The sequence below is a fragment of the Morus notabilis genome, unplaced genomic scaffold (genome assembly GCF_000414095.1).
Source record: "Morus notabilis unplaced genomic scaffold, ASM41409v2 Scaffold1292, whole genome shotgun sequence".
In the NCBI taxonomy this organism is placed as follows: Eukaryota; Viridiplantae; Streptophyta; class Magnoliopsida; order Rosales; family Moraceae; genus Morus; species Morus notabilis.
Genome location: NW_010361938.1, coordinates 236,216 through 306,250, shown reverse-complemented (window position 1 = coordinate 306,250; position 70,035 = coordinate 236,216). Strand labels below are relative to the sequence as shown.

The following is a 70,035-nucleotide window of genomic DNA, read 5'->3' as shown; positions in this document are numbered from 1 at the left end:
TAAGGTTTCGGCGCTTACAAGATTCTGTGTGTTCAAAAAGGATTTTTTTTCCCTTGTACTGTACGGTATATGCTTAGCTGAGCATCTTCACTTTGTGTGCAGATTGCAAATCAACTTAATCGCTTTGTTGGAAGCATGGGGAGAAAGCCTTTGAAGGTCCTGGTCCAAGTTAATACCAGTGGGGAAGAGTGTGAGTTCACTTAATCATGTATTCTAGACTCTTCATATGTGGAATTTTACGCATTTCCAAGATTTTGGAATTACTTCCTGCAACATAAAGAAAATAAAAAAGCTCTGGTATTTATCATCATCAACAAATATATGCGTTTCAGTAAATAAGAATTTGCTTTGCAGAATAATTGGTTCCTACTCTGCTATATGGCAGTTTTTATGCATTGCCGCATATATGATAATTGCATCACCAATGATCATAGTCTACATTTTTCAAAATTAAATGCAAATTCTGGAATAAGATGCTAGTTACCAAATCCCCCTTGGCTTATGCTTTTCCGTAGCATTTGGTTACAAAACAGATTCCCAATCACTTGTTTGAAAGAATATGTTAACATATTCTCTTCTGTTTCTATTTTTTTTTTGGGCTCAAATCCTCTGTATAGTTTATTCTGACATATAATTCTTCTATAGCTCTTTTTTTTTTTTTTTCCTTAAACCATATTCACAATGCTGGTGTTTTGGCGACAGCAGTTGATTCTGTCCGCAACTTTTTTCATATCCTGCTCTATGGTCTTGGAGTTAGAAGCATACAGTTGTTTTTCTCTATTTAATTTTCCTGAACTGGTGCAGATTACTTGTCTTTTTCAAATAACGACTACTGAATCTTGAAGTCCAACATTTTCTTATTATATTACCTACACAATTTGGTTACCCTTCAAATCTTAATTTAAAATAATATCTGATTTCTGCTTACTTATTGCAGCAAAATCTGGTGTTGAGCCGTCTGAATGTGTGGAGCTTGCAAAGCATGTTAGTTTGGGATGTCCAAATCTCGAGTTTTGTGGGCTAATGACAATTGGCATGCTGGACTACACATCAACCCCAGAAAATTTCAAGGTAATACTCTTACAGATTAAATGTAATTTCATGACTAATTCAGTCGTTGCATCTTTCTCGAACTTAATTAAAAGTATGGTCTTGTCAGACACTAGCAAACTGCAGAAGCGAGGTCTGTAAGGCACTCGGAATAGCTGAAGAGCAGTGTGAGCTATCAATGGGCATGTCTGGAGACTTTGAGCTTGCTGTGAGAATCAATCTATTGCTACGTTGTTCATTTAGTATTCCCCAATCATCACCTTAATTTTTTGTTTTTGAAAAACTTAGTAAAGCTTTGATGGTTTTGCAGATTGAAATGGGCAGCACTAACGTGAGAATTGGATCTACAATATTTGGGCCAAGGGAATATCCGAAGAAACAATCATAGACTCATAGTGGCAGTTTAAGGGTGATGAAGTCAGGGTGTAATTCAAACTTTATTCGATATGATGGTGAAATTGTGAGTTGATTTTCTTTTATTACTTCAACCGACGAAATCAACTTGAATAAATATTTTTCTATAACCATAGGTCAAATGTATTGTAAACTAGAGAGAGGTTACTCGACATGATAGTCTCGGATCAAATATATTACAATTATATTGCCCCATTTAATTTCTGAAACGACGTGTCAATTGCCGTTTAAAATCTTTTTATCATTTAAGTTGGAAAAACGGCATGTCAGTCGAGTTTTTATGTCCTTGATTTGTTCAACGACATGTCGTTGCTTGTGTGAAGTTTGTTTTCAGGTCTAAAACCAAGCTAGTGATTTTCCCTTTTCAATAAAAGTTTCTTGTGTGTTTGTATATAAGGGCATACCCTAGACTTTTTGAAATTTGATATAGGACTTCTACAACGACTAGGACTAGTAGTCCGAAATAATAACTACCTCAAATAAACTCTCGAAAAAGAAAAAGAGATAATCATTATTATAATTAGATGTTTCCTAGTTTGAGTCCAATTACAGTTGGTCCTCTCTCTCTCTATCTCCCATATATATATATATATATATATATATATATGTATGCGTGTATCCTTATCCATTAGTCACTTCTCCAGAGTCCAAAAAAATTCACCAGATTCTCAGTTCTCTTCTACCTTCCATACTCATTCGTTTGACATGGATTCACCATACGATATTCCTTTTGATGTTATTCTCAATGAGATTCTAACAAGAACTTCCCCAGAAACTGTAGGAAGATGTAGAGCCGTTTGTAAGAGATTGAAAGAAGACACTTACCACTCAAGTTTCACCAAACTCTTCCTCCAAAGAACAAGAACAGTCTCCGGTTTCTTCATCCAAACATTGAGAAGCAACAAACGTTCATGTACTTTTATCTCCATGGACACTAAATCCAAGCTCTCTCTCAGCTTCTTACCAAGACATATGAAGATTAAAGCGTCTACCAAGCAAGGTCTTCTTCTCTGCAAGATAGAGAAATTTGCGAAATCAATGATTCCTCAATACATCGTCTGCAAGCCCACAACGCAACAATGGTGGAAAATACCAAATCCAAAGACGCGGTACTTCACTAGAAAAACCGCCATGGTTGTGTTGGGTTCAAACCCTTTGCGGTTCAAAATTGTTAGGTTTTCGGAGCCCAATAATCCTTGTAGAATTCACAAGTCTACGCTCTTTAACGTCCTAAGATGCGAGGTTTTTGATTCCAAAACTTGGTCATGGAAGTGCTTACCGGAAAACATCATCTTTCCTTATGTCGAGACCTTGGATTTAAAGCCTTATGTGGTATCAACGTCTGGCTCTCTTCATTCACTCACAACCGAGAAGAGGATTTTTGCCTTCAATTTTGAGAGAGAGAGTTGGGAAATCTTTGCATTACCTTATCCATTATGTGAAGATGATTATTACAAACGTTATGACAACATACATCTTGTGGAGTGTGAAGGAAAGTTGGGTTTGATTTGTATGGCTAGAGAAGAAGAATGCATGGAATTGTGGGTTGTTGAAGAATATTATGGCCAAAGAACGTGGACAAAGAGACACAAGATTAGCCTTGAAAGACTCATGAGGGAGGAAAGGCATATTTCTCCTGAGGCTTTGTCTAATAATGATGTTGCACTAATGAAGAGTCTTTCCAAAGTCGTATTATACAATTTTCAAACGTCCACTTCAGAAATTGTGAAGATGGAAAATCTTTTATTACTTGGTGATAACGAATTTTTCCCGATTGAATCTGATTGGGAACCTCTCGAGTTCTTGGACGTCTATTCCAAAAGATTATCAACAAGCTCATAATTAGTTCTCTTCACAGCTATTAGGCCTCGTTTTCTCCTTAATTTGTTTTTTTTTTTTTTTTCTCTTTTTATTTTCTTGTTAATTGTATTCAAATAAAGTTTTTTCTTCTTTTGTTTTTATTTTTTATTTTTTATTTAAATTGCTTATTCTCCAAATACCGTCATTGCTTCTTCTCCGGGAATGAAGTCACACCCACCTTTCCTCTTGCCCGATAGTCACATCTCGTGCAAGAGATCAAATTTAAATTAATTACTCAGTTTGAAACTTACATATTTCGGTATTTCCTTCAGTTAAGTATGTTTCTAAAGTATGAAAATATAAGTAATTGAATTGATTGAAAAGAAGAAATCACGACGCAATTATATTTCGACCGAAAAAGAAAGAAAGAAAGAAAGAACTCGAAAGACAAATATACAAAACCTAAAGGAACTGGACATCCCTAATCGAACCAACTATAGATGTCTTGAGTTTATATAGTTTGTGTCGAGATAAAAAGAAAAAGGGCACTCCTATTTATCCGCTACTCACACAAGGTGGATTTTACTAGATGGGTAGGTGAGATTGATTGGGTGTTATCCTATGGGATAAATACCATTTTTGAAAGAAAAAAAAAATTTGAGTGCACAACACAGACCAAACACATGCAAAAAAAAAAAAACATTTACCATATTACATTTATAATCACAAGTGAAAAGATAAACTTGATCTAACATTTGCCATTCCCTGGTAGAATTAACCGTCGAGTCTTAAAGGGTATCGACCAACATTACCTCCATAATAAGATTATAGTCCTACCAACTAGATTGCTATATAAATAAAAAGACATTAAAGTTGTTACGAACAATAAGGTTCAAACACAAGCTTTTCGGAAACCTCAAAACTATATGCTCAGAGGTGCTTGCTGGTAAGACCTTCATATCATCAAAAGAATCATACATTAAATGCCAAACAGCTCCAAAATGATAGAGGAATTGATGTTAAAGACCTCATACCTTTTTGGATCAGGATTTAACAAATTAGAGAGGAGACGAATAACTTCTGGTAAATACTTGACCCGAGAAAGTTTCCTCTTATTCTCCTCAATATTCTGAAAACGTTCATCTCTAATCTCACCAAAAGGATGATCACCCCTACTTATGCAGAAGAAAAGTACACAACCAAAATTAAACGTCCCCAGCAGCTGATTGCCTCTCACCCAGAAGTTGTTCTGGTGTTTCCCAATCTAATATACCACATCCTAAACCTATACCCAAAAATCATATTTCTTTTTGCGTAAGTTAGCAGTTTTAGGAAATTGAATCAACAAACACGAAATTTACTTCACCCAAAAAAAAAAAAAGAAAAGGCATTACTAAGAACTCGTTCATTCAAATCAGGTATACTCATATAGAAGCTGCATTCATTTACCATATTACATTTATAAATAGTGTTTTGTGCTATTGATAACTAAATAAGAATGATTACCACAGCTAGCTTTGCAAACAAACGTTATCTGTTGAGAAGCAAAATGTTTTGAGGGTTTAAGCTCCCATGAGCTATTCCCCATTTATGAAATACTACAAGCTCGAAAACCACATCCCTGATGAATACCAAAAAAAAAAACATCTATTCAATAAAAAGCCACTAAAGGGCTAAGATACAGGATAAAATCAGAGTCAAGAATCGGGTGCTACTCACATGACTCGACAATACAAACGCACCCCTTACCTAATAACGGAGAGAACTCCTCCAATGGCACTATAACAGGGTTCGGCTGATTGTAAATCCTTAACACACTCCTCCAACTAGTGGCACTATAACATACTCCTCCAACTACTATGTAATCAATATTAGAGGTTGATAGCAGTTTCGGTTTTTGCTTCCAACAGTCTGATTGTAAATCCTTAACCGCTGCCACTTCGAATACAATTATGAGCATAAAAACAAGTAAGAAGATGAGCAAAAATGTCCCAACAACAACATAGCACAATCAGTAGGAGTGTTGTCATGTGTGATGTGACTTACCTATATAGTATATTCAATGAGTCTTTGAGAATGTCAGTTAAACTACCTTCTTTGATGTGATAAATGTAGACTTTCATTGGCCTGAACTTGGCAGTCATCGAAGAGGAGCCTGATAAAAAATTCCTATTATGTATGATTCTAGACCGAATCTTTCAAAAAAACGCAACATGATATGATGATCATTCACTTTGTCGCTTAAATTCCACCTGTTACAATTTACATCGGGTAACTATATAGAATTACTCCGGATCACATATTCAGTTTTCAATCCGAAAAGAAGGAAAAAAAATAGTAGAAGAGGAGACAGTTACCATCCATACCTCAACTCTTCGAATTTTCATAACTGGATTTTCTTATTAGGATTTGAAAGATAGCAAAATCCCCACAACACTTTTTTTTTAACTCTCTTTTCGAACATCCCATAACACAAAAAATGGTATTTTTACTACTGTATTGACAGTTTCTGCAAAAAGCTTTAGGCCTTTTATCAACATAATTTTTGGGCCATTTTGCAATCCATTTGATGTAAGCCGTAGAGGGTTCTTCAGAACATTCACGCATCTGGCTGGTCAGAATTATGGCCCAGTTTCCTCATTTCAGTCCTTAAAGTTTTCAACGTCAACACTATCTCCTCAAGTCGAGGGTGTGAATTGTGACTTGTGAAAAATGTCTCAATTGTACCATGTAATTCAACATAGCTCCATCCAGGAAGTTTTGTCAAGCCGAGAGACCTCATTTGGGTCCATGCCTCATTAACACCATCCCATCTGTCCATTGCCGCAAAGCTGTGTGCCAATTGCACATAGTTTCCAGCATCTGCAGGTCTCAACATGAGAACATCTCTCGCAATAATTTCACCAAGTTCATCATTACCATTAGCCCGACAAGCATCAAGAAGTATACCTAGCACATCCACTACAGGTTCTGGAAACGTCTTCTTGTAGAATTCATATGCCTCCTCTACCCTCCTAGCCCGACTGAGGAGATCAACAACGCAAGCACGGTGTTCAAGGTTTGGTGCTATACCAAAATCTTTGGTCATGGACTGGTATATGCTTAAACCTTGGTTGACAAGCCCATTATGACTACAAACTGCAAGAACTGTGAGGAAAATCACTTGATCTGGTTCAATCCCAGCACGCAGAAACTCTGTATACAGTCTCAAAGCAGTCTCTCCTTTGCCATGACAGCCATATCCAGAGATCATTGTGCCCCACGAGACCCGGTCATGCTCCAACATTTCATTAAAACACTTTTGAGCCATTTCCAAGTCACCGCACTTTGAGTACATGTCAACCAGTGCTGTGTCCACCAAGATGCAGGGTCTAAGACAACTCCTGATAACAAAGCTGTGAATCCATTTTCCCTGATGGAGGGCTCCTATAGAAGCACAAGCTTGGAGGAGAGACACAACGGTTAATGAATCCGGTTTCTGAAGAGTTTCTCTCATCTCAGAAAGGAAGGAGAGGCCCTCACTTAAATGCCCATTTTGAGCATATCCAGCAACCATAGCATTCCAAGAAACCAAATCTCTTTTCCCCATCCTTGCAAAAATCGTACGAGCTTGATTCAAATGCCCACACTTTGCGTACATGGTAATGAGAGAGTTTTGGGCAGGGGTATCTAGAGCTATTCCTTGCCTTAAAACATAACAATGAATAGATGTTCCTACATTAAAAGAACCCTGTTTTGCGCAAGCTGCAAGCGCACTGGCCACGGTAGCAGTAGATGGCTGCATTCTTGATTTTATCATCTGACAGAAAACTATCAGTGCCCTGTCTGAACAGTCATTTTGTACAAGTCCCGAGATCATTGCCGTCCACAAAACCACATCCTTGTATTTCATCCGCTCAAATATCTTAAAAGCAGCATCAATACTTCTACGTTTCATATACATAGTTACAAGTGAGGTTTCAATATGACTATCCAATTTAATCCCAGCTCTTAAAATTTGCCCGTGCACTGATTTTCCCAATTTAAAGTTACTCTGTGTCGCACTCGCAGATACAACCGAACCAAAAGTCTGTTTATCAGGCCTTATACCTTCATCTCTCATTCTATAGAAAAGCTGAAATACTTCTGTGAAGTTCCCACACTGGGCATAGCCCGACATCAAAGAATTCCATGAAACGATGTCTTTCCCAGTCATGAATTCGAACAAGCTCCTTGCGTCCTCAATGCCTCCACATTTACTGTACACACTTAATATGGAATTCATCAAACTAACATTGCCCTCAAAACCATATGAAACAGCACAACCATGCAAACACCTCACATGGGCAAGCTCCGAAACGCCCGGGAGCAAGCTTAACAATGTAACAGGACTAGGCTGAAATCCTTGGTGCCTCATTTCACTAAACAACAATACCGCTTGATCAACATCGCCTGTACACGAATAGCATCCAATAATGGAAGTCCAAGGAACAATGTTCCTCTCAGGCATATCATCGAACACTTTTCGAGCATTCCCGACGCACCCGAACTTCGCATAAAAGCTAACCAAAGAAGAAGCGACGTAAGGATCTGAGGAAAACCCATTAACAACGACGCATTGATGGAGGGAAATGCCGAGCGGAAACAGGTGGAGAGAAGCGCAAGCCTTGAACAAACTAGGGAAGGTATGAGTGTCCGGAGGGGTGTTGGATTGGAGCATGGAAGAGAAGGTGATGAGAACTTCATGGTGAGATGCTTGGGACGAGAGGCGGTTGATTATGGCGTTGAATGATCTTGTCGATGTCGTTTTTGCGGTTTGTGATGGTTTCAGAGCATTCAAGTACAAAGGGTTCATTACCATGCTAGAGATAAACAGTTATACGTTAAATCAGATTCGAGAAAATCAGTCCAATGTTTGTCCAGACATGATAATAACACAACTCAAACAGGAGACACATTCTCGAGGATGGTCATACAGTTTATTTTACTTTATGAAAGTGAAGGTGATCCGTTAGTAACGGTTGCTTGAAGGTAATAATTAAAAGTTAATTTAATTCGTTGATTAAAATTTTTAATTTAAATTAAAATATAATTTTATATGAAAATTTATTATTATTATTAAAAATTAAATATGATTATTTTTAAAAAAAATTTACTATAATAAAATTTAAAATTTAAATTTAAATTCACAAAATAAACGAGATTTAAAATTAATACAAATAAAATTTAGGCATGTCAATGGTAGGAGCCATGCTTTTGCCTTACTGGTAGGGTATGTAAATGATAGCCCACAAATCATTATCCACGGTGATTCCTAAACAAACTTACATGGACCCTCAGACACCAGATTTTATCAAAAATTCAAAATCAAAACTTTAAAAAAAATCCAAAATAAGAATACATTTGGAGCTCCATTAAGTCCCTTCCCCGACAACGGCACCTGCACAAAGAACCCAACGGTGCCGGCACAAAGAATCCTTCCTCCTCTTACGACAGCACGAAGTCCCCACCGCCACGACAGCTTTGCAGTCACGATTTTTTTTTTTTTTTGAAAATGCGGTCACGAACTTTCTTCTGTAGAAAAGAACGAAAAAAATTGTGACTGAGGTAAAAGAAAAATCAAGAAACCATAGTCTTTTACTAGGTAATCTTAATTTTGAAAAAAAAAAAATTATGATCAATCACCGAGGTCGCCAAATCTGTTAACGAGCAAGTCAACAATGATTAATTTTTTTCCATATATATATATATATATATATATATCGATCGTAATCCAGCTCAGGATCTCTACAAATATGGTATTAGCCCATAGATTGGGAGATTTGATTTTTTTTTCCTTGTATATATACACCTGCAAGTCATGATGAATAATATCAGAGAAGCACTGAAAAATCCAATTTTATAAATTTCCGATGCCGATCTCGTCTTCTACTACTTCATTGGTGCATAGATCTGATTTGCCTCATCTTCTTCAGCGAAAATTATTTATTTCCGTTCAAGTTTCGTCGCATTTTTCTCGTTTGGCGCACAGATCTGATTTTTAGCTTCTTCTCCGGCGTCGACGTGATCTGCCGCATCTTATCCGATGAAATGTTATGTTGAACAGGGTCTTCTTGGCCAAGTAGTTAATGGAAATTGTAAACATCAAACAAATTTTTTTATTATTTTATTTTTAAAGCAAATCCGAGTAAACGCAAGTCGTTTCAAAACATATTAATCCAACGACGTCGTTGTAGTAGTGCACAGCCACTTATCATGTGCGCTCGACTCTACCTCAAATTCTGAAAATAGTGGGACCCATCATAAATCTAACCACATATAGCCATTGGATTTTACTCCAATTCTAGAATGAGTCTAATCACGTGTTTCCTTTTTTTTTAGTAAAGAATATATATATATATATATATATATATGTATATATATCACATGTTTACATAAAAATCACTAGATTAATCACGCAAATGGTCTGTTGTTTTTTTAAATATCACTTGTAAAATATGCATGTCCTAATTCAATACCATTCATTGTCTGTGCTTATAATAACCATAACCATTAGGAGAGAAGCGCAATCAGCATTTGATGGAAACATTCAATACGCATTAGCTTTATGAATATTAAATACGATTAACAAGAAAATGAAAAGCAAAATTATGGAAGAAACAAGGCCTAATAGCCGCGAAAAGAACAAATAATTATGACCTTGTTGTTAATCTTTTTGAACAGATCACGTCCAAGAACTCAAGTGGTTCCCAATCAGAATCCACCGGAAAAAATTCATCACCTAATATAAGGTCTTCCAACTTCACGTTAATCTCTGAAATGGAAGTTTGAAAATCGTAGAATATAACTTTGGAAACACTCTTACATTAGTGCAACACGCCTCAGGAGAAATATGCCTTTCCTCTCTCATGAGCCTTTCAGGGCTAAGCTCGATTCTCTTTGTCCACGTTCTTTGACCATAATAATCTTCAACAACCCACAATTCCATGCATTCTTCTTCTCTAGCCATACAAATCAAGCCCAACTTTCCTTCACACTCCACAAGATTTATGTTGTTATAACGTTTGCAATAATCTTCACATAATGGATAAGGTAATGCAAAGATTCCCAACTCTCTCTCTCAAAATTGAAGGCAAAAATCCTCTTCTCGGTTGTGAGTGAATGAAGAGGGCCAGACGTGTTGGGAATGGTGTCCTAAAATCATGAAATGTGATAGGATATTTATTATTTATTTAATAAAAGATTTTATTCATCATTTTATGTGTATATATTTGTGAATATTTTATGAATATCAATGAAAATTTCATGATTATTTATGTGACCCTAAACATTGTATATAAGCGTTATATGCGAGAGGATAATGTTTAAGGATAATAATAAAAAAGAGATGTTCGTAATGAATTTAATTAAAGTTTGGAATCTTTAATTAAAACATTATTAATACATGTCATTCCTATTTAGAATGAAACGGTGCTATCCGCACTATTAATATAGCAAGATATTAAATGAGTGTATTACGCATAATGAGATTATGTGGAACAGGGACACAGACACAATATGAATTTCTAATAATTTTCGTTAAGTATAGAAATTCTAATTGAGTCTACCGAATGGTCATATATAGAATGATCTTAATCATGAGTTCTTAACAAACTCCTATTTATGGATTTGTGTCTTTTGATTTACTCGGTACGGATTCCGAGACCCTGAATCCTATTCCTTGTATTTTAGAGACATGATGAAATAGGTAGCCGAGAATGTTATTATACGAGATGGAATCTATTCCTTCTTGAGAAAGAAACAGATAAATAATTCTCTTGAGTGTTGATTCGGTACTTGGATTAGTAAGAGCGTTCTGGTTCATGAATGTGTTTTATGAATCACTATCCATTAGAGAATCAATGGTACTCAAGGATGAAGATATAATTAGAGAGGTTAACGGATTCTACCTAGCTCTAATTATGAATTATTTATGGAAGATTGATCTATATGCAGTGACTATATCAAATGGACACCTCACAATTTAGAAGTAATTTATGTGTATAATTACGAGAGTGCAATTCTAAGTTTATAATGGAGTAACTATTAGAATTAATGGAATTAATTAATTAATTAAAGTGTTTAATTAATTATTAATTTTATTGGAGCTCGGGATTATAGGTCCATTAGTCCCCGCATCGTCCTTGTAATTCTACCAAACACAAAGGGTAAAATGGGAATTTTAGAATTACGAAATTCTAAAATTAAACACTCAAAAATAATTAATTGAGAATTAATTATTATTTAAATTTGAATTTGAATTGTGAACATAATTTAAATTTATTCTTTTAAACTTATTTGATAAGTTGTTCAATTTAGAATTCAAATTAATTTAAGTTTGACTTAAATTGAAATTTGAATTTGAATTAAAATTGGACTGCAGGATAAATGATGATTTTCTCTTCCTTCCTTCTCTGTAATTAGCGCCACATAGGGATGAGAATCCCTATGCATGGCCGGCCACATTAAGGATAAGGAATAGGAGATTTTGTTCCAAATTCAAATAGGAGATAATTAACGAGCTTTATCTTAGAGATAAAGATTGGATTCCTTCTAGAAGTTTGACTTCTACTCTATAAATAAGAGAATGATAGAAAATTGTGAGACACAATTTTTGACCAATTTTTCTAAGTGTGGCCAAAATTCTCTATAGAGTGAGAGGAAAAATATTTTTCTCCAAAAATTCCACATCGTGCATGCGTTAGTGTTTGTGGAAATTTGAGTGTTTATTCTAACCCGTTTTGTTTCAGGTGTGCCCCCACACACGTCTTCGTAGATTCTAAGAATTGACGTAGAAGACATTGATTTTCTAAACACAAGGCTTTAGAGCAAGGATTGTTCGAGGTCATAGAACTCAAGTTATCATCCTAATCGACCGCCAAGTATTATTCCTAATTGAGTTCTTAATAAATTAATTAATGTGATTAATTTATTCGTGCATAAATTAATATAATCTATAGAGTATCTCAAAGATTTTATGAAAATTTTTGTTATACTTGATCCGCTATCCCCACGCTTCCGCATCCAAATTCTATTCGGAAACCAACAAGACATTCATACCATATAATGCTTGAAATCCAAGGTCTCGCCATAAGGAAACATGACGTTCTCTGGTAAGCACTTCCGTGACCAAGTTTTCGAATCAAAAATCTCGCATCTTAGGGTGTTAAATAGTACTACATACTTATGAATTGTACAAGGATTCTTGGGCTATGAAAACCTAGTAATTTTGAACCACAAAGGGTTTGATCCCAACACAACCATGGCGGTTTTTCGAGTGAAGTACCGCGTCTTTGGAATAGGTATTTTCCGCCATTGTCGCGTTGTGGGCTTGCAGACGATGTATTAAGGAATTATTGATTTCGTAAATTTCTCTATCTTGCAGAGAAGAAGACCTTGCTTGTTAGACGCTTCAATCTTGAAATTGCTTGGTAAGAAGCTGAGAGAAAGTTTGGATTTAGCATCCATGGACATAAAAGTGGATGAACGTTGGTTGCTTCTCATGCTTTGGATGAAGAAACCGGATACCGTTTTCGTTCTTTGAAGGAAGAGTTTGGTGAAACTTGAGCGGTAAGTGTCTTCTTTCAATCTCTTACAAACAGCTTTACATCTTTCAAGAGTTTCTTTTGAGGTTCTTGTTAGAATCTCATTAAGAATGACATCATAAGGAATATCGTTTGATGATTCCATGTTAAAGAGAGTATGGAAGGTGGAAAAAATAGAAATTTGGATTTATGAGGATTTTCTCTTTTTTTTTTTTTTTTGGAATGATTTGCTGGGATTTTTTTTGACTCTAGAGAAGTTACTTATGGGCAAGGAATGACCCATATTTATATAATTTATATGAATATATATACGTATATCTATATATGGAACTAGTGCTAGAACTTTGGACGGGCAGCCCGCGACCGTCTAAAAATACCGAGTTTTTGTCCGAGCTCAACCCGCCCAAAAAATTTGGGCCGCTCGCCCGAGCCCGAAAATACCCTTCAACGGGCCGCAGGCTTGTACTCGGCTACCTGAACCTGGCCGGGCCTGCCCGAATAACCCAATATTTTTTTAAAATTTTTTTTAATTTTTATAATTATTAAGTTATTTTGTGTTAAAATTATATAAAAATCAAAATCAACATTCAACAGACATAATTAACACAATTTAATAAATTCATTTTGTATATTAATTTTTAAATTCGTAATTTATGATTGTCTCGTTAAAAATCTTACCAAGAAAAACCTAATTGGGATAAAAACTTGGCAAGGAAAAAAGTGTGCAATCATTTTGTGACGAATTATAAATTTTACAAACTTATAAAGTTATACAATTACAATGTCAAAAGTAAGTACATATTTACAAATTATAAATTTACAATTTAATTTGAAGCTGAAGGTTGTCTTCAAAATTAAATGTTAATCGATTAAATTCATCGATCCATTCTTGGCTTGGCAGCGAAATTGTATCCTGTAAACGTTGATCGGCTTGATCCCAATCCTTAATGCAGACCAAGGCTTCAACAATGTCCCTTTGCAATGCATTTCGGCATTCCTCAAGTATTCTTCCTGTCGTACTGAAGGCTTGTTCTGATAAAATAGTGGAGACTGTGATCGAAAATATATCCATTGCCAATCGAGTTAGGATTCGCCAAGTTAATGCATATGCCCTCCACCATTGGACTAAGTCAAACGATTCTCTAGTATCGTCGACTACTAAGCCTTCATTGAGGTACGCCATAAGCTCGTTGAAGCTGCCAACGCTGCTGCCACTGGCACTTATTGACGAAGATCCACTCTCAGCTTCTGTTTGAGTTGTCTTCTTCTTCTTCTTCAACCTGAAAACATTGAAGAATGAATGCGGGTTTTCGTCTTGTTGTTGCGGTTTCTGTACTTTAGAGTTTATGCTTCTAAACCTAATCTCATATTTACTATAGATCGAATATATTTTTTTCTTTATTATTAGATATTAGTCCAAACAATTGATGCATAAAAACTCACCTAAGTTTCAGGATCAAAAATAGTACCTAAACCATACAACAAAGGCAACTTGGACCAATATTTTATAAATTTCTTTTCCATTGAATGGATAAGAACTCCTAAGATTGGGTCTTGCCTATATTCGCTAAATAAAATATTAATTCATAAAAGTTCACCTAAAGCTAAAGGTGATGTTGGGTAATATGTTCAACTAAGTTTTAGAGTAACTTCATGAAACTTACCTAAAAATTGATACAAAACTTCGGCAATTTGCCAATCATAGGCATCTATATGTCCTACTCATACTTTTGCACACATATAGTTTGTTATAGCATCCTTATAGGGGATGCATTGTTGAAGCATTATGTAAGTTGAGTTCCATCTTATAGGCATATCTAACGCTAATGCTCTAGGAGGTATATTTAATGCTTGTAAGAACCTAAACCAATCTTCTTGTCTTTGGTTACTACCTTGAATCAATGCAAGACTATCTCTAATCCTTTTAATGCGATTACCTATTTCTTTTAAACTGGATTTAACAATTAAATTAATTACGTGACATGTACAACATTGGTGGAAAATAGTACCGTCACCGAATAGACTTAAATCATTTTCAAAGAACTCAATTGCTTTTGTATTGGCACTAGTATTATCTAATGTTATAGCCATTACTTTATCTCTTAATCTAACTTCATCAATTACATTTAAAATGGTATTATATATCAAATCTGCGGTATGTGATCCTAAAACACATTTAAAACCTAATATTCTCTTATCTAAGTCAAATCCTTTAAAGTAATGTCCGGTTACAGCTAAATAATCTTTATTGACAACAGCAGACCAAATATCTGTCGTTGGACGGCTTTTCGGGCATTTAGGCAGTTCGGGCATTCGGGCAAAATTTGGGTTTTTGGGTCGGGCACCAACGGTCAAAATTTTGACCGTTTCTCGGGCATTCGGGCAAATCGGGCTTGGCTAGAAAAATTCAAAAAAAAAAACTATGGCGGACGGCTGTTGACGGTGCTTACACGGCGGCGGGCTCTGGCGTGGTGACCATTTTCAGGCTGTCCGAGCCTGAATTTACAAGTTTGGACGGGCCGGCAATTGGGCCTGCCCGCCAGCCCAAAGTTCCAACACTATATGGAACTAACTTTAATTGGGAAAACTTCAAACTATAATAATTTTCTTTTGCATTTTCCAGAAGAGGAAAAATCTTACTTCTGGGCCAAGTTTAATTAGGGGTATTTATTGTTCTGGTATACTAGTCCTATAGTAGAAGTCCTATATCCAATTTCAAAAGTCAAGGGATATACCCTTATAAATAAGAAAAACTCTAAATAACCCCTCTATATCTGACCAGGCTTTACCAAAAAAGGAAAATGACTAGCTTCGTCTTATGTCTTAGACAAGGGCATGTTTTCTTTACATTAAAGGAAATGAAAAATAAGAGGTGATTTCTTTTTCTATCTAATAATTTGTTTACTTACAAAATGAACAATAGAGATTTAATAGGTCCCACACAATATAAAAATGAGAAAAAAGAATACCAATTATTGCACTCTCTTTAGTATTGACTCCTTATCAAAAGGGAATAAATGTTAAATTTACTTATCTACCCTTAATGAATTATTATATAGTGAATGATTATTTAATTGTGTAAAATGATATTTTAGTGATTACATTCATAACTGTGATGCCTCCCGCCCTAGCGGTGGGTCGCCAACCTTAAACTACTACTAATATGCTAAGTTATAGTCTAATCTATTACTTGTTATTGGACTATCATCTCTTTAATTTACGTTTTTCTATGAGTAAATTTGTTTTTCTTTAACCTTCGGGTTCTTACATGTTCCTAGCATGTTCTTATGTTATACAACAACTTATCCTTGCTAATACTTTAAGAAATCGGATATGGAACTAGTCTCCGAAACTTATCTTAACTTATTACAGTCTATTGTTCTTTACTAAGACAATGACCGTAACATCTTTTTCTTAAAACTAAAACATTCAAACTTGGTTCTATATTACATTACTCTGCAGCGGAATTTAATTTCTAAGCGAGCGTAGTAGAGACCACTCCCGTGTACCCATGACATTTCCGCCACCCTTGCCTCCGCCGGTCCATCAAGCAAAACCACTATATGGCTGGCTGTTTATCTTTGTTACCTGCACACGAGTAAACTGATGAGCTAATGCTCAGCAAGTATAAACATGCACACATCATAAACTAGAAAAGAATTACATTAAAAGTTATGATGTAAATATGCTCGTGTGAAACATGTTTTCTGTCTTTTTATTCTTACTACTGTGGGCCTGGGCCCCTTCTTACTGTCTTGTTACTGTGGGCCTGGGCCCCTGTTTACTGTCTGGTCTAGTCATAATCTTTACTCTTTGAGATTTCCTCCCTTGGGAGGCCGACGACCCGTCAGTCTCTTTACATTACTAAACTTTGAGTTTTCATTTCAAAGTGTTAAAAACTTTACTGAATGATATGCAACGTTTCTCTACGTGCACATGCTAACATAAAATGCATCATACTACTTGCATACTTTAACTGTGCATAATGGTAGCCATATGTCGCCCTTCTGCAATCTAGGGCACTAAGCCCTCCAAACATGTATAATCACATAGACTTAGGAACATAAACAAATTTATAATTCTAAGTCTAACTACGGTTTACTCGAGTCCAGACAAACATATATGTCTATACTTACTAATAATCCGCTAGGATTCCCGCTTGCTGGAAGTTCTTTCTCATTGTCTCGGCTCTCGTGTCAAAACCTGTTTCATGAAAATATGTATAAATTTCATATTCCAAATCACAATTCTTCATACTCAGATTCTTAAATCTAAATTTCAACTCACTTTTGAACTTTATTCCTCTAAGCCGAATTGTCTAGCTTAAGAGGTAAATTCCATAATTTGAGTGTTTCAACTTCTGAAACCTCAATTTACTCATTTCTGGGTCTTAAAACTATTACTCATTCTCTAGAAATGAATTACTAACTCATTGCTTACTAACAAATTTTTAGGAAATTTCGGCAAAGTTTCGCCTTATTTTTCTCATTTTCTGAGTTTTCAATAACTCGTTCTACTTCTGATTTCGGTACCTGGAGTCAAGATTCACATTCCTAAACACAGATTCCAAACATAAAATTGAACAAAACACATGTTCTTTCTTAATCTAGGCTCACGGATTTTCAATGGAAATCCACCAAAACTTCGTTTAATCGTTTTAATACTTACACCGTTAGACTCCTATTATGATGTTTTACAAAACCTCACTTTCGATTTTTACTTTAACGGAAGTTTTCCGAGATGGGTTACTATTCATTCAAATCAAGAAATCATAGAATTCTCATGAAAAATCCGAAATCTTACCTCCAGAAGTTGAGGTTTTTCGCTAGAACGCCTCAGGTTACGTTTCTACCAGACTGAACGGAAGAAATTTTGGTAAAACTGCTTGATTTCTTTGATTTCTCTTACTATGTCTCTCCCTAATAACTTTTTTTTCTTTCTTCGTAACTCTCTCACATCCCCTTTTTTTTTTTTCTTCTCTGCTATGCTTCACATGAAGTATATGATAGCATTAGTAAATTTTTTGTTGTTTCTCCACGTGAGAAATGACATTAGTAACTTCATGTAGTTTTTCATTAATGCCATGAGTCACCTTTCAGCTAAGCTTATATAATGACAAGTGGTGTTATTACATGTGAGGTATATATCCACCTCCACCTCACGGTAACAATCCTTTTTACTCTTTTTTTTAACGTACTTAGTTATAATTATATATATATATATATACACACTATAACTTGGTTCAACCTGCTTTTGTTTTTTGCCATATCAAAGATACGTGCTAGCAAATGAGTGGACTCTATACTACTCAAATTTTTTTTGTCAAGACCTAACTTTCCGCTTCTCAAAATGAGTCTCTTTCCGGTACTAATAATTTCACAACCACTGCAGGTTCTATACTGCTTTTCTGGACTGTCGAGTACCCTTGGTCAAACTTCTCATGTTCAACCCAATTCTCTTGGGTATCTCATTAGTCAATTTCTTTTTCTGAAATGTTCATTTTAATCGATCCAGAATTGCCCAAAACCTTACCCTCGCGGCATTGGTTTTTTTAGCAGTTTCCCACTTTAACTGGCTCGGGAAAATTCTGTTTTAGGAACTTTTACTATTTTCTTTCTAATATTTCTACTCTTTTTCTAACTGGTCATTTGGTCACAAACTAAATATTTTAGTTTTTCATAACTAAAATGTACCAGCTAAAATTTTTAACTTTTAACTGATATTTCACTATTCATAATTGATATTTACGAAGTTTCCTTGTAAGAATATTCGTATTATAACTTTACATATCTCAAGAAATTTTACCCTGTACATAAAGTTTCTACATAATATTTTCTTGATTACATCAAAATTCTACTACTTACTATTCCGGAAAGGATTTCGGTCAAATACCGGACTATCCGGATTAGACCTAAATTTTTTCCGGTCATTACAATAACATTGCTATTCCTAATTTTAGTAAACATAAGAAAAAGAATGAGGTTATTTCTCATTACACGATCTAATAGTTAAGTAAACACATGAAATGACATTAATGACCTTTAATCATACTACTAAATTTTTCTTTCCTGTTACGTTCCTTTATGGTTTGGTAAACGCATCCCAAAACTTCTATACATACACACGTAACGACAGGTCGTTGAAAAAATTAAAGGATGTAAAACTCGACTTACATATCATTTTGTCAACTGAAATGATGGAAAGTTTTTAAACGCCAATCTGCAACTGACATGTCATTTCATGAAACCCAAGGATTACTTTCATGCCCTGAATTTTGTACATTGTTTAATATGCCCCTCAAATTTTGAAAAATGTTCATTTTGCCCCTAAATTACTTTCTAATTTAAAATGTCCCCTACATTTATAAAACTAACAAAATAATTATGTGACCCTACTTATCTTTTTATAAATGCCTCTAAACTATTGATTTTAAATTAATTTGCTCCATAAATTATTCTTTTGTGTCAATTTATCACACCGTTACAGTTTAAAAAATTGAAAAATAAACTAACACAAAATTAATAATTCAAAAATTAATAATTCAAAGAGAATTTATAAAATAACATTATTTTAAGGATGTTTGAACCACTTTTCATAGTTCAGAGACGAAATGAATCCTTTTTAAAATTTATGTGCATATTTATAACGTGCAAAATTAAGATATATTAATGAAATTAATCCCAAACAAAATTTCTTTATACTCAAGCAAGAGAGAGTTTAAAGTCACATGGATCGTGGCGGCAAATCCTCTACCGCCTCACTCTCTTTCATTTACCATTTCTCACTTCTTCAGCTGAGATGCGACCATCTCCCTCAGCCGCTGCCCTTTCCAAGCACAGTTCTTTAGCAAGGTTTACCCTTCTTTTTTTTTTCTTTTTTCTTTTTTTCTTGTTTTGTTTCTTCTGATCTCCCTTGAAACAAAAGTCTCTTCTTCCCTTTTTTTTTATTTGTTTCCTTTTTAATTTTTATGTAAGTGAGTCAATCTTTTAAATTTCTGATTCACACACAGTCAAGTCCAGTTTTTTTTTTTTTTTTAATTTATTATTAGTGGGTTCTTTTTCATTTTGTCCAGCATCCATATGAATCCTTACTTAAATTAACAAAATGTCTTTGTTATTCTCTTGTTTTATTTTGCTTCCTGTAAAAATTTCAGATTTTTATTCATTATTATATCTGTCCAGTTTGAGATTGGAAGACGGAGTTCCCCTCCCATCCGATCAATATTCCAACCATGTAATTAACATGTTCAGCGCAGTGACTACTCCTGTCATCCCGAATTCTGCTAAAAATCGAGCCTTTATCGCCTATGGACCTGTAAACTATATCTTCTTCTTATTGTTCTTTTTTCTTTTTTCTTCTTTTCTAATCACTGTAATGATTATAATTACTATTTTTTCTGGTTGTCTTCTAGTCCAAATTCCGTGCCCTATTTTCTAGAACTCCCGGCCAACAGGTTTGTCAATTCCTTCACTGCATTCGGTTTTCAAGTTTTATGTATTTATGTTAACAAGCAATGATCACAAGTGATAGTGTGAGTAATTCACCAAAGAAACAAGCAAATTTATATGTATAGTTTCTTCTAGTGATTGATTCTTTTTGACTTTTGGATATGTTATCTTTGTTAGGCCTCAGAATCTATCAAGATTGCTCTTGACCAAAAGGTTTTCTTATTTCCTATCTCAAACTACTATAATCACTACATAAACATGGTTAACAATTTATTTGACTGTTTGCCTTTTTTTTTTTTTTTCTTTTTTTTTTTTTTTTTTTTTTTTTTTTTTTTTTTTGCTTGCTTTCTTTCTAATATTGTTATTTGTTTTTCCTTTAGCTACATGAGGGAGAGATTGCTGATCAGATGTGAAAAATCTTCTTACAAGTTCCCCACGTAAGTAATCAATTAAACTAACTTCAGCTCTTATGCCTTGCCCCAGCAAGTCAAAATATTTTTGTAGTCGAACTAAGCTGGTTTGATGTTAACCATACATATGGTCAAAGTACTTGGTACAAACATTTTTAATTCAAGTCCATGGTCACATGTGAATGATATTTTATTTCTTTCAGGAGCATTATGAAAAGAAATATCGTATCTTCTAATTTGCTGAGTTTTGATTCCTACTGCTATGTGTAAATGTTATAGTACCGCCACAATTTATAATTTGGTTTAGTTATTTTCTGAAGAAATTGGAGATTCTTGCAAAGTTGGTGGTACAACGTGGGCGTCACGGGAGGTGGAAAGAAACTTCAATGTATGTCATTAAATCAAGCTAACTATCCCTTTTGTTTTCTTTCAATTTCTAATAGCTTTTTTTTTTTAAACAAACTTTCAGGCCTTGGAAGCCAGAAGGGTGGAGAAGATAAGGAGTTCAAAAGGACTAGATTATTATGTACGTTCCATGAAATTACCATTCTTTCTGTTTTCTTCCATTAATATTAGATCTTGATATGCCTTCTGTATTTTGTTTTCAGAGCAGCGAGCCTAGAGAGCTGTATGAGCAACAGGTCTTATTTTTAGATTCCCTTGTTATCTGTTCCTTTTCCGGATTGCTCTCTCTCTCTCTCTGATTCGTTTTTCCTTCTGCGCTCTTTTAGTCTTTTATAGCCATTGATGTATCTCTTTTGTATTTAAATTCCTAGGCAAGGAAGGAGAGTTCTTATCAGGTTCCAAAATTCCTTTTACAAGACTCCGGTGTAAGTGCTTCGTTAACAACTGGTTCTCACATTCAAATTCCCCCGGACGTATGATGATTTCTACCTTCTTATAATAGATGCCAGTCATCATATCTCGATCTACTGAAATTCATGGGGATTGTTAATTATTTACACATATATCTGTCTTTTCGTTCGATCCATGGACCATACAGTCATGAAAAATTGAGCCTAAGACCGGTTGGTCTAGTTGCACTGAGAGGGTTTGCGGGGGATGAGGTCTAGGGGGTTGTGAGTTCGATCCCATGTTGTATAAAAACAAAAGTCACAGAAAATCAAATTATTTTGAAGAGTTTTGATGACCACTAGGACCTAAGGATGTCAAGACATAATTACATCAAACTGATGTTTTGTCTGTCTCTTAGGAACGTTCTATTTGCATCTTGGATGATCTTGTTCGTTCTAAGTCCTTTCCAGACATTTATGATCATGGCAATTTTGTTGGGGCAAACTGCTGTATATCGCCTATGATATTACAATTAGTGAGGTAAGTTATTGAGAAGTAATTTTAATGTGATTAAAGCATGACCATTACAGTAATCAATTTTATCTTATCGTCAATAAATTTAACTTGGATGGATCTTAGCATCTATCTTGATGGAGTATCTAATTTCTATCCATAACTTTAGTAGATTTTATGGTGGCTGCCGGATAAACTATATTTCTCACTTCACTTTAAGTCATTATAACATGATTCAACGGCTACTTTTCAATCCCTGCAATGCATTTTCTTTAGGCGATTATGGGCTAGATTGCTACATGACGTTGAAGTTAGCGGGATGCAAAAACATTCTTATTCAGCTTTTTAGTTTTCTATTTATCTAATATGCTTTTGATTTCATTCAATTGGTGTTGGTTGGAATGGTTAGGACTTTGGTTTGTTTCCTTAAGGTCTGGGCTTCGAACCACCTAATTGGCACTTACGTGAGAAAGCCATAATTTCCTGTCTTCTAAAGATTGCAGAGTTTGGTGGAAGGCTTATAAATATTTCACACTCGAGCTCACAAAGTAGTTCGGGGATTTTTGGATATTAAAAAAAGGCCCGTGATTTAAGTTTTTTTTTTTCTTCTTGACCATCTACTTTGTAATTGCTGTAGGGATGTGATTTCTGAAGTTGTGATATTACATAGATGGGGAATAGTTCATGGGGACATTAATCCTGATAACATATTTATCCTCAAAGGGCAACGTTTGTTTGCCAAACTTGTTGATGTTGGTAAGTGTTTTTCTTGTTAATTAGCATGTTGCTGCGCAAATTCAGAAGCTATTTCTTCTTTAACTTAAATTCTTTTGTAAATCCCTATACTATCCATAAACATCAAAGTCTCACCATCAGGATTGAAAATTAAAATCTATAAGAACTTTGAGGCATATATACCTTTGTGTGTGTTCACAATATTATGCCTGAGCAGTCACGATTAGAAGAAACTTGATGAACGGTTGGGTACATATCCATCCGAAGCTTCTATTTCTGTTAGTTTCTGGAAGATTCTTACTATGAGTCTGTCACTTGGTCCCTTGGAGATCAATTCATGTGAATCAACCAAAGAATTTTTACTCTAATTCTTTTTAATATTGCATGCAAATGTTCTCGCCTTCTCAGCATTGTTTATGATAATTGTTATGTATGTTCGTTTTCAGTGACGTAGAAGCAATTCACGTCTTGAACCATCCACTGTTTTGGAATCCCAAAAAAGGGTTTCATTTCTCTCTTGGGTTTTTTTTTTTTTTTTTTGAGAAATTACAATTTGAAACGGAATATTATGGTCATCGTTGGGACGACAAGTTATTACCCTACATTATGAACGAAACATGTAAACTAAAGATTGGCTCTGTTAGACTTTCTTATACAAGCTTCCAAGGGCTTCAAAATTCATTGCAATATCTAAGACACATGAAAGTTTATTACGAGTCACTTCCATATTGTTGGAGTTTGCCTCCAGAGGATTTCGAGGGTTTTTTTTTTTTTTTTTCTCCCCTCTTTTTCTATGTTCTTCTTTTGCTCATCTTTTAATTGCTGCTTGTAACGGTCACAGGTCGAGTTTTTGAATTTATGTCGACTTCTTAAATCATCTCTCTCTCTCTCTCTCTCTCTCTCTCTCTCTCTATATATATATATATATATATATAGATGCTTTTGTTTTTAATACAAGGCTGAGGAAGATTTACTTATAATTTTGGCAGCCATTTTATGATATACTGAAGACCGGAAATATAGGATCGTGGATGACCACTGTGCAAGGAACTATCCATGGCTCCTTATCTACTCATATGCGGTTGCACGTCGGTCCGGTTTGTGCACGGGGAGATTCTCTGGGTTCTTTCCGCGCTCGTGGAAATATGTGTTGTAGTCCCATATTTGTTATCATAAATCCAGATTATTGTAAATGTGGGAACCTACAGTCAAATTAGAGAATGAACCTAGTTAAGGTTTTGTTTGGAACTTAACATTATGATGGAAAATAAAAAATATGAAAAAAAAAAAGAGGAAGGAATATTTTTTTCTATATATAATTTTTTCCCTTGTGTTTGTTGGGTGCATTTACAGTGAGAATGTCCTTTTGCTCCACCATAAGAGGCATTGGTGTTTTAGTCATTAGATTAATTTTTTAACGGTTTGATCTGGAATATAAACAGTTTTGTGCCGCGCGCTATTAATTTTTAATGCGGACATGCATAGATTTAACCGTTAAAAAACCTAATCTAATGATTAAAAACAACAATTCTTATGGTGGAGTAAAAATACATCTTCTACCATAAAGACTACTGTTTTTAGACATCTCCAATGCAAATGCTAATGTCCATTGTATATTTAGCATCAAAAAGTATGATATGGTATGTTATTTTTATTTTTGCTCCAATGCATAATGTTATTTGAAAGGTTAAGCTTTAAAAGTTGTAAAAGTAAACTTTTATTTTTAAAATAACTAGAAAATGTAAAAATTGCATTGATATACAGGAAAAAAGTAAACATTTCAACCAATAGTAACTAAATGCCAAATTTTTCATATGTTATGCTTGGTGGAAAATTTGCTACAAAGTATAACATATGAGAAATTTGACATAACAAATAGCATTGCATGGAGAGTTTTTTTTGCACTCAAATGTTAAATTTACAATTCGCTTAGTGTTTTTTACATTGGAGATGCTCTTACACAAAACTAAAGTCCTACTTTATGGAACGACATGAACTTTCCGATAGTCATTATTCGCCTTATGTTAAGATAAGACTTTCATTTCAGACTCTCAGTTCTTCACTTTTCAACCAGGTCAAGTCTGCTTCTTGTAAATAACAGAACGCTAAGAACTCTAGAAGATAATAAATAGGATTCTGTAAGACATCGTTGCGAAAAGTCGAAGTTCAACGTCAATGAAAGACCTTCTCCACTTGCGTAGGAAAGGAATACGTGATAATAATAATAGAAAAAAAAAAAAGGCTTAATGCTAAGGCTGGCCCTTTTGTGGATGGCGTTTAGATTTGTATGAGCAAACCAACCATATTTAGCCGCATCCAACTAACCAGGAAGCTCAGCACTTGTAGAGAAAGGCAAGGAGTAAATGTCATCACTTAATGCATCTGACAAAGAAACAACGACTTCAAATTTTTTTATCGTATAATACATAACACTGATACATAAATATTGCAAATATTGATATATTTTGATTTGAATTTTTGTGTGGCTTAAAAAATAATTTGAGTACGGTTGTCTAATTATAGTTTCAGGCATGATTCCCGCTTGCCAACTGTGAATTATTTAATTGCTAGGAAGAGGCTATATTATCTTTATTGTAGGGCCAAAACATGTTTTTCAACACTTAATTTGGGACTACCATATCTCAACTAACACACATGCAAGCTTAAGCCCGGTCATAGTCATAAGATGTTGCTATCAAATCCTATTGCAGTTAAGAAGAGAAGGGGAAAAAAAAAAGTAAAACCCTGTATGACTTTGTTACATTTAATGCATCTATAAATAGTTGTCTCTTGAAAGATGGAGAGAAAAGAGAGAGAATGAGTAAAAACAAAAGAATGGCGAGTTCTTCATTTCTTCTTTTGGTGACTGTGGTAATGGGGATTTCTGTTAGAATACATAAAGCTCAACTAGCTTATGACTACTATAAGTTTTCTTGTCCATTAGCGGAATCGATAGTGAAGACGGAGATACTAAAAACTTACTTGACTGATGTTTCTGCGGCGCCGGCATTTGTCAGGCTCCTCTTCCATGACTGCCAAGTTCAGGTAAATGAAAGTTAAAAACTTTTTTCACATCTTCTTTTACTAATCATTAATGAGAGTAAAAGGAGAGTTTTAACTTTTCCAATCTCGAATACTCATTGAATGTTGGTGAGTCAAATCACTCATGACAAAACTCCTACTCTTATATTGTACCGCATCTCTACTTGGCTTACGTAGTGTGTAACTTCTCTTGTGCTTTGTGGTTTGGCACATTTTTTTGCTATGTTCCTACTTGTATTCATGCTCGTACTTGTATTCGAAGTGGCAATGGTGAAGTATTTACAATCAGACTGTTGGAGACAAAAAACCGAAACCGCTGTCGACCTCTAATGAAACCGCCAAATCTGATTCCAACTCTTTAATTTGCAGTGTGCTTTTCCTTTTCTTTTCTTTTCTTTTTTCATTTGTAGTTTTGTTACAATACAGGCATGTGATGCATCTATCCTGCTGTACTCCCATGAGTCGACATGCAAATCGGAGATGGAATCGTCGAGAAACTTCGGTGTCAAAAGGCTGGAAGTGATCAACCATATAAAGTCTATTCTGGAGATCACGTGTCCTGGCCAGGTTTCTTGTGCTGATATAATTGCTTTAGCTGCTAAAGAATCGGTGTTCATAACAGGAGGACCTAAAATCAAGATCCCTTTCGGAAGAAAAGACTCGGTCACTTGTAGTTCTTCCCAACTGGCCGATACCAAGCTTCCCGCAGCAGGAATAGCAGTCGATGAATTGCTTCGGATTTCCAAATCCTTCGGGATGAACCTCGAGGAATCGGTTGCCATCATAGGTAATGATCATAATGGATTGTAAGTAGTAACGTAGCTATGGTTAGAAGAAAGCTACAAATGAGAGGCGTAGACTTTTTTTTTTTTTTTTTTTTTGGGTTGAAATTGTCTAATGCAAAGTCTGAGTCTGACTAGGAATGACAACCGGTCGGGGACAGGGCAGGTATGCCCCCACTCCTCATAATCCGCCCCCATACCCACTTAAGCCCTGGAGGATTCTGGGGGAATCCCCACCGGATCGACTATCCTCATATCTTACTTTTTTTTTCTTGAAGGTCATACTCTACGCATTTACATATGAAGAGTTTGAAAAATTATTGCAATACTATCAAAAGCGAGAGAAAATTTCATCAAATTAATTAGAAAATTTCTGATGAAAATAACTTAAAAAATTTTAAATCAAATCTAAACCTTAACAATAACAAACAAAAGTGTCGGCACTAAATCCTAGCTACGAAACTAAATTACTAAAATTCATTCCAAAACTAATAAAGGAACCAAAAAATTAAAATACTAATCACTCTTCTCCTATGTTTATTTCCTTCATGCCATATAAAAGTATGTACAAATAAATTAGAGACTAATTCTTGTCCCTATACCTTACCCCACCCGCCCACACATAATTCCCATAGCTGCCCCATACCCGGCCTATTAGGGCGGGTACCGGCATTAGTGGTTAGGGTTGATTCAAGCAAGCTTTTGTAAGAAGCACCAAGGAAAGCCTTACAGGAGTAACTTTCTCACGTGTTTTTTTGTCATCTTTCTCCGCGGACAATTAAGGCAAGTCGAGCTTTATGAGGTGTGGCCATGTACACATTGGCATTAAACTGAGGGGCGATGATGAAAACATGGCGGCCCTAAATGTCATCTTCATACTTGAGCCGACAAGGAAGGGGAAAAAAAGTATTTATCAAGTTTTGTTAAATTTGTCTCTTTCCTTGGTCGCACAGAGATGCAGTTATTGTGACTGTTGGAATTTACTTCTATTTAGATTAGGGCCGACACGAATCAATTTTAGGTTAGACTCGCTTAATCTGGACACGACACGAAACTCGTAAAAAACTAAAAAATACATATATTTTTCATTACATATTTTTTATTTTATTATGAACTTGTGATATCATGATAGTTATACTCAAAATCTTATACTATTATTTGCTTAATTTCAATTGATGTTATTGTATTTTAGTGTGTTATGAATTTTAAGTTATTTCTAATATGTAAAAAACTTAAAAGCATACAATTTTCATGTTAATTTAAAGTTCACGGGTCAATTTCATGTCACGGGTCAATTTCGTATTATGGGTCATTTTCGTGTCGTGTCAACCTGTAAAGTGGTCGTGTCGTGTTCATGTTGCAATTTTTAAAAAATTTCGTGTCACGAGTCATGTTTGGATTGACTATTAATTTAAAAATAAACTATCAAAACACGACACGTGACACGAATTGCCACATCTAATTTAAGTGTTATTGACGTGCTGGGGAATTGTTATTTGCAGGTGCACATACACTTGGTATTGGACACTGCATAAACATAGTAGACAGATTGTACAACGAAAAGCTCAGTAACCAGATGAATTGGAGCTTTAAAGCACTACTAAGACTGACATGCCCAACAAAAGTTCCTCTAACAAATCTCACTTTTGTGCCTAATGACTCAACTTCATTGGCATTTGATAACCAGTACTATAAAGATATCTTAATGGGTAAGGGCTCGTTCGGTATAGACGCGAGCATTTCAAGAGACCCTCGCACTAAGCCCGTTGTTAGACGGTTCGCTGCAGACCAAAGCTACTTCTTCCATGTTTTCTCTTCTGCCTTCGTCAAGCTTTCCTCTACAAGAGTTCTTACTGATAAGGAAGGTGAGGTGAGGAGGCAATGCTATCGCATAAACTAAGAAAATAGGGGAATATAGATGTTAAGTAGGCATTTTTCTGTGTAACTGAATACTTATTTACTCTGAATTTTTCTCTTTCAAAAAAAAAAAAAACCAACCTCAAGCGTGAACAAAACAAGGAGTGGAGCATAATTCTATTGAACTTTCAATTATGTATAGAATATACTAATGTGACGGGCCACATACAATCAAGAAGCATAAACACCTATCTCAGAAGATCTCAAGATGGTTTCAAATTTAATGACGTTATTCAACTACCTATTATCTATCCCGATCTTCCGATTCATCTTTTGAAAACATCAGTCGATGAGCCACAGCAACGCTAGCTTGAGTATCAAAATCTGTTGCGTGGATGGTAAAAGATATCTTGCTGCCTATGAAGGACTCCCATTTGTAGCCAATAGTATCATTTCAACTGGGTTAGTTGAAGGTTAGTAAGCTCCAACAAAATGAGCAAATGATCATGGACGGGGTTCTAACAATGCAGAAGCATCGAAGTCACCAACCACTCCCTCGCTCAAAAGGCGCATGGCAGCACCCTGAGAAAATTTCCTCGCGAAAAGAAAACAGGGAACAGATGTAGAATTTGTCTTGCACCATTCTGTCCTGTATTCAGTCTCATAGTATACATGGTTGATGTTCTGCAGAAAAATACACAAGTAAAATAAGAAAACAAAGTGAGACGAGATAGGACAGAAAAATAATTGTAGATTGTATCTAGAATTATTTAAAAATAATAATAATAAATAGCCCACAAAAAAACAAATAGCTCTTGTAAAAAAATAAAAGCCATTAATGCTAAGCTAAAAGGTGAGACTGATATTGAATGTTTAAAGATTTAGGCTACATCACATCCCCCCGAACCCCCTGGTTACACCCCGCCCCATATATTGTTCTATTGTTTTTCCCTCGTTCGTGCTTCAAACCCGTGAATCACTTCACTTGTCACTGGAATCTTGTTCATTTCTCTAAATTACATAAGTGATCAGAGAAACTTCAAGACATACCCTAGTTCCTGCTTAATGGCCGGCAACCCTGTATCTGGAATCGTTAGGCACATCCCCCCGAACCCCCTGACATGTTTCTTTCCATCATTCGTGGTCCACGCCGTGAACCACTCACTTAAGATTTTAATCCAACCATACCTTACCGGAGGTGAGATAGAGGGAGAGGAAGCCCTCGTAGCATTGCAAACAAGAATCTACAGGAGCCCGTAGGGCGGGGCTTTACGTTACCCTCCTCCTATGAAATTCCACTCTATGCTCTAGTACGTAGGGAACAAGGTACTAACAGTACTGTTTTTTTTTCCAGGTTTTGGATGTTAAATAAATACATCTCAATCGACAAAAAAGAGAGAATCTCTTTGCATTAATTAGCTGATGAGACTTTTTCTCTCAATCTAACTCGTACTTTCACCTGTGTTACATGTTTCATTAAGCATAAGTACAAAATAAAGTTGCCTCTTTTACCGTACCCTATAAGCAATATCTAGCAAATAAATGTTTAAAGGTTTAAGATCCGTTGTAACCAAGTAGAAGAACAAAGGCGATAAAATAACCTTAATTTCCTTGATCTTTTGAGGGCCTGCATTTGCATAGCTAAATGTAACAGGATGCCATCCTCTATTCTCCATCTTATTTGCAGACTGGTTCCAGAGAGTATAGGTCAACGTTCTTCGTTCAAGCTCGCTTTCAAGCTCGCTCATCTAACAAGAAAGAAAACAACAGAACAAGAAAAATTAAGTATTGAAATCAGAAAATCTTGAACTACCAACACAAAATGGGTCAAGAAAATTCACAGAAGAACGAGATAGAAACATGAGTAGGCCTGAAATGGGACTCATAACACGCTTTGACAAGACCAAAAAGAGAATCTGGCTTACCACAAGCAATGTCTGCACATAGTGTTCATCTGGGATACAGTTGTGCTGCTTCTGAAGTTTCTGCAAAAGTAATTAAGCCATTATTCAACTCTCTTTAATCATTCATTTAAAAGGAAAATATATTCGCATTAGCTTAATTTAGTTTGTTTTTACAAATATAATCTTCTTAAAAAGTTGCAAATGAAGTAAAAGAAATGTTTTGAGCATAGCTCAGAATCAAGTACACATACATGGGTGTCAATTAGATGACAATGACAAAATACTATATCAGCATTGGTTGCCTAGTAATTTGGAGGAACAAACGACTTACAGAGTTAACTATAAGCAAATAGTTAAAAGGAAACTTCAATTTTAATTTCTCAATTTAACCGGGTGAATTAACACTTACAGTATTCAGCTTTCCCTTTCTGGTGTCTACAGGAGGACGTCGCTGCAAAGTGAGACCAATTCTGTTAGGCGTGACAAAAGCTGCACTATTACAAGAAATTTGGTACAAATGTTGATTGTTTATCTTTTCTCCAGAAAGCATGTTCCTGATGAAGACATTTGAAATGTGTTCCCTTGCATTCTTTTGCCTTTAGTTTTGATAGGAAACTTTTGAGTTCTTGAACTAACTCAAACTAGCTAGAATTTGAATTCAAAGAACGACATTTTGTTACAGATAATTAGTAAGCCAAAAGCAACACACAGGGCAAGGCATATAGATATAAGTACACTTTCTCAAGAAAGAATACAGATATGCATGCATGTCTGTGTGTTTTTGTGCGTAAAGCCGTAAACTAGCTTTAATTTTCTTTCTTGTAGGCTGAAAATCTAACTTCTATTTGATGACAGTCAAAAGAAAACAATTAAGATTTGAAGCATCATCCAACAAGAATGATTGTAAAATGAGAAACACAAAGAAAGATAAATTATTATTGATGCGGTAAAGAAAAACAATGCTTGATACATACCACACAAAATTTGTGAAAGACTGGAAAGACAACCTCGTCATCTACTATGACCTCCACATGTCTTCTTATCAAGGTGATCCACTGAAATGCCCAAAGAGAAAAGGCAAGAACATAGATGATAGATCAGGACATTACCCACCCAAAAAAAAAAAAATGGTATTTAAAATCCAACAACTTGATTAAAATTTTAAAAGTGATGTACTTGTGATCCTTTTCGCCATTTGTTCATTGGTATTTTTGGTGACATTTTTCGATTGTAGCGTCCCTCCTTCGCATCAAGAAAGCTACAACAAGAACAAATGTCTTAAATAACTTGTAATTTCGTCATTTTACAAGCAAGAGAAGGCCTAAATCTTTTTTTTTTTTTCAAAAAAAAAAATGGTGATAATACTCAATTGATAGTCAACAATCTAAAAAGCAACAGTACCCTTTAACTCAAGAATCAAAGAACCCAATTTATCTACCTGTCCACAAAACTCCTTGGGGAAGCCATCAGATAGTTATATATATAGCTAAAGTTGTACAGAGGAACACAGCTGCACATAGAAAATAGCAAGCTTTAGGCATAAAGGAAACACAAAATCACTGTGATTGCAGGTTTAGCCTAGTAGAAATTCCACTCACATCAAATATGAGGTGATCAAATTCCCTAACCCCAAGTTCGTGCACACACAATCACTGACCTATAGACTATAATGTGAGCTACTTTCTACACGTTAAGATTTTGCTAGCAAGACTTTACATATCACGCTAAGGAAACCTAAAATCATCAAGCTAACTAAGTTTTGCTTTTTAATTAAAAAGATTAAAGATTTTTCATTAAATAGAGTTAGATGTTAGTAATGTTTAAGTCACAGGCAACATTTTTAAGCTTTGGAACAAAGCTCGGATTCAGTGAAACCAGAGAGTTGCCAAAAACTAACCTATCAGATAGAAGAACGAATCTCTGATTTGCCGGATCCTCAAGAGCCGCTTCAAGAAGCAACCTTTCTGCTTGGATCATAGTGGACTCTCCCCAACCTACCTGCAATTCATGAACACCCAAAAAAAAAAAGATATCAAAACTGTACTTTAATTGTCTCTTTTTTTTTTCCTAAGTAACAAGAACAGAAAATATACTTAAAAAAATGAAAACTTTATACTTGAAACATGAAAATCTGCACTCTACTCAACCTAGCGCGAACTGACAGCAGTAAACAGCAGACAGCGAGCTTAAACTGTATACGATTTTCTCGGCAAGCAAACAGAAAAGCGAAACTGTACTTTAATTGTTTCTTTTTTTTTTTCCTAAGTAACAAGAACAGAAAATATACTTAAAAAAATGAAAACTTTAGACTTGAAACATGAAAATCTGCACTCTACTCAACCTAGCGCGAACTGACAGCAGTAAACAGCAGACAGCGAGCTTAAACTGCATACGATTTTCTCGGCAAGCAAACAGAAAAGCGAAACTGATTAATCACCTGAATGCTATTCCGCAATTGGCGGCCGTGGAAGAAATGCGACCTCGTCGTGGACTCATCGAACGCCAATCCCGGCGCCGAGTGAACATAAATCGAAAAGTTGGCCGCATCAGCGTTCTGCAAACAGAAGCAAACAAGAAGACTCAGAAACAGAATCAATTTCCCGAGAAAGTAGAGAGAGAGAGAGAGAGAGAAGGAAGGACGAAAACCTCAAAGAAACTCTCCCAGAAAAAATCGAGCGGGAGATTGCGGCGCGCGAGGAAGAGGAAGGCGATCTTGGGGGGCCCGGCGAAGACGTTATCGCGATAAAGACGAGATCTCGCGCTAGAAATTGAAGAAGAAGGAGAATATGGGAAGCCGGGCTGCGAGTGGAGGCGGAAGAGAGCGAGGAGGCAGAGGAAGACGGAGAGGATGACCACCAGCTTCCAGCTCAGCCATAGTACGTGGCGCGTGGCTACTGGCGGGGATTTCTTGGTCATGCTTCTTCCTGAAACCATTTTTTTTATAAAAAATTATATCACAATTAAGAAGAACCAAAAAAAAAAAAAAAAAGATTAAAAAGATAAACAGAGAATGGGGAAGAAAATACATTGAAGGGAATTATGATTACAGAGGGGCATTTAGAAGAAAACGATTGGAGGAGATTTCTGTATGTATCTCTTGGAATCTGTTTTTCTTATTTCAAAGCTTTGGCCTTTGAGTGGGAGAGATGTGGAATGATATGATAAGACAAGCAATGAAATGAAATGAAAATGAAACAACGAACTGAGAAGAGTTGAACCAGAAGAAACGTCATCGTTTCGGATTGCGTACGCTCTTGGGGAGCTGGAGAAGTCTTTTTCACGGTTCACATGGCGGAAAGCGCGTGAGGTGTCCGATACTAGATCTTTCCTTTCCTTCTCTTGAAAGTACACCTGTTAGAATTTCATTACACTACCGCCCGTTAAAATCGAAAAAAAAAATCCATTTTTTTAATTGTTTGTTTATTCTGTTCTTAATTTTTGTTTAATTATAAAATTTAAGTGGAGACTTGGAGAAGACAGGACCACATGGGAGTGATAAAGGTTTTCGCTAATCCCATTGGCCACTGCCAAAAGTCTAATCCAGGGCATTCGTATCGGTTAAAGAATACACGACCGTATTTAAAATTGATCTCATTTTTATTTTTTATATTTTTAAAAAAAATAAAAATAAAAGTGTTTTTAAAACGGCATTTGATTTAATAAAGACAAAAAATGTAAATAAAAATGATTTTTTAATTTAGTATAAAATGAGAGAGAAATGAAAAACGACTTTTAGTCGTTTTTCATTTTTTATTTTCATGTTCTCCTCTCTCAAGCAGAGAGAAAAATATAGACATTGATGAGTTTTTTTATACTGAAAATAATCTCTTGATAAAATTACCAAACGCATTTTTAAAAATGATTTATGTCTAAGATTGAAAACGTTTTCATTTTCATTTTCATACAAAAAATAAATTCATTTTAGAACGAATTCCAAACGCGCCCCACCACTCGCAACTTTCTTTTTATTATTATTTTCTTAGCATTTCTAATAGCATCAGAAAAAATTAATAACTAATAATTTTTTATTAACTGTTAATTTATATTAAAAATTATCTGTTTTACATACTTTTTTAACTTAATGAGATTTTAACATTATCTACTGGTAAGAATGGTCTACTAAAAAAACTCCATTTTTCTTTTTAAAAAAATCACTTCATTCGTAATTTAATATTGAAAAGTTTGCAAACATGCTTTTACTTCCAACTAATTCAAGACGCTTAAAGGAATCCAACTTACATATTCGCAAGTTATCCTATTCTCAATATCAGTGCTAAAGAATTTTACTTATTGTACTAACTCGTTTGGTTGGAAAATTCGTTTCCTAATTAAATCATGATTCATAGTTCTTTATAGTATTTTCTCTTATAAAAAACACACATAAATAAAAAATGATTCTAATCTATAAATCAAACGAGAGGTTCCATTCTCCTTTTTATTGCCCGAGGGAAATGGAGTACAATTTCCTTTTTTTTGCAAAGAGTTGATTTGTAGCGAAGAATCAAACATTGGCAAAACCTTTTCGAAAAATTTCACGTAGAAAATAGTTACTCCATACGTTTGCAAATGTAACATTACGTTGCTCCCTACGTTTTTTTTCCCCCCCCCCCTTATTTATGTTTGAATATTTATATTCTCCCTAGAAACCTTCTTTTCCCCCGCACTGCTATTAAAATATAAAATCTTTTTTTCTTTGAATAAAATATAAATTCATGCCCTTACAAATAAATTTATATTAAATTAGAAATCAGGACCAGGAGGCCGGAAGAGTCAAAGTCAATTTAATAAGTAGTTCACCAATCATAGAAGATACGGAATTAAGAGGTCCACCGCGTACGAGGAAGATCTTTTGAAACCGTCATCAACCGGCAAATTTGAAGAACTTGTTACTCCCTATATTTTACGGGAGGATCGAAGAAAACGAACTACCGATAATTATTTATTTTTTAACTGTTCAATGTATATTAAAAATTATTTTTTTACACACTTTTTTAATTTAATATAATTTTAATTAGATTCAACAGTTAAAAACTGATCTTATCAGTAAACCGGTCTCGAGAAAGTCCTTATCAATATAAATATAAGAAGTCAAAACCTAAAACTTAATCGCCGACCACCTATTGACCTCCCCAATCCCAATCGTACTACTAACCTCTCTTTTTCTTTCTCTTTTTTTTTTTTTAGGTGAATCTAGCTTAGGTTTTAAATTGAATGCACCAATCAATCATCATAATCATAAAGCTTTAAAAGCAAATAAATACACCTATTATCTATAGGGCATTTTTCAAAAGAATAATATATGTGCCCTGCAAAATTTTTGTAACATGCCATTAAACACATTGAATGAAACCACACTTTTCTTCCAGAGCAATTCTTTATAGGACCTCTTTCCTGAATCCTACCTCTTTGGAGCGGCTGTAACGATCAATACAGCCGAGAAAGCTTCTTTTCTTAACCATGGATCAACCAAGAGACTCTCAATCTGGCGAGAGTTTGTTCTTGCCACTTTTCAGTGTCACCCCTATATTTCTAAAGTGCCTTCTTTCGCAAAAAAGAGTGAACCTATACAAGTGATGAAGATCGAGAACTAACGGCTAACACCCACCTTGGTGTTTTCGCGGTCCAGAATAACATTCAAGATCTTGCCGGGGACAAAAATTATCTTCTTGATTGATCTGCCACTCAAATACTTGGATAGTTTTTCGTCCTGTGATGCCAACTGAAAAGCATCCTCCTCTGTGCATGTCTCTTCTACCTGGACGGTACCCCTTGTCTTGCCATTAATCTGAACTGGCAAGACAATGGTGGATTCTTTCGAGTAAGCCGGATCAGCCTGCAATTAAATTTCAACAGTTACCACCTTAGACAAAGTCTGTTTTTCAGCAATTTTATTCATTACATGTCAATTTCTAACTGGGTAGAAAAACTGTGATGATCAGCGATTAGTATTTCTCGTTTTCTGCATAGCAAAATGTTTTGGTCGTTTAGAATATGGAATGACAACATTTTTGTCATAAATTGACCCAAAAAAAAAATCTGAGACAATGAAAATTATCCAGTCACATAATAAGTAGTCGTGTGAAGAAAAGTGGATACAAAACCTTGGGAAAAGGCTCATAAGCCAATGACTCTGTGTGTCCCAGACGAAACCAAAGCTCTTCGGCCATGTGAGGCGCATATGGCGAAAGCAACAGAACAAATGCTTTGATAATAGATCTTGGATGTTTATCCCACTATCAATATTCATATCACAATTAATAAGATCATCAAACGGCATAATCATCATACTGAAACCAAATTGGAAACAAGCAAGAAGAATGATTGCTTGCCACAAAAGAAACAACAATCATGATCTATCAAGTACACACTGTTCCAAATGATTTAACGAACCTTATAAGCCACATTAATAAATTCCATCATTGCTGAAATCCCAGTGTTGAATCGAGTTCCTTCAATTTCCTCTGTTACCTGAAAATTAGGAACAGTTCATTGGTTAAAACACTTTGCAGTTGGCTATTAGTGGAGACATGCATTGTTTTATCACAAGTCTAATGATTTCTCGGCTGTGTTTTTATTTTCTTCAAACCACAGCCTATTACAAAAATGCATCAGCTGAAGTTTTTGAAGAAATAGAAAGCATATTGTACACCAGTAATCTTAAATGGAAAGTATATGTTGTGTTTACATTCTTCGAATTGCAGGTTACTAAAACACAAGTGAAAAAGCTATACAATAACATGCATGCACATTGCATTCCAACAACTCAGACTAGAGAAAAAAGGAAGGAAAAGAAAAACAGATCAATAAATGTGACCAAAACACAGGACAGAACTCCATATCACCTTTGCAATGCATTTATGGAGAGAACGAAGTTGTTCCAGTGTAGGTTTCTCATCAACCACCACTGTTCCATCCTGGAATGTACCATCAGGTAAAGGTGAACCAACAATCAGCCTCCAAGTTCTTCCCAGAAAACGATGAACACCTTCAATGCCGCTAGTATTCCATGTTTTCGAGTCTCTAGAAGTGGAATGTAGTAAAACATCAAAGAAGAAAACAGCATTTGTTGGTTGTTCATGCCAAAAGAGATACTGAGTGATCATAAAATTGAGGCACAAGCAAAATAATTAAAGAAAATTGAAACAAAAGCCCACCTAAGTGGACCCATGAACATTTCATATAATCGAAGTGAGTCTGCGCCATATTCAGAAACAACATCATCAGGATTAACAACATTTCCCCTACTCTTGCTCATTTTATGGGCACGGGCAATCAAACGAATTTCTGGATTGTCTTTCAGGACAAAAGAATCTCCAGATTTCATGACCTGAAGAAGGAAAATCATAAATCTGTTAAAAAAATGAAAAATAAAACATCGGAAACTTATTAGTCTCTTCTCTTCTCTATCATCAACTTATCATAGGCGAAGTAAATGTTTGAGTCATCCAAGAAACTACCTCTTCCTCTGGGATCTTTTCTTGATTATATTCACCCATTGTTTCAGCGGATTCTGCAGAGATAAGATTCCCATCCGGATCCCTGCAAGCCATGTATTGAACCTGCAATTTTGAAGGATTAGGGACACATGATCAAGAATTACTGAACAGTGAATATCAAGAAACAAAAACTTTTTTTTTTTTTTTGATAAGTAGAGAAACAACTTAAACTTACTTCCCCAAGAATAATTCCCTGGTTTATCACGCACTTGAAAGGTTCTTTGGTAGATACAATGCCAATATCATAGAGAACCTGAAATGTGGAAGCTCAATCAACAAGTATGTTTATGGAATTACGACAAAACAAGTCTGAATTATAAATTCGTCATACATGATCTTTTCTATAGCAAAAGTAGGTTCCGCCAGAAGCATTATCGACAACAGATATTAGTTTGGACTATCAACTGCATTTCTCTGTTGGTAGTAGGTCAAAATAATAAGACCCTAGCTATCTTCATATTTTGGATTTACGACAAAAATTTGGTTAACAGACCTTGTGCCAAAACCTAGAATAAAGCAGATGGAGAACTGCGTGTTCAGCACCACCAACATACACATCAACAGGACTCCAGTATCTGCAAAATGAAGAAGAGCTTAGAAAGTCCAGGAAAAGAATTATAATTCATAATATTATATATTTAAAAGAGGTAATAAAAGTAACCATTATGCATTAAAACAAGATAAATTACATGGGAAATGAATGCTTACTTTTCTTTTGACTTTGCAACCAATTCTTTCGAATTTCTCGGGTCCATAAATCTCAAATAGTACCTAGACATGAGTATAAAAGTACCTAAGTTTAATATCTCACGTGAATTTCCAGCATTTTACATTCATAATCCATCCTTGAAAGGAACAAAGATTTGCAGAGAAATCAAATTTTATTGACATCAAGTTTCATTCAATATTCATTAGAGTTGAGGGCTTACAAAGAAAGGCTAACTATTCATGGCTAGACATTACCAGCAAGAACCAGCCCATTGTGGCATTGTGCTTGTTTCTCGTCTAGCAGGTTTTCCAGATACAGGATCTTTTGTTTTAACCTAAGAACAAGCGAGAGAATTCTAGGCATGTAAATTTCAGAAAGCAACCAGAAAGGGAGACAGAGAAATCAGTTGAAAAACAAATTTGATAGATAAAATAAACCTTTCATGTCTTGTCCTCAGCAGCCAATTGAAAACATTTTGCACATATCAGAAACATAAACATATAAAGTTACAGAACACAAGTCTCTTCAGTACATTATCAAACGGACAGAAAAATAATAGGCAGAGAAGACCGACATACCCAAGACTCTGCTTTTGACAATGGTGGTTCCCCTGTTCCAGTAGGAGTAAAATCATCTAACTCAGGTAGCCTTAGGGGCAGGTCAGTTTCTAGAAGTGGAACGCTCTCACCAGTGTCATCAAAGAAAACAACAGGAATAGGTTCCCCCCAATATCGTTGCCGAGCAAAAAGCCAGTCCCTCAATTTGTAGTTAACCTAAACAAGGATGAGTATGCCCAGTAAAGATCATATCCTGTCTATGCATGCTAGTAATGACCAAACCCAAGAATAATAAACATAAGTCCACTGAGAACCACCTTTTTCTTTCCTTTTCCAGTTTTCTCAGCCCATTCAATTACTTTGGAAGCAGCTCCTTTGCTGTGCAAGCCATTGATATCAAGTCCATATGTTGAACTTGAAGAGTTTATAACCATGCCTTCGCCTGAAAAAGCTTTTCCAGAATCACCGAGTTTTTTATCTTCTGGTGTCACAACCCAACGAATGGAGATGTCATATTTTGAAGCAAACTCATAGTCACGAGTATCATGTGCAGGCACTGCCATAATTGCCCCTGTTCCATAACTGCATCACAACAAAATCACATCTCACCCTTGTAGAGGAGAGAAATTCTCCAAATGTTCAAGATAAAGATTTGTAAATTAAAAAAGCAAAAACAACCTAGGAAAACACACCTTCCCAATACGTAATCCGCCACCCATATCGGGATTGCTTCCCCATTAACTGGATTTTTTGCATAGCAGCCACTAAAGACCCCAGTTTTTTCCTTCTGAAGCTCAGTCCTCTCAAGATCACTCTTTCTTGAGGCAATATCTATGTACTCTTCCACCTGTGTTTAGTGAGGCCTTCCAATTACCCACGAAAAAAGAGAGCGAGAGAGAGAGAGAACAACAAATTGGGCAAAGAAATAAATGAACTTACATTTTTTATCTGGTCTGGCGTCATTATTGATGGCAACAAGGGATGCTCTGGTGCCATGACTAAGTAGCTGCAGGCAAAAACCAATTAAAAATAGTCATATATTCATAATGCAGAGAGTGTCTTTCAAAAGATTACATGTGCAATTACACTAAATGCATTAAGTTTATTAAATTACAAGATAGGAAGAAAGGTTGTGATTTATTACGTTGCTCCAAATATGGTGTCTGGCCTTGTAGTATAAATTTCAATCTTTATGTCTCTTTCCTGTCCCTCACTGCTAAGAACAGGAAATTCCATCTCAGCCCCTTCTGACCTCCCAATCCAGTTCCTTTGCATGTCTTTTACACTTTCAGGCCAGTCAAGGTCATCTAAGTCTTCGAGAAGACGATCAGCATACGCAGTAATCCTTAGCATCCATTGCCGCATTGGCTGCTTGGTAATAAACAATGACACTGTAAAATTATAAAACCATCCAAAATTCGGAATTAAACTATGGAAGTTTCGTGACTTTGGTGGCTTATAGAATGGTATTCATAAAAGGCAACACATACCTTTCTTATGACTGGATGACCCCCACGCTCACTCACACCATCCACCACCTCCTCATTTGCTAACACAGTGCCAAGAGCAGGACACCAATTGACAGGCACTTCAGCCTGAAAACATAAGTGGACTTGTATTATTTTTCCTTCTGTACAAGGAATTGGCAAAGCACCTCTGCAAGTTAGATAGTATGTATACCTGATATGCCAATCCCCTCTTTAACAGCTGAAGAAAGATCCATTGTGTCCATTTATAATAGTCTGGTTGTATCGTAGAAATCTCTCGATTCCAGTCATAAGAGAAGCCTAATGATTTAAGCTACAAAGCAAACGTGAAATGTTAGTTCAAAGAAAACAAATGACACCATCAACCAAAAACTAAGATAGCAACATCCGATATATATCTTATCAGTGATTCACCACATGCGTCAATTGACTTGAAAGAATGTTTTGCATCCATCACAAAACAATAACAAAAGGAATCTTTTCTGTTTATAAAAAGATTAAAAAGAAAAGAGCATTTGACAACCTGGGTTCGGAAGCGGTTAATGTTCCTCTCGGTTGTGATCTTTGGGTGGGTTCCGGTCTGCAAGACACAAATGCCAAGCACCAGATAAATGCCCATACCCACTACAACAATTCAAACTACCGTAAACCATGTCATGGGACTAAAAGAGAAGGACCTCAATAGCATATTGCTCCGCAGGCAACCCAAAAGCATCCCATCCCATGGGATGCAAAACATTGTAACCCTGCATACGTTTGAACCTAGCAAGAATGTCGGTGGCTGTATATCCTAGTGGATGACCAACATGTAACCCAGCTCCACTGCAACAATTGACCCAAATGAGCAAACAAACAACTGTTAACATCCCACAAAACAAAGATTAACCAGTTTTAGCACACATAGGCATGCCCAATCATAGACACGTATAATGCAACTAACCCAAGTTTCATAATACCCCAAACACTCAAGTGAAAATTTAGACATTCTTTTCAAGTAGTCCTAAAAGAGGAAAAAAAGTTCATCTTTTCTGCAATAAACATCTGTGTCCTCGTCTTTGCTACAATTTTAACAGCTTGCAACAATTGACTGACCCAAATGAACAAACACAAAACTTTTTAAGAGCTCACAAAACCCAGATAAACAAGTTTTATCGCACATACAGCCATGACCAATCATAGACACACATATAATGCAAGTCAACCCAAGTTTCATAATAACCCCAACATTCAAAAGCAGAACTCACAAATTCTTTTAAGGTGGTTATAATAAAACTGTTCTTAAAAATAATCATTTTTTCCAACAGCTTGCACAGAAAATTAAACATAATAGAGTAGAGAAATGGAGAAACCTGGGATAAGGAAACATATCAAGGACATAAAATTTGGGTTTGGAAGTATCGACATCACCGGGAGTTCGAAAAGTGAAATTATCGTCCCAAAATCGCTGCCATTTGGGCTCTATTTCATGGAAAGGGTAAGCCCTTCTAACCCCCAATTGCTGCTGCTGCTTCTGCTCTTCTTCGATCCCCGCTTCCTTAGCCACTGAGCATCTAATCACTCCTCTAGAACTACCACAGACTCCGAAATCAAAGGTTTTATTGCATAATCTAAGAAATAATTTGCTTTTTACAACGTTGTTGGTCGTGGTCTTGGAGAATTTCCGAGGAGGGTGAAGTGAGCCCGTGCGAATCGGAGATGGCGAAAGCGCTTGCATATGGAGACGTAAATGCAAATGCTGTGAATTCATCTTTGCATCTCACGAAGAAGAAGAAGAAGAAGAAGAAGAAGTGTATGAAGATGTTTGAGTAACAGCTGGGCCTAGTGGACGAGAATGTGAGATGATCTATCTGGTTGGCGCTTAAATTTGTTATCTTGTCGTTTTCTGATATGTTGTCGTTTAAGTGTATCGTTTCTGATATATATTTTTTCTTTTTTTTTATTCCTTTTGTCATGTTTTGTTGTAAGGATATTGTGGATAAATTGCGTGCATGTTAAAAAGGGAAAAAAAAAACGATGTCGTTTGTTGAGGTTGTCGTCTCTTAAAGAATGATAATAATGAAATGTACTAATACCAATATCAGCTGTATGCTTGAATCCCTTTTTTAAATATCGTCGTTTTCAACTTTTCATGGATTCATAGTTCTTGTTAGCTTGTCATATATTTCGATGTTGTCGTTTTCGTTAAAAAGTTTTTTCTTTTTATAATGTCCTCTTGGCTGGCTGGCTCCATTATTTTTTATTTCTTCTTGACAACTCAAAGCTAGAAGCTGATCACGATCAACACCCATTTATGCGATGTCTGAATGAAAAGGAACTCTACTGAAATCATGTTTTAATCTTTCGCGGCACAAGTTCAAGTCGAAATGGAATAAAGTATTTTCAACTCAAGATTTGCATTAAAAGAGAATTTATTTAGGCATTTACAATGAGAGCAATTCCAAGGAGCAAACCAGTGTTAATTATGGCTAAAATTAGTGAAAGAAATTGTTAATAAATAGGCTTCAACTACAGAAGCGGCCATACACAACGTCTTTTGTTCTCAAGAAATCATGCATTGTGCAGGATTTTCCCACTATTTTCCTGAAGTCTTGCAAAGACATTTTCAAGTTTGTAGAGCTTCGGAAATGGATCCTGCAAGGCTTAAAACTTCGAAAGGAGCTCTGTTTGCGATGGCTTTGACTGTAAGCGGACAAGAATCTGTGATCCAGAAGTAGGTAAATGCCTTCTCCAAGCCTGAAAATAGAATCAAATAGCAATAAGATCACAAAAACTATGAGGGGAGAGGTGATACTACTAAAATACTTAAAAAGTTGCCATCCTCAGTAGTTACCATCTTTGTGTGTGAACTGCTCCCATGAACGCTTAGGGAAGACGCCGTGAGTCACGTAGGCACTAACCTTGGCCGCACCATGAGCCACCAATACTTTCTGGAAGAAAAGCAAAACCCAAGTTCTAAGTTTTAAACAAGTGTATGCAAGGAACCACTTGAGATATTTTTGCGTTATGATTTACAGTTTATGACAAGAATCCCATATTTAAAAAAAAAAAAAAAAAAAAAAAAAAAAAAAAAAAAAAAGAAAGAAAGAAAAAAGAGGTTAAACTTTTTCGCCATATATGAAAAGCTTGAAAGCTGATAATTCAAAAGAATGTCCACTAAAGAATTACCCGGCACTCAATAAGTGTCCCTCCTGATTGGACCAAATCATCAACAATCACGACATGGTAACCAGCGGGATTACCCTCCTTGATCCGAACTATCCTCTTATCCCCTTCATGAACCTTATTGCATACCACCTGCCATATGATAAAATTTGACAAACTAGATAAAGAAGTTACGGAACTATTCATTAGTATTGGCATAGTAAAATAATCCAACTGCTTGTGAAATCCAGAGCTAACCGTGGGAAAATGATCCAACTGCTTGTGAAATCTTTTCCAAGCACCATCATCGGGAAAGGCAACAACTATCTGGTGGAGGACAACAATCAGTGACAAATCATTTACCATATACCAGTGACAAACCATTTATCATATAAAGTTTAGAGATTATGTTAGAGGTAGAGGAGTGTACGACGTACCTTGTCGGAATCAGGAAGCTTGTGCAGGCGTTGCTTTAAGAGAGGAATGCCTGTCTCAAACAAAGGCAAAACATGGTCCCCAAAGTAAAACCTTTCCTGGGTTATAAGAAAATATGACTACATGAGCATTTACCAAAAGAAATAAGTAGGCTCAGGATGGAAATATAGAGTCAGTAATAAAGACAATAGCCATTTGACAATCTCATAGACACTCCTAACCTCATAGCAATAAAGACAATAGCCATGCATCAAAATATGAAACGACAAGTAATCGCACCACTCAGAGGTATTGGTGTGTGCTAATGATTACTGCTAACTTTTTACTTGTTTCATGCAGAAAAATGTATATGACTTTCTGTTCATCAATCAGGTCTGTTTGGAAAGAGCGTCGGAACAAATATCATAACACCTTTTCATAAACTAATTCGTGATTTTACACAAAGGAAACTATAATTTGGATTATCAGAATCGGTTTAAAAGATGAAAAGGGTTTAGAAATAGCCTAGAATTACATTTGTTAACCAATCTACCAAACCGAGTGGGAGTTATAAGTTACTCTGATTCCTGAGAGATGGATGAATTAATAAAAGGGACTTCTAATGACAATAATGCTTCACACCCCACGAGAGAAAAGAAACTAAAGAAACAAAAAATGCTACATGTGTTGCTATTGGTGTCAGCACACGTACATACCTTCTAAGCAGCATCACTGAATACATATATTAAAATTTCAAGGAAAACTAACCTGAATTATTTTTATCCTAACAGAAATAAAAAAAAGATAATAAATTATTTATGACAAACAATTGAAGCAAACATGACAATTACTGGAGAAAGCCTAAGACAAACCTGCAAAGCATGTATATCGTATACGACCAAACTAGTTGGGCCTCCTCTTGAAATTGGAATATTTGTCAACATCCTGGCAAGGGTAAAAGCAGTAGCTACATCCCCTTCTTCTTCCATACGCTCAAAAGAACCAGTTGGAAAAAAAGGCAATACCAAAGTGAAGGAGGCAACAAAAAGTCGCGTCAGTGCATATATAACGGAAAGCTGTTCGAAGATAACTCCTTGGGAGCTGAAGGATGCCAGAAAGGCAACATGTTGACCTCTGAGTTCTTGTGCATTGTTTATAAAAATGTTGGGAAACCCATCATCAAAACTCCTGTGTATAAACAAAACCAATCAGTGATACAAATAATATTAAGATAAAGCATGCCCTTCTATAGTTTAATTTTCTAGCAGATGTTAGAAAAGAAAAGACCAGCAAAGAAAACTATAAGTTTTGAGGTTAGCCAAACTCTATAAGTAAATGGACATTAAACTCGATGCCTTCAAATGAAGTTCATTCAAGAGTGGAAAACCATATCGTAAGTTCATAGATACTTCAATCCCATGCCTAATCAAAATTATGATCAAAAGATCACAATAATTCCATCGTTGAATGTGTGCAGTCTAGTTATTTCACAACCACAGAATTAGCACGCGGATTGACCTTCTTTATCATAGAGAAAAGACAAAGAGTCTATGAGGTATGAGGTTTGTGATTATCTTGTAATCTTCTTCTTTATCATATTGAAATTCTACAGAGGCCAAAAGTGAACATAGCAGCTCACGTTCAGGGTTAACCACTATAAGTCTTGTATTTTTTAGAGTGAAAGTATTCTCATTTATGTTATTTAGTCACACCAATTAAGAGACTAGAAGCCATACACAAAGAGGACAAAACACTGGTGTGGATGAATCTGGTTATAGACTAATTGTATGACTTGCTGAAACACCAGAACACCTCTCATTCTCATTATAAGTATTTTATGCACTCTAACAAACAAACCATCACAATCTAAATTGTAAGTAAAAGACAACGGCCCAATAAAAATTCCACCAGATTATACTATGCAACCAAATTTGAGCGCTTCATTTTCACTCACAAACTTATCATCCTCCACCAATCAAATTATTGGAACTTCCAAACACTATAAAAAAAATATATATATCCTCTATATGAGTGAGGTGAGAAGAAAAGTGCCCGTCTATAATTCATAACCAAAAAGATAAATAAAGCACATTAACAAACAGAACGTGAGCAGTAAACATATGGGTATGTGTCGTTTGTGTTTATAGAGAGAGAGAGAGAGAGAGAGAGAGAGAGAGGACCTCCATTTGATGGTCTGAAGAGTGATGAAGTCGGACTGAGAAGCAACTTTCTGGGCAAGGTCTTCACACTCGGAACAGTAGAAGAGGTAAACCCGCTTCTTCTGAGACTTTTCCATTGCCGTTAAGGAGAAGAACCAAAAACCAGTCGCAGACCGAGATTTTGGAAGGAATCGTGTACACTTGTATAGTAGTTTAATACGCCCTCGAATTTTTGAAAGTATTCATTTTCATCCCATCATTTACAGAAAACGTTTCAACAAGGTCCTTTCCTCCGTTTCCATTATTACTCTGATGAAAATACTGACGTGGCATTAAGCTATGAATGAGTAAAATTAACCAGGTGGCGTAGTTGCGAAGGTCATCCTACTCGGACCTTTGTAACGTTTTGTTTATAAATTTAGAATCATAATTTATAATTTTAATTTTTAAAATTTAAATTTTTAAAAAATATATATATTATAAAAAATTAAAAATTATAATTTAAAATTAAAGACAAATTTTTAAAATAAATATCTCATGTATGATCTCTTTCTAGCCACACAATAATAAAGAACAAAAATATGTCCTTCCCCGTGTGATTGTCGGCCCCACCCAGCACGCACAAAAACATAAACAAAAACCCGCCCTCGTCCCTCCTAATGACCCTAGCTCTCAGCCTCCAACGAACCCAAAAATCGAGATCAACGAAGAAATATAAGATATAGAAGTCTCATAGAGAATAAAGCGAAAAGGATTGACAAATTAAGAGTATTTCAATACAATATTATAATTAATGTGTCAATTATAATTTTAATATTTGAGTATAAAAAATACTTTTTAATACAGTGTTATTTATCAATTTGTTGTGACAAAATTTTCATATTCTATATTTTATGATAAATTTCCCACCAAATATAACATATGAAAAATTTAATATTTAATTAGTATTTGTTGAAATGTTTACCTTTTCACGTGATTAATGTAACTTTTATATTTTTTAATTATTTTAAACATAAAAATTTATTTTTACAACTTTCAAAACTCAATAATTAGAAGAAAAATAAATTTAACATTTCAAATAGTATTATGTATTGGAATAAAAATAAAAATAACATTCGATGTCACACTTTTTTATTGTAAATACACAATTAGCATCAACATTTATATTAAAGATGGTCTAATATCTCAACGTCACTCAACCTCTTCTAAAAAAGCTAATGTCAATATATATATGTCAACCTAATATTTTGTTAAGTATGATGTATCAACCTAAATACCTCATCTTTCATCAAGATTTAGAATCTCATATTGTTCACGGCGTCAGCTTAGCTTTATGCATAGAGGCACAAACTCGGTAACGGTATGAAGCAACGATCACAATGTACAAACCCAAGGGCTAAGGGTGAGGGCTGTAAGAATTTGGGCTGAACCCGACTAACCTGCCCGATCTGAACCAATCATACCCGAAATTTGTGGATTTTTTTTTCTCGGAGAATAGGCCCAACCCGCACATTACGGGTTGGGCCGCGGGGCGGGCTTCCTTTGGCTCGATACTCCCCGACCTAGCTGATGAGATCAATAAGAAAAAAACCCCGATGTCCTAACTCTTAGTCTGATATCTCACTCTCACCTCTCTCTTTGTGCTGCTCAGCAGCTCCTAGTTCTCAGCCTCTCTCTCTCAGTCTCTCTCACTTCTCAGTCTCTCTCTCTACTAGCCTCCCTCTCCTTCGACCCTTGCAGCTTCCTCTTTGCCAATGAATGAATCTCTTCACGTTACAGTGAGAGATGGTTTTGCAGAGTTTAGAGAGAGAAGTCGAGGCTAGGTCTAGTTGATCGGGTGTTATTCTTGTTGGTTATAATGTTGTGCACCTCACAGCTAAGCTCCTCATCGCACAAGAAACTGCAAAAACACCTCTCATGCAAGAATATCGTCCTTGTTCTATTAATCTCTCCATCATCATCAACCTAGCTTTTTTATTTAATAAAAAATAGTGGGTGTAAGAATGGAAAATGGCACTCAATGCTCAACGCCACAATTGAGGTTTTAGGCAAGAGTCGGTAAATAACATTACCAACAGAGTTGGTACCTTCCTCGTTCAAAGACATCATAAATATGCCGACAATTCCCATAATCTTGTTTTCTTTCCAACATGTTGCCAGGGGCACAGTCAAACGTCCAGGGCCAACCCGCCCAGCCCGCAAAACTGAGCCTACCTGAGGTAATCCGAAAGGTTACGGGTTTGTGAGCCAAACACAGTGTTGTGGCACAAATTTTTCTCACCCCGAATGTGGCGGCTCGGCCCAAATTTTAGGCCCAACCCAAGCCTACCCGACCTACTTACACCCCTACTAAGGGTGACCAAGAGAGTGACCGAGAGTATAAGTAGGAGTGAGATAAATATAGGACCCGTTCACTTCGCTGATTCGAGTTTGTAATTCGAGTTAATATGTGATTTTTGTGAGAGCTTTTTACTGTAGTAAAAAAGTTAGATGTGACTGTTTCTGAAAACTTTTTACTGTAACAAAACTTAAATTCTAAACTCAAATCGGTAAAATAAACGGAACCATAATCAATTAATCGAATAATACTTGGTTTTTTTTCGCGCCATTGTATGAGGAGGACTGCCATAAGACTAGGGGCAAGATGGCGCCATCTTTGTGCTGACATATGGCTCTTTCAACAACTAATTTTCAATTAATAAAAAACTCCGATAAATTGAGACCAATACACCTATGTAGGAGTGTACAAAAAAACCGTAAAACCGAAACCGACCGAAAATCGACCGCTCAAAACCGAAAATGACGGTGCCACGTGGAACCGAACACATTCGGTTCGGTTAACCGACCGACATCCTCAAAAGTCGGTTCGGTTTTGATTTTCTGTGTAGAGAGTCGGTTAAAACCGAACCGACCGAGATGGGATTTTTTTTTATATTTTTGTTTTGTTTTACTTATGACAATTTAAATGTTTTTAAACTTGTGTTAGTGCAATTATCAATTTTGATGTTGTGCTTGTATTCATTTATTGTGATTACGTGTTTGTAACTTCACATTGAAGGAAAATTTTACATTTTTTCGTACTTACGGGTTAAAAATGCTGGTAACCTGATGGTTAACTGAGGTCATCCTTCTGATTACCAAAACTGAAAACCGACCGAAACCGAACCGAAACTGGAATTCGGTTAACCGAACCGAAATTGATAGGTGCGGTTCGGTTTCGATTCTAACTTTTAAAAAACTGACATAGTCGGTTCAGCCAACGAACCGACCAAAACCGACAAAACCGAACCGACGAACACCCCTACACCTATGGCACAATAATCATAACCAACTATAGCAGACACAATAAAAACCCAAGGGAAATCATATCTTATATTGCATGCCAAAAATAAAAACAGAACAAAAACAACACCTGCAGAAAAAACATCGCCGTGATTTATATAAATATCTACCATTAAACAGAAACAAAGCGCAAACATTAAAAAAGTCAATGGAGCCAATCCAACTACTACAAATAGAAAGAGACCAATGAATACCCATTGGCCATGGCGTGACAATTGAGACTAACACACCGCCATTGTCCGCTGCCAACCTTGCCACGCGTCCCTCCCAAAGTTTCGCTGCATCATGAAGAACAAAATCCCCATCTTGCAAATCCACCTACACAGTCTAGAGAGATAGTTATGAATTTTTAAGACAGTTTAATTTGTTGATTTAAATTTTTAATTTGAGTTAAGATATGACTTTATATGAGAATTTTTTATTGTAATAAAAAAATTAAATTTGATTATTTTTAAAAAAAATTTATTATAATAAAATTTAAATTATAAACTCAAATAGATAAAATAAACGAAATTTTAATTATAAAATATTATTTTATGAAGGGCCCTACCTTAAACTCGCCCAAAAGACTCCATTATTTGTGCCTGTGGAACAAAATCTTGGATAAATCATGGACTGTTTTACATGATCGGCACGGTGCCTCTCGCTTTCTCCCCGTTCACCTTTCGACTTTCTTAAGCTTTAGAACACGTTCTATTGGTTTATGGGCTTACAAGTCAAATTCACCTGCTATTTTCAACCAAAGGAAAAAATAATCGAATATAGTCTTGCCTATTATTTCAAAATCTCTTTTCTACTTTTTTCATGAAAAAACCGTTTGTTATCTCAAAAATCCCTCATTTTCAAATTCAATCTCCACGCTATGACAAATTATCCCCACAATCCTTGATTATCTCCCTTGATTCTGGATAACATCCCAAAAAAGTCGGCGAAAGAGAGATTTAGGGTTTGTTCTTTTGGAGTTTAACTTAAGTATAATTCTTGAGTTGAATTTGAGTTATAACTTAAGTTGAACTTGTAACTTGAGTTTGTGTTTAGTTGTGTACATTTGAGTTATGGTTTGAGATAAGAATTTTTTTGAGTTTGTGTTTGAGTGAGTCAAAACTTAAATTTGTATTTAAATAGTATTTTAATAAAAAGTCAATGCTGATGAAAATTTTTAATAGGGTATATGGGTCGGATTTTATTCGTCTTTTCGTTGTCAACGCATAGGAAAAAAATCATCTCAATCAGAATTAAAACGAAAAAATTATAGCATTTTTAAGAATAGAAAAAATAATGTTCATTAATTTGAGTTCGAGTTTCTAAACTCGAGTTGAAGGGAAAACTTGAACTCAAGTTTTAGTCCTAAACTCGAGTTTAAACTCAAAAGAACATGAACTCGAATAAAGTTGTAACTTGTTAAAACTATTGTTGGCCCATCTCTCACAAGTTCGAGCTTTTTTTAAGTTCGAGCTTTTGAGATGCAGTGGTTTCCCAACAGTGTCTTAATATGGTATCAGAGCCAGAGGTCGTGTGTTCGATCCTCCGTGCACTCTTATTCCTCCCTTAAATCATCACGTGTGTGTCCTACACGTGAGGGGGAGTGTTAAAACTATTGTTGGCCCATCTCTCACAAGTTCGAGCTTTTTTTAAGTTCGAGCTTTTGAGATGCAGTGGTTTCCCAACAGTGTCTTAATATGGTATCAGAGCCAGAGGTCGTGTGTTCGATCCTCCGTGCACTCTTATTCCTCCCTTAAATCATCACGTGTGTGTCCTACACGTGAGGGGGAGTGTTAAAACTATTGTTGGCCCATCTCTCACAAGTTTGAGCTTTTGAGATGCAGTGGTTTCTCAACAGTGTCTTAATATGGTATCAAAGCCAGAGGTCGTGTGTTCGATCCTCTGTGCACTCTTATTCCTCCCTTAAATCATCACGTGTGTGTCCTACACGTGAGGGGGAGTGTTAAAACTATTGTTGGCCCATCTCTCACAAGTTCGAGCTTTTTTTAAGTTCGAGCTTTTGAGATGCAGTGGTTTCCCAACAGTGTCTTAATATAACTCGAGTTGCATTGTTTTTGAGTTTTTCACTCAAAAGAACAAGCCCTTAGACTCCGTTTATTTCATCGATTTGAGTTTAAAATTCGAGTTTTGTTTTAATAAAAAACTCTAAATAACAGTCACACTTAACTTTTTTACTATAATAAAAGGCACTCACATAAAATCACATATTAATTCGAATTAAAATTTTGAATCAACAAACTAAATGGGTCCTTAAATAGTGAAAGTGAATAATTATTATTATCTTAATAATACTTTTTTTTTCAAAAGATCATTAAAATTTCTCTAATAAGATTTAAAATAACTGAAAAGTTAATTATCAAATTATACAAGAATTATTTATTTTGCATAATTTTAATACAAATAAAAGTCTTAAAATAGAAACTTTTAAAATTATTATCTCATTATCTTCATGGCTTAAAGTAATTATTTATATAAATAATAAAAGAAAGGTTAATTTTGTAATTGTACATATATGTGCGTGTGTGTGTGAGAAACCCTAGTGTTGATAATAAAATCTTACTATAAAATGCATATTTTCTGCCTTGAGTGAGAAGAAAAGGCACTCATCATTCATCACCAAGAGCTTTTTTTTTTCTTTTTTTCTTTTTTTGTTCCATAAGCGCTTCATGTGAAGATGGCACAAGCATAAGATCTCTCTAGTTTTGGTTGTTATTGCGAGATCTGAAAAGGAAAGAGAGAGAAGCTATTGACAGGATAATCAATTTTGCAGGGAGATTTCTAGAGACAAAGCCACCACAGCAACAAATGGAGACTAGAGCCCGTCTGATCTACAACTTCTTGAAAAGAGTGTCTCATGGGTTATTGGAAAACGGTGATTTCATGGCTTCTTGGTTTTCTTGGTAAGGAGGTTGGAAGCAAACGTTTTCTTTTCTTTTCTTTTCTTTTTTTTTTTTTTTTTTTCCCATGTCAAAACCACAATCAATTTCTAATTTATGACCATTTAAACATATATTTAAGTCAGCGATTCTATTAAACATTACAAGAGCAAAACTCAAATTATGAGTTTAAAATTAAGTTTAATATGAGAATTTAAATCAGAATGGTCTTAATTTTAGTATTAAAATTATGATTTATAATTTAAATTTTAGGTCTAAACTATAATTTTAAAACTGGATTCAGAATCAAAATTAGATATTTAAACCATCTAAAATCAAGAAGAGATGTGGTTTTATTTTTTAAGTATTTCTGCTTTAAAATATCACATTAAAATTTAAATTTTAAATTAAAATCATTTAAATTAAATACTGATTTTTAAAAATTATTTTTTATTTTTTACAAACAAATAAAAATTTAAACTAAAATTATGATTTTAATTCTAAAATTCTCATACCAAACGTAACATAAATATATCATCTAAACAACACCTTATAAGCTTTAAAATAAAAGGTACAAAAAATCACGATAGTTTTTAGATTTATCATTTTTTATAAGTAGTACTATTTTTTCTTAAAATAACAATTATAATAGAAATTCAATTGAAATTAAGTGATGTTTACTACTAATGATGATGTTAAAACATTTTCTCTAACCACTATATAAAATTCCCCTATATAAGGTGGAGTAAATCAAGAAAATATTATTTATTTATCATTATTGATTTAATCAACATTTGTGTTAGTATATTAAAATTATCACATAATAGAATGAGACCCAATAATTTTACGTATTTATTCTAATGTTGCATATGTGGTTGAAAATTTGTTCAGTAAATATATAATTTGAAAAACACAAAAAATAGGAGTTATAATTATAATTTTTTTATTATTAAGCGAAGGTATATGTATAGTTTTTTTTTTTTTTTTTTTGAGTTGCGTACAGTTATATAATTTTTTTAATTTATTGTGGGCAACACTTTCACATAAAAGGATTTTCTACATGTTTTAGCATGGGATAGAAAAGTTTTAATAGAAAGGGTATTTGGTAGGCCGTCCTTTGAGTAGAATTAGTCTTCTAACCGTTAGATCTGGTCAAAATCAAATGAGATTACAAAAATATACAGAATAGACAGTTTTTGATACAAATCTGACAGCTGAAAACGACTGAAAAATAAAACTACCAGTAATTCTATTTATCTGGTCTTACAAGAGAAACTCTCATTTTAGTATAACTTAAAAGAGAAAAAAAAAGTAAAAACTTTCAGTAATCGTTCTCCTGTGCAATACTATTTTTGTGTTAAATTTTACGTTGTTGTAGTTACTACTTACGTTAAATTGTTAAACTTTGTCATATATTGACATTCTTATTTAATCATTACAATATTGTTGTTAATTTAAAATTTGAAGTTTACTTTTATAAGCATAATAGTTATGATAAAAGATGGATATAATTTGAAATAATGTTATGCATGTTCTATGATTTTATGTATATTTTTTTCACTTTTTAGCATCATATATAGAATTCACATTGACAATGGTCTAACAGTTATTACTATCTCTAATTAATTGCTATATATTCCATTATTCAAAAATAATTGTGTCTTTTAACACATAATCAACTCTATTAATAATATTACTATCTCTAATTAATTGCTATATAATCCATTATTAAAAAAACATTTGCGTTTTAACACTTCTATTTAACAACTCAAGCTCTTAACTTATGTTGTGTATGTGTGAAAAAAATACTGTAGTAAAAAAATTAAATTTAAATTTTTATAAAAGAAAACACTATAATAATAAAACTTAAATTGTGAAATAAATAAGACCATAATCTCCTCTATTTTAGGGAATATACTGTACTTTCATAGTTAAATATGAGTGTGAAAGGTCTTTATTATTCTTTGAATTTTTTAAAGAGAACACATATTCATCTCTATTGGAATAAATTCCCACTACTTTCATAAGGTGGGTGTCACTAAATGGGTAAGTAAGTGAGACATATTAAAGTCTTATTCATTTCACCGATTCGAGTTTTCAGTTCTAAATTTTTACAGTTAAAAGTTCTCAGAAAAATGTCATATCTAACTTTTTTTGCTACAGTTAAAAACTCTAAAAAAATATCATATCTCAGTCTAGGAAGCGAAAGAAGACCTAAGAATCCATCTTTTTTATGAGTGCCGAGGATTTATCCTCGCGTAAATGAGTACCATTTTTCTTTTGTAAAGGCATGAGAGTGGTGAAAGATGCCGGCCAAAATATTCAAGAATAAGTATGATAATGAGCACACCCTTTACGTGCGGGATGCTGAAGCATAACTTCTAACTTCTGCAAAAGAGGTGATTTCCAAGTTCCTGCTCAAATAACAAAATCATTGGCTGCATAATCTCCCTGTTGGTCTAGTTCGCAATACAAAATTGTCAAAGAGTTAAAATCATTATAAAACACATCTCGCAGCCCCGGAAAACTTGGGACATTATTAGAAGTCGAAGAGTAGATTGCCCCCACAAGTTTATTAAAACCTAGTTTGTGGATCCTAAAAAGGCCAAAATTTAGAACTATATCAAGTCTTCCAAATCTTTGAGGGCGTGATCCACAGCATAAATCGCCATCTTCTTTATCTGTTCAACCAATATCAAATGAATTACCAAACAGTACTACGAAGGAAAAACAATAGAGATTACAAAATGCTATTTATCATCATTTATGTTTGCAATAACCAGGTATGCATCACCGATGACAAAAGGTAAAAGAACAAAAGATAGAAGGTAGTTCTTTTACCTTTTGTCATGTCTTTACAGTTTAAAGTCGCCTGTGGTGATGCATCGCCAATAATAATGAATAGTAATGCTCATTATTGTTGCGTGGTGAATGTTAGAGAATTCAATAGTAAAAAAGATTTTACCTCTAATTTGTCTTCTCTGGCTCTATGGTTCTTGGGAAGTTGTCTGAACTCTTCTGTTAAACGGAGGCATTCATGGATATTTTCTGGAGAAACGAAGTCTACAGCAACTTTGGTACAAGACTGCAAGCAAGGGGAAATATGATCTACACATACTCTTTCAAAAACAAAGGCAAATCCAGGGAAAAATAAATAAATAATTAAAGCTAATAAAATGCGGACCTTAAGATTCCTAACTTGGTGGGGGCATCCGGCAGGAATAAATACAGCCTCTCCAAGTCTTTGCTCAAACGTCCATGGTTCAACCCCTGAAAATAAGAAAGAAGCAATAACTTATCTCTAACAATTAGGTTGTAATTTTCCAATTATAGTTCGAAGAAAAGGAATTACAATTTTACTTACCATATTCTTCCTTTAGCTTCTTCTTGTGCGCCGAAGATAAATAAAAGGATTGGTCATGGATTGGATGATCAACCTAGACAGCCAAAAGTATAAGAGAAATGCACGCACCTTTGAAATGTCTAGACTAAAGTTAAAAGTTGCTATAGTTACCCGTTGAACAGGAGAACAATAAGTATGCCTAAATTCTTTAGAGTGTTTTCTTAGATAGGCCTCTAACTTTGGGACATCTTCTCGCCGAAAGATGTCCCAAAGTGCACCGCCTGTTTCCTCTGATTCTTTAGAAAGGAAACCAGGAAGAAAATCCCCATCCGTCTCATCTTCTACTTTGTGGATTTCTGAATCATTTGTCTGTTCATCAAGATAGCTGCTAGTTCTTATCCCCTCTTTCTCATCTTGCGCCTTGTGTAATTTTTTCAATCTTGAAATTGAACGACGCTGCAAATTACTTAAACCTACTTCTGCTGTATGCGTCAAAATGTTCACCTATATCCGTACATTGATTTAAGAATCAGAACACGTTACAATATTCTTACAATTAATAGAAAGGGCAATGTAATAATATGTATATGGCTTCACCAGATACTTGAGACATACCGCATCTGACATATCACAATGAAGCTTAGTTACCGAGTCACCTCTTCCAAGTTCTTCTTGAGTCCCATAAGCAATATACGTTTTGGGGCCCAAGTCCGGCTTCAGGACACCTAGAGGCAACTTTACAGCAAGGTTAAGGATACCAATCCTAGGATCTGTGTACTCCTGAAATGGCAAGGCGCTGATAAATTCATCACAATGACGAGGCAGAAAATCGTCAAACTTATCTGAAGGGGGCCAGTCTTTTAATTTGAGCATCTCGGGCCATAAATTAACATATGTTCTCCCTTCAGAGTAACCTTCAAAGAACTGACGAGTGTTAATCTCAACCTGCACAGTTTCACAAAAATGAAACAACTTCAATATACTCTGTACAACCAAAACAAAAATGCATCATCAACCAGCCAAGAAGTCAATGGCCTTCTAATTAAAAACTGATTTTTTTGGCCAAAAAGTCCAATAATACAAGGATAACAGAACTAAACCTCACAACCAGCCAAGCAGTCAATGGCTTTCACTTCAAAAAATTTTGAGCCTGTCTCTGCCTCTGGATTTTCACTTAGTGCACGCCACATTACCATTGGCTCCCAGCTCAAGCCAGTTGCTTGTTCAAGAACGTTTCGGACTATAACTGGTTCACCATTTATCCAATGCTTCTGGAAGCTGGAAAGCCCTCCTGTTAGAATATCACTCGAGTCTGGAGAATAGAGGTAGTTATCATTCGTATTTTCTCTGGAAGCTGCTTTTCTCAATGGATCCGTTCTTGCAACATATTTACACCTAAAATCTGTTTGTTCGGTTTGATCATCACCCAGTAAACATCTAGCTTTCACTTCTAAATTTGAGATCCACTGACAAGGAAGAATGCGCTTTAGTTCCAATATACATTTATTGCACCCACCAATATCTTTCGGAGGGCACATGACACTCCCATCGTCATTTGCATTCCACTCAGTCGAAGGTTCTGTATCATACTCTGAGGTCTCTAAAGGACAGGATACCTGTGAAGAATCTCCTCCGTGCATGTAATCATAACCCCTGTTCTTATAGTGAAATTTCACTTCACCGCGGTCTGAAAGGCCTCCCTTGCGAATATCATGGCAACAACTGAGACAGAGTTCGTAAGAACACTGTGGGCAGCTTCTATGAAGATCAATAATTGAAGTTGCGCAATGGTTGCTGCTCCATCCATAAGATACAAAGGTTTCATCAATACAAGAAAAATTACTCGCAACAATTCCATCAAGTAAAGAAGAGATGGTTACCAATAAACTCGCTCATCACTATAGCATACAGCCTGTGGTATTTCAATTTCAGAGGATGAAATCCCTGGAAAAAAAAAAAAAGGTTTCATGATGGCTAAACTGATACCTATATGTATACATACACACATATGTAAAATTTTTTAAGAAAAAAAAACTATACCTTGAATATTAGCTTCAATCTCTACCTCTTTTGTTTGTTCTTCACAAATTTGTTTTAGATATGGGAGCAATGAGGAAATTAAGTACTTAAGATGCTGCAGCTTTTCACTGTCATCAATCTTCCTCTTTGATGTCTGAAGTTCAGAAGGAAAACAACATGACTTTGTCAGAATTAGAAAATATAGTTCTAAATTAATTCTAAGAGGGCTCGCAGCACATCATTTATTACAAGAGCAAACCTCTATAATGCCAGCTGAATGCAAGCATCTATTGCAGTTACAATTTTTGCGGCAAAAAGGGCAAAGTGCCTCAATTTCCTTCACTTTTATGTTAGGGTACCTATATATATACAAGAAAGGGAACCCAATTCAGTGGAACTTTACGAAACATCGAGAAAATAAATTACCCAAAAAGAGTAAGGAAAAAAATGAATTGTTTGCAGAACAAATACCATTGCTTCACACATTCGATGCAATATGATTTCTCTTTACACTTGATGCAAGAGAAAACACTTTCACTTGCCTCCATACACTGATGACACTTCAAATTATCTTCTGCTTTACTCTGTGTAACACCATAAATATAAATTCACTCTCACATGAACCAACCTCTTTCACTTAAAGAAGGAACATGTTAAAACTAATCACCATTCCAAATGTACAAGAGATGCACAAAAACAGATATTACCTCCACATCACTCACTGCGTCCTTACCGACGCAATTGACAGAAGAACTAGGAGAAGCTGGAGGAGGAGAAGTGCAACATGTAGTATCCCTCGACTCATAAATTTCAACAGCAACATCCTTTGGAGTTTCTTCAGTCACTATACCCACAGAATTTCTACTTCTACTTCGATTCTGTCTTAACTTGAACAGAAACAATAACTCCCGTTCTTCAAATTCATCTGCTAAAAACTCATCATCCAAATCAATCTCTCTCTTTGAGGCAATACAAGCCCTTCTCGAATTTCTTTTGCCACATCCTTTTCCAGATGACACTGTTGCTGCTCCAGAAAAATCAACATTCTTTTTGTCATCCCCTGTTATGGTTTTCTTATTTCTAGGTTGTGAAATTTCTGAAAACTTTCTCTTAGTTCCAACCATGGAAACATTTGAAGCTCCCTCTATATCACTCTTGGAAAACCGCTTTAACCGCCCTTGATCCGCAACCAAAATTTCCATTCCACTACAGAATCACATGAACAACAGAGAATCTCAGCCAAAGTTCAACACAAAACGACGGAATTCCATAGTAAATTCATATGCGAAATATTTGAACAAAACAACCAAGCAAAAGAATCAGATTCAACATGCAAATATAGTTGCACATTACTCGATCATGTCCCAAAATCAACAATTCCATGCAGATTATACAAACAAGCTATCAAATTCGTGGGCTGAAGAACAAATAAGAATTTCATTAGGGTTAGAGACAAATTCTCCATCCATCAAAAAAACACATTACCCGATCATGATCATGTCCCAAAATCAACAGTTACATGCAAATTATACAAACACGCTGTCAAATTTGATAGGCAAAAATCCGTGAGTCTGAAGGTGAAGAGCAGAATGAGAATCATTAGGGCTAGAGACAAATTCTCGATCCAGCGATAAAATCTCACAAAGCAAAACAAGAATCAAAAGAAAACAGCGAGAATTTTTCCAATAATCAAACGAACGAGATCGTCGAATAAGACTGACCTAATTAATCAAACCACCGAAAATCCAAACTAAAAAAAATTGATCTACGAAGAATTCTTGCGTCGAACCATCGTCGATGATTTGGTCTTCGCTTCGTTTACTTGAGATTGGGAATGGTAATGTCGAATTGGCGTTGATTCCAATGCCGTATGAGGAACGAATCCAGAAAGAAAAAGGAAAATGGGAAAATTTTCCGAATTGAGAGTGATAAAGACGTGACACTACTAATGGAAAAACAACTAATGTTTCCCTCTCTCTCACTCACTTTGTTTCTGTGTTTGTGATAATGTTAATTGAAGCTCAAGACTTTCTGGTTTTGCTTTTGTCGGGTCGTCTCGTTTTCTGGTTATTCGGGTCAACGTGATATATATATACACACACACACACACACACACACACGTAGATAGGGGTGTAAATTGGCCGAGTAGGGTAGGATTGAGTCGAAAAATTGAGCCTATCCGATCAGTGCGGGTTGAGAAAATTTTAAGCCGTAACACTCTCTTAAGTCTACAAACCCGCAACCTTTCGGGTTACTCGGGTTGGTGAAAACCAATTTTAATCTATGACTTCATCAATTTTAATCAATTTTTAGTCAATTAATCTGTGCTTGTTACAGAAGAAATTATTATCAAACATAACATGTTTTTCTTTCAAGAGAGGGTCTAAATGCAAGGTGAACAATTAAAACACTCACTTTGAAATCAAATACTTCCAATATAAATAAAGAATGTCCTAATTCAACAACTATGGCATACAAGCATTTTTTATACAAACCGTGAATCCAAAACATAAATAAGTTAACAGCTTAAAAGCATAAAGTCCATAAACTTATGAAAGTAAGAATTTAAAGTGTTAGATATTATTTTACCTACTTTGAACATGTTCGGCCGGGTAGGGTTACCTCGGGTTCATGTAACTCCACCCCGCGCCCTTACTCACGCAGTGCAAGTTAGGCATAATTAAAAGTGAAAATTAAATAAAAAATTAAAAACCCATAATTTTTTAATAGAATCGACTCGCCGGATTCATCAAGTTCAGAGTGATTTCTTACCGCCTTACATATAGATGTATAAGATATAGGTAATACACATACATGTGCGCGAATATAAATATAATATAATATTCCCGGAAAGTTTAAGAAAGGGGGAAAAAAGGGGGAAAAAAAGATGCGAAATCTTTAACCTGTGGGTTCCATAAATAGAATAAAATAATAAAAATAATTGATAAACTAAAATAAAATAAAAATTTTGAAACTGTGGGCCGTTCCGGTTATCTTTGACTGTTTCTAAAACCGTTGGAATTAAATTTTAAAATATATACAAACTAGTGTTCGTTTTTTAATTAAAATTTTATTCCATTTGATTTGAGAACAGATAAAATGTTAAAATCAAATTTGGAAAACAAATAAATTATACTTTAGTTGTATTCTTTCTTTGAATAAAAGAGGTACTAGCATAGAAATTGTGTGTGTCTATCCCGTAGTGTATAGATGCAAAAAAACAATGAAATTGTTATTATTATTTTAGGGGGAAAACAAGGAAATTAGTCGAATTTATTTAGGTTCGTTCAGTAAGCGAATTTAAGTTTTCAATTTGAGTTGAGATATAATTTTATATGAAAACTTTTCACTGTAGCATAAAAAATTAGATATGATTTTTTGTGAAAACTTTTAACTGTAGCAAAATTGTAATTGAAAACTCGAATTGGTGAAATAAACGAGGCCTTATAATATTTAGGATTGATAGCTCTGTTAGTTCTTCAGCTTTGACCATAATGATATTTCAATCTCTTCTCTAAATTTTTTAATTTAGCATTTCTAAATCGAAATGTATATCCTTAGAGAAAAATAGGAAATACCCCCCAAAGTAGTACCTCAAACAATTTCTAACCTCTAAATTAAAATAATAAAAATAGTTAAATTTAACATTGTTAAAATTTCAAAGTTACCTTCAATGGTCCATTGGTAAATATTAGATATGCTGGAGTTCTCCTATCACCGGCCGCCGACGAGTCTCCAGTTGGCCATAACCAAACAAGTTATGATTCATAACCTGATAGATTACACCAGTCACCGACGGGTGTCCGACCATAACCTGACAGATTACACCGGCCACCGGCGGGTCTCCGACCATAACCTGACAGGTTATGATCCATAATTTGACAGATTACACCGGCCACCAGCGGGTCTCCAACCGGCCACCGGCCATAATCTATCAAGTTATGATCAATAACCTGACAGATTACACCAGTGCCGACCATAGTCTATCAGATTATGATCCATAAACTGATAGATTATATTGGTCGTCAGTCTCCAACGCTAGCCATAGTCTATCAGATTATGACCCATAATCTGACAAATTACGCCGGCCTCCAGTTACCAACTCCGGTCATAGTCTGACAGGTTATGATCCATAAGCTACCAATTTATGCTTTATAACTTGACAAATTATGTTTCATAATCTATCAATTTATGTGATTATAATCCATAACTTGCTATTTTATGATCCATAAATTGTCAGATTATGTTCATAAACTGACATATTATGCTTCATGATCTCCTACATTATGTTATTTTTTTCAACAAATATCAGTAGATTTATAGCAACAATAATCAAATTGAAAATTTTCACCAATTCTCTACCAAAAAAACATCATATCACCATAAATTTAATTCACAAACTAAAAACAAAACTCCAATCTCATTGACAACGGCAAATGTGCTCGAATCTCCAAAATCAAAAGCTCTATTTTACAAAATCTTCCTACAAATAAAATAATAGACATAATTTTAGAATAAAAAGATTAATTTTGTTAATTATGTATTAAGTATTTTAATAATAATAAATCTCTAAACTAACCATAGTAATATTGTTTAAATTGTTGTATTAAGGAATAAATTGAACTAAAAAAAAAGTTAAGAGGTTGTTCGTATGAAGTTTAACTCAAAAAAAAAAAATTAAACTCAAATTATAATTTTATTTAAGTTCACGTTCTTTTATAAAACTTAAGTTTTAACTTGAATTTTAACTTAAATTTTAACTTGTGTTTAGAGTTAAAATCTGAGTTCAAGTTCTCTACTTCAACTCAAGTTCATAAACTCAAACTCAAGTTAATGAGCCATATTTTTATTATTATTAAAAACGCTATAACTTTTTTGTTTTAATTTCAATTGAGATGATTTTTTTTATGCGTTCACAACGAAAAGACGAATAAAACCTCACCCATATACCCTATTAAAATTTTTCATCACCATTGAGTTTTTATTAAAATACTATCTAAATACAAATTCAAGTTTTGACTCACTCAAACACAAACTCAAATAGATTTTCAATTCAAACCATAACTCAAAATGTGCACGTCTAAACACAAACTCAAATTTGAGTCTCAACTCAAACCATACTCAAATACCTTAACTCAAATCAAGATTTAAACTCAAGTCACTCTAACTCAAAAAATATAAACGAACAAGTCCTAAGATATTTGCCATTTAAATCACTCACACAACCCTATGAAGAAATTTTTTAGTCTAAATATGTCCTACTTCAAAAATGAAATTATCACATTCTGAACTAAATATTCTTATTGCAAAATCTGAACGCAATGAACAAAGTTGATTCGAGTTTTTAATTTGAGTTGAGATGTGACTTTATGTGAGAATTTTTTATTGTAATAAAAAAGTTAGATATTACTGTTTTTTAGAGTTTTTTACTGTAATAAAACTCAAATCGGTAAAATAAACGGAATCTAAATAAACACATTTAATAGGAAAAAAAACCATCATTCCGTAGAATGATAAAAAGATGAACAAATCAAGCACCATGAAGAAACAAACCAAAATCTTTTTACGAACTAATCGCAACTAAAAATCACTTAGTGGATGTTTGGTTCATAAATTCAGAATTATAATTCAAAATTATTTTCATTTAATGTGTGTTTTTTTTTAAAAAAAAATACTATATAAACTATAAATCATAATTTAAAATCAAAGACGAATACAGAAAATAATCATTTCGTTAGTTTTAAAATGTTTCCGATAAAGAATGAGGAGGCAATATCCATTTACTCAAGTGCAAAAGCATTTATGTTGTTACAGTAGTCAAGTAAAATATATTTCATCACCAATCAAGCAAAACAATAAAAAAGGAAAAATAACTACATCTCATTCTAATTTCAAGAATGACAAGAAAAGTCGATAAAGAACATGCAAATGCTACAGAACTGAAAATTTTGAACGAAGGAAAAAAAAAACTCGTATATTTTCTATAAGAGCAAATGAAAAGAATGACCTGCCTGAGAACATCGATGTGGAGAACTAAATGGAGAAAATTGATCCACAGTTTTGAGATCAAGATCCAAACAAAGACAAACACAAAATAAAGAAAAAAAAAAGAAAGAAAACAAAGCACGATATTTGAAAAACTAAAAGCAAAGAGAAAGAAGTAAAGGAGGGATTTACCAAAATCGAGGACGATGAAAAGGAGCAACGTCAACGAGAACCTCCCAGCCGTTCAGTTTGTGACAGCGAGTGAAAGAGAACTCTTACCGATATCATTCGATGTCCGACGGCGTGCGAAGAGAAGCCTCCCAACACCGTCCGATTCACGATGACGAGAGAAGAAGAACCTCTTAACACCGTGTGATTCGCGACAGAGAGCGAAAGAGAACGATCGCTGATAGATCTCACAATCTGCCATAGAAGAGTCGAGATTGGCGCGAGGAGACGAAGCGATCTGCGATCTCGCGATCTTGGTAATGTCGGCACCTTAAATCGACAGAGGAGAGAAAGCTAGAGAGAGAGAGAATGACGGGGACGGGAAAGAGAGAAAAGGAGAGGGAGACGAAGCACATGTGGAGAGAGAGAAAGAGGCGGTGGAAGAGAGGAGGCGAAGAGAAAGATCAGAGGAAAGAGGAAAGAGAGTAGAGAGAGAAGGGCAGTAAACATTAGAATTGTAATTGAGAGTATTATAGAGATTTAAGAGATATTTGGTTCATGGATTAGAATATAAAATTTAAATTATTTTTTATTTATGTATATTTTTTGTGAGAGAAAACACTATAACGAACCATGAATTATGATTTAAATTATAATTTAAATCCTTCAACCAAATATCCCCTTAAATTGTAATCAAAATATCACAAACCAGTCAAAAGGGGTATTTTATAATAGAAGGGTAAAAATCCTCATTTGTGTGATTTGAAAGTAAAATGTACGACTTTTTTCATATCCTTCAATTTCAAAAGATTCGTTTATTTAGATTTTTAATTTAAATTGCGATATAATTTTATATAAAAAATTTTATTATAATAAAAAAATTAAATATTATTATTTTTAAAAAAATTTTACTGTAATAAAATTTGAATCGATGAAATAAACGGATTACAAATTTATCAAAAAATGAGCCACCATATTTAATTTAGGATAGTGATATTTTAGTCTTAATACCCCCAGATAAGAAATGAACCGTTAAAAAAGAGTTTTGTCAAAATAAACGGATTACAAATTTATCAAAAAATGAGCCACCATATTTAATTTAGGATAGTGATATTTTAGTCTTAATACCCCCAGATAATAAATGAACCGTTAAAAAAGAGTTTTGTCAAAAGATGGGCCACCATATTTAATTTAGCATAGTCAAGGACGTTTGATTGGAGGATTTAAATCATGTGATTCGAATTATTTTTTATTTACGTAAATTTTTTGTGAGAAAAAATACTGTAACGAACTATGAATCATGATTCAAATCAGAGAACGAATCTCTCTACCAAACATCCTAAACCCCCAAATAGAAAACGAACTGCTAAAAAAGAGTTTTGTCAAAAGATGGGCCACCATATTTCCTGCACGGGAAATATGATGGCATTGACCACCGTTAGCAGCCAAGGACACATGTATATCCTTAATAACAAAGCAATCATCAGCATAAGAGTTAGAATCTTTGCTATTAACTTAGTACACCAGATTCAAACATCAGTTTGAGGATAAGAAACATTGCCACTGGTCAAATTTTGCCGCTCTCACGGTAGCAGCAAGACCGTTCTTCCCGTTGCTAGTTGCTTCACTAAAAAACGAATCTTCTTTCTTTCTCTTGATAGAAAAATAAAAGAACCTTCTCTCGTGCTTCTAAATGACTGAATTTGATGATATGGGACTCGTCCTGTGCGGCTGTTCCATTGAATATATTAATTGCTATGATGACTAGTATTTTTTATTTTTTATCTTTTTTTTTTCTAACCTAAGAAAGAAATCTCAAAGAGCATATCATAACAGGAAGATAGCACCAAATCCAATTTTACATTTATCACGCCCTAAAAGGGGACCGTAATTATTAAAATTTAATAAAAATTTTAAATTTAATTAATTTAAATTAATAAAACAAATTAAGAAACTAAATATATCAAAATAAATAATAAAATATATTATTTCGGAGTCTTTCTTTTATAAATAATACTAAAACACTCTATAAATTTATAATTTTGCTCAAAATAATACAACTTTAAGACAGTGCCGACCATTACAGTTTACATATAGAATATACAGTACAACTCAGAATTAAAAATTGTGAAATTAAAATAAAACAAATCATCTCGAACCTTAAGCCTTCAGTCTATTGTCGTCAACTTACCACGTAAATCAAACTGTTAACCCTAGAGGGGAAAAAACATTTAAAATAAAGGTGAGCCAAATGCTCAGTAATGGGAAAAATAGGGATAGCGACAATAAAACAAGTGAAGTGAAATGATCAAAGTGACTGAAACACCAAAACAGAAGTACGGTGCATGACTCAAATGTAGGAAATAAGAGTATGTGAAAAATGATCAAATCACAACTGATATAGTCAAATGCAAAGTGAAGCGATTAATTAAGTATTTGAAAACTCTTTCAAAATGCTATATCAATTTCAAATCCTTTTCAAAACTGGTGGGATCTAATATCTGAATAGTCTACCAAATACTAGGTAATTTGTAATTCTATTATACACTTAGATATTCAAATCAATAGGCAAACAAATAAAGAATAAATCATACGCCGGTAGTTTGAAATACTCTTTCAAAATACCGATACTTAGTTTAGTGCAAAGCCAAATCACCACCCATGGTGCAGAGTGGCCCGTACGGGTTTCAGGACATGTCCTTAAGAATACGATCTCCATATCTCGATCTCGGTGGCCATCATGTTGAATTAACTATCAAAATGCTCATTAGATAGCCTTTGAAAACTCATATATATATATATATATATATATTTATTTATATATATCATTCTCGTATTATCTTAATTCGAGACAAAATCTTTTTTTTTCTTAAATTTACTTTCAAAAACTATGATTCGCGAAACTCAAGTTTTCAGGAAGGCTTTCCATATATATAATTGATATATATATATATATACACATATGTTTACATATACTTTTTAGAATCCTTTTTAAAGTCTCAACGTCAGTGAAATCGACTCTCACACTGAGTAGAGAAAATCCATGAATAATGTTCCAAAAGAAAGAGATATACAATCCCATGCTTAAACAAGTTCAAACTCAGGAAATGAACATGCTAAATTCAATTATCTGTAAGGTATCATGTATGCATAACCAACAATGCAAAAGTGTCATATTCCAATAAAGTCTATTAAGTCTCCACCACGTATGTCAAATGTTAATTTATCCTCTTTTAACATTTTTCCCATATTTCATTAAGAAGCTCATATTTAATATTAATATAACGTCAAAGGTTCTAAACCATAAATTGTTTAGCCATAAATCAACTTCTAACTCAAAATCATATTCCCTCTGAAAATTGTAAATTGGTAGATTCGTCGACCCTGACGGTAAAATTCATAAAATATAGTATCCAAAAATTCAAAAATCAACTCTAAAAGAAAGTAGACACGTAGATCTTTCTAACGAGCTATTATATGCCTATATTCGAGCTCTCTAAATACCTCAAAAACAGTTCTCAAGAAATCAAAATTTTGGTTTTTCTGATTGTGACAGCTTTTGGAAAGTTTTTACATGAAACTTCTAATGCGCACAACTCGGGTTATAAAATTCTAAATGAGGTGATTCTAACTCTCACACGTCACTAATAACTTGTTCTAAGTGGTATTAAAGGCGGTTTAGGTGCAACAATCCTATATAGAAAAGTAAGGGCCTCGGTTCTTTGTTTTATCAATCCCTAGAAAAGACAGTTTTAGCGACTGTTACGGAAATAAGTATAAAATATTCTACACAGCCCTAAAAATTGTAAAATTAGTGCCTAATCGAAGTAGACATCTAAAGTTTTCTAAAGAACTATCACAAACTTAGTTTCAGGTCTGTTAAAGTCTCCAAAAATACCTTATACTAGATCAAAACTTGCAGGTTTTTTCTGCAGAAATCCTAATGACTAGTCTAACTCCAAAAATGCATAATGTTGGGCTACAAGTGTCCAATTAACTCAATTTTTGCGGCTATTCGAAGCTTAAGATGTCTATTTGGTATCTCTATAAATATCTAGGTCAGAAATTAGAGTGGTTAATACAGTTTTCAGATTTTATATAAGGCAGCCACTAAAAGTGTTTCATGGACCGACTATGCACACCCTAACACAAAAGGTTTGTTATCAAATCCTAGTTACACCTACTAGGCATGTTACAAACATTGCTAATGGAGTAAAAATATATCCATTCTACGTTTATGTCATGATAACTTCACTAATTCGAGGTTAGGACAAGGGTTAATGCTATTTTACCAAAATCCAAGCTTAGGAAAAAAAAAAAAAAAAAAAAAAAGACCAAAAGCATTAGGTAGAGTAAGAGGAATGATGAGTTTAATTGATATAAGGCATCCAAAAACTCAATTAACCATAGTGTAGGATTAACTTTCAGATTTCTCAAGTAACCCAAAATAATAAGAGACTTCCATGATTTCATCAAAAACCAAAGAAAGACACAATATCATTGTTCTCTAAACTCATCTATGAAATCATGCAATGACATAATATTCTCAAACTCAATATAAAACCTAATTTCCAACTATTTAATTCATAGACAAGCTGCCGTTTAAATTTAAAATATATGCACAACTAAGATTTGATATAACCATACAAATTCCTTAGAAAACACTAGATTATAAACATGCAAGCAAACTTTGACTAAATCTAGAGGGGAGTAATTTAATCTCAATTAATCAGGGTGTTGCAATATTTTATTTAAGTACTATTAAATCTGGTAGCATTATCCTTTAAAAAAAAGTCTGATATCATTATTACTCAACAAAAGTAAAAACGAAAGCAAAAAAAAATAAAAACCAATACTATTAATAAGAAAATATCTAGGAGTAGACAAGATCACCTTTTAGCACCAAATTAGAAAGGATACTTGTCACCCGATATAGGGATTAGGGTTAGGGTGTTCATAAAATGAACCGTGATTTTCTTTAATAGATGATCATATTAAATTTGCAAAATAAAATCTTTGTAATTTTGTACTCCGTTGATTTTTATGTGAAATAGCATTATAAGAATCCGTTTATTTCACCAATTTGAGTTTAGAATTCGAGTTTTACTGCAGTAAAAAACTCTCAGAAACAATCACATTTAACTTTTTGTTACAGTAAAAAATTCTCACATAAAGTCACATCTCAACTCGAATCAGCAAACTAAACGGGTCATAAATGATTGGGTGGTTTTATATGCATATTTTTTTTACTCTCTACACCTCCTTCTAACTACGCACTCCATATAATTTTAAAATAATTAAATTTTCTTTTGATAATTTTATTCATACCCCTCTTTTCATTCCACACCCGTTTTTTCTCTTCACACCCCTTTTATCTTTTGTTTATATCTCTTTATTTTTTTATTTACTGTCTTTTGTTTGGATAATGAGCAACTTTTTATAAACCAAAGGCCAAACAAGCCAACAAAAGACACAGTCAGGAGCTGCTAATCAGCACACCGCTCCAGTACATCAACTAGCACAGAACTAGGAAGCAAACAAAAAAAAAACAATTCACAAAAAAAAAAAAAAAAACTAAAAATAATAAATAAAAGAGTAAATTAAAAAAACAAAAAACAAAAAACAAAAGGTGAGTTGGTCAGACCTTGGATTGCATAGCGGGCAAATCAGTGCAGCTAGATGATTAGCAAAAAAAAAAAAAAAAAAAAGTTTTGCCGATCAACAGCAAGTATTAGAAATATTGTCCATGAGATAAGTATATTTATTATTTAATTTATAAAATAGTTTATTCTTTATTTTTTACAAGTATTATTAAATGCTTTATGAATATTATTGATAATTTTTTTTATTATTTATGTGACCTTAAATATTATATATAAGTGCTATATACGAGAGGATAATATTTAAGGATAATAATCAAAATAATGTTCATAATGAATTTAATTAAAGTTACGAAATCTTTAATTAAAACATTATTAATACACGTCATTCTCATTAAGAATAAAATGATGTTATCCACATCA

The 70,035-nt window shown here is 34.5% G+C and overlaps 8 protein-coding genes across 10 annotated transcripts in view; 3 read left to right on the top strand and 5 right to left on the bottom strand.

Moving 5' to 3' along the window:
* LOC21397323 (pyridoxal phosphate homeostasis protein) overlaps positions 1 to 1,657 on the top strand; it is a 2,549-nt gene extending 892 nt beyond the window's left edge. The window contains exons 4-7 of the mRNA XM_024167442.1: positions 103 to 190; positions 938 to 1,071; positions 1,160 to 1,258; positions 1,361 to 1,657. Coding sequence (XP_024023210.1) covers positions 103 to 190; positions 938 to 1,071; positions 1,160 to 1,258; positions 1,361 to 1,438 — 399 coding nt within the window. The 3' untranslated portion in view covers positions 1,439 to 1,657. The remainder of the gene's footprint in view (positions 1 to 102; positions 191 to 937; positions 1,072 to 1,159; positions 1,259 to 1,360) is intronic.
* A 512-nt stretch (positions 1,658 to 2,169) lies between these two features.
* On the top strand, positions 2,170 to 3,306 carry LOC21397322 (F-box protein At4g22390). Its single transcript, XM_010100872.1, has one exon. It carries the CDS (start codon positions 2,170 to 2,172, stop codon positions 3,304 to 3,306), a length of 1,137 nt encoding a protein of 378 aa, XP_010099174.1.
* Positions 3,307 to 4,975: 1,669 nt separating this feature from the next.
* LOC21397321 (pentatricopeptide repeat-containing protein At4g04370) lies at positions 4,976 to 8,104 on the bottom strand. The gene is made up of 4 exons (XM_024167436.1): positions 6,214 to 8,104; positions 5,631 to 6,126; positions 5,311 to 5,419; positions 4,976 to 5,202 (listed from the first exon to the last, which is right to left on the bottom strand). Exons 1-2 carry the CDS (start codon positions 8,102 to 8,104, stop codon positions 5,864 to 5,866), a joined length of 2,154 nt encoding a protein of 717 aa, XP_024023204.1. The 3' UTR covers positions 4,976 to 5,202; positions 5,311 to 5,419; positions 5,631 to 5,863.
* A 17,498-nt stretch (positions 8,105 to 25,602) lies between these two features.
* On the top strand, positions 25,603 to 28,452 carry LOC21397319 (peroxidase 29). Its single transcript, XM_024167435.1, has 3 exons — positions 25,603 to 25,773; positions 26,197 to 26,557; positions 28,055 to 28,452. The coding sequence occupies exons 1-3, from the start codon at positions 25,603 to 25,605 to the stop codon at positions 28,450 to 28,452; spliced, it is 930 nt and encodes a 309-aa protein (XP_024023203.1).
* Positions 28,453 to 28,555: 103 nt separating this feature from the next.
* LOC21397318 lies at positions 28,556 to 33,624 on the bottom strand. Of its 3 annotated transcripts, none has more exons than XM_024167414.1 (11): positions 33,532 to 33,624; positions 32,960 to 33,237; positions 32,751 to 32,867; positions 32,211 to 32,311; positions 31,752 to 31,823; positions 31,490 to 31,571; positions 31,288 to 31,368; positions 30,723 to 30,764; positions 30,335 to 30,394; positions 30,011 to 30,157; positions 28,556 to 29,093 (listed from the first exon to the last, which is right to left on the bottom strand). In XM_024167414.1, the coding sequence occupies exons 2-11, from the start codon at positions 33,227 to 33,229 to the stop codon at positions 28,914 to 28,916; spliced, it is 1,152 nt and encodes a 383-aa protein (XP_024023182.1). In that variant the 5' UTR covers positions 33,230 to 33,237; positions 33,532 to 33,624; the 3' UTR covers positions 28,556 to 28,913. The 3 variants fall into 3 exon arrangements, with proteins under 3 accessions (XP_024023182.1, XP_024023181.1, XP_024023180.1); XM_024167413.1 differs by lacking the exon at positions 33,532 to 33,624 and adding an exon at positions 33,361 to 33,519; XM_024167412.1 differs by lacking the exon at positions 33,532 to 33,624 and adding an exon at positions 33,340 to 33,519 and having other exon boundaries at positions 28,557 to 29,093.
* A 1,908-nt stretch (positions 33,625 to 35,532) lies between these two features.
* On the bottom strand, positions 35,533 to 42,313 carry LOC21397317 (leucine--tRNA ligase, chloroplastic/mitochondrial). The gene is made up of 20 exons (XM_010100867.2): positions 41,912 to 42,313; positions 41,240 to 41,384; positions 41,086 to 41,142; positions 40,756 to 40,875; positions 40,566 to 40,670; positions 40,220 to 40,443; positions 40,015 to 40,081; positions 39,768 to 39,922; positions 39,393 to 39,657; positions 39,097 to 39,291; positions 38,773 to 38,852; positions 38,518 to 38,580; positions 38,303 to 38,384; positions 37,985 to 38,062; positions 37,771 to 37,872; positions 37,468 to 37,640; positions 37,156 to 37,333; positions 36,704 to 36,781; positions 36,415 to 36,546; positions 35,533 to 36,146 (listed from the first exon to the last, which is right to left on the bottom strand). The coding sequence occupies exons 1-20, from the start codon at positions 42,307 to 42,309 to the stop codon at positions 35,901 to 35,903; spliced, it is 2,943 nt and encodes a 980-aa protein (XP_010099169.1). The 5' UTR covers positions 42,310 to 42,313; the 3' UTR covers positions 35,533 to 35,900.
* Positions 42,314 to 42,958: 645 nt separating this feature from the next.
* On the bottom strand, positions 42,959 to 46,484 carry LOC21397316 (ribose-phosphate pyrophosphokinase 4). Its single transcript, XM_010100866.2, has 7 exons — positions 46,298 to 46,484; positions 44,990 to 45,305; positions 44,141 to 44,236; positions 43,962 to 44,030; positions 43,728 to 43,856; positions 43,393 to 43,489; positions 42,959 to 43,295 (listed from the first exon to the last, which is right to left on the bottom strand). The coding sequence occupies exons 1-7, from the start codon at positions 46,411 to 46,413 to the stop codon at positions 43,165 to 43,167; spliced, it is 954 nt and encodes a 317-aa protein (XP_010099168.1). The 5' UTR covers positions 46,414 to 46,484; the 3' UTR covers positions 42,959 to 43,164.
* An 8,327-nt stretch (positions 46,485 to 54,811) lies between these two features.
* Positions 54,812 to 59,902, bottom strand: LOC21397315 (lysine-specific demethylase JMJ25). Its single transcript, XM_010100865.2, has 13 exons — positions 59,581 to 59,902; positions 58,567 to 59,065; positions 58,331 to 58,443; positions 58,119 to 58,218; positions 57,881 to 58,013; positions 57,721 to 57,784; positions 56,941 to 57,634; positions 56,456 to 56,785; positions 56,012 to 56,344; positions 55,862 to 55,934; positions 55,682 to 55,767; positions 55,463 to 55,582; positions 54,812 to 55,178 (listed from the first exon to the last, which is right to left on the bottom strand). Exons 2-13 carry the CDS (start codon positions 59,059 to 59,061, stop codon positions 55,116 to 55,118), a joined length of 2,604 nt encoding a protein of 867 aa, XP_010099167.1. The 5' UTR covers positions 59,062 to 59,065; positions 59,581 to 59,902; the 3' UTR covers positions 54,812 to 55,115.
* Positions 59,903 to 70,035: the final 10,133 nt, after the last annotated feature.

Excerpts from the sequence above, each read along its gene's own strand:
- LOC21397322 (XM_010100872.1), top strand. The coding sequence starts at position 2,170 with ATGGATTCACCATACGATATTCCTTTTGATGTTATTCTCAATGAGATT.
- LOC21397321 (XM_024167436.1), bottom strand. The coding sequence starts at position 8,104 with ATGGTAATGAACCCTTTGTACTTGAATGCTCTGAAACCATCACAAACC. Across the intron at positions 6,127-6,213 it reads ACCTGTAGTGGATGTGCTAG|ATGCTGGAAACTATGTGCAA; the intron begins GTATACTTCTTG and ends TGAGACCTGCAG.
- LOC21397319 (XM_024167435.1), top strand. The coding sequence starts at position 25,603 with ATGGGGATTTCTGTTAGAATACATAAAGCTCAACTAGCTTATGACTAC. Across the intron at positions 25,774-26,196 it reads TCCATGACTGCCAAGTTCAG|GCATGTGATGCATCTATCCT; the intron begins GTAAATGAAAGT and ends GTTACAATACAG. Across the intron at positions 26,558-28,054 it reads GGAATCGGTTGCCATCATAG|GTGCACATACACTTGGTATT; the intron begins GTAATGATCATA and ends TGTTATTTGCAG.
- LOC21397318 (XM_024167414.1), bottom strand. The coding sequence starts at position 33,229 with ATGACCAAGAAATCCCCGCCAGTAGCCACGCGCCACGTACTATGGCTG. Across the intron at positions 31,369-31,489 it reads AATGGCGAAAAGGATCACAA|TGGATCACCTTGATAAGAAG; the intron begins GTACATCACTTT and ends TGGGCATTTCAG. Across the intron at positions 30,158-30,334 it reads ATGTGCAGACATTGCTTGTG|ATGAGCGAGCTTGAAAGCGA; the intron begins GTAAGCCAGATT and ends CTTTCTTGTTAG.
- LOC21397317 (XM_010100867.2), bottom strand. The coding sequence starts at position 42,309 with ATGAATTCACAGCATTTGCATTTACGTCTCCATATGCAAGCGCTTTCG. Across the intron at positions 41,385-41,911 it reads GATATGTTTCCTTATCCCAG|TGGAGCTGGGTTACATGTTG; the intron begins GTTTCTCCATTT and ends CAATTGTTGCAG. Across the intron at positions 40,444-40,565 it reads GTCATCCAGTCATAAGAAAG|CCAATGCGGCAATGGATGCT; the intron begins GTATGTGTTGCC and ends ATTACCAAGCAG.
- LOC21397316 (XM_010100866.2), bottom strand. The coding sequence starts at position 46,413 with ATGGAAAAGTCTCAGAAGAAGCGGGTTTACCTCTTCTACTGTTCCGAG. Across the intron at positions 43,490-43,727 it reads GGACACTTATTGAGTGCCGG|AAAGTATTGGTGGCTCATGG; the intron begins GTAATTCTTTAG and ends CTTTTCTTCCAG. Across the intron at positions 43,296-43,392 it reads GCAGTTCACACACAAAGATG|GCTTGGAGAAGGCATTTACC; the intron begins GTAACTACTGAG and ends TTCTATTTTCAG.
- LOC21397315 (XM_010100865.2), bottom strand. The coding sequence starts at position 59,061 with ATGGAAATTTTGGTTGCGGATCAAGGGCGGTTAAAGCGGTTTTCCAAG. Across the intron at positions 58,444-58,566 it reads ACGCAGTGAGTGATGTGGAG|AGTAAAGCAGAAGATAATTT; the intron begins GTAATATCTGTT and ends GGTGTTACACAG. Across the intron at positions 56,345-56,455 it reads ATTGTGATATGTCAGATGCG|GTGAACATTTTGACGCATAC; the intron begins GTATGTCTCAAG and ends GTACGGATATAG.